At 37.7% G+C, this 72089-nt stretch overlaps 2 long non-coding RNA genes and 1 other non-coding gene across 3 annotated transcripts; 1 reads left to right on the top strand and 2 right to left on the bottom strand.

Annotated features, from left to right (window-relative positions):
• Positions 1–22068: 22068 nt before the first annotated feature.
• Positions 22069–25125, bottom strand: LOC146899389 (uncharacterized). The gene is made up of 2 exons (XR_015022839.1): positions 23087–25125; positions 22069–22432 (listed from the first exon to the last, which is right to left on the bottom strand). It is a non-coding gene; the product is annotated as an uncharacterized LOC146899389 (long non-coding RNA).
• Positions 25126–56741: 31616 nt separating this feature from the next.
• LOC146899390 (uncharacterized) lies at positions 56742–58291 on the top strand. The gene is made up of 3 exons (XR_015023282.1): positions 56742–56989; positions 57086–57193; positions 57983–58291. It is a non-coding gene; the product is annotated as an uncharacterized LOC146899390 (long non-coding RNA).
• Positions 58292–69025: 10734 nt separating this feature from the next.
• On the bottom strand, positions 69026–69132 carry LOC146899391 (small nucleolar RNA R71). Its single transcript, XR_015024292.1, has one exon. It is a non-coding gene; the product is annotated as a small nucleolar RNA R71 (small nucleolar RNA).
• Between the last annotated feature and the right edge of the window lie 2957 nt (positions 69133–72089).

The following is a 72089-nucleotide window of genomic DNA, read 5'->3' on the forward strand; positions in this document are numbered from 1 at the left end:
GAATCTCAAGTCGGGACACCGGGCATAGATCACGAACTTTAGCGTAAACAACATTTCCACGGTTAGCCTTGACCTCACGGAGCTCTCCGGCTAGCTCTCTTAACTGTTCTCTCATGGCCTCCACTATGGGGTCCCGTCCACGTGGAGTGTCAACATCGATTACACTGTTGCACGGTGTGTACAATAGGCTCGGTAACAAAGGGAGTTACTTGAGGCATATAAGTATTTGCAGAAGTAAAGTTTGTTGCATGAATCGTCCTTGATTAGCAACACCGGAGATACCGGCTGCGTGTTAGGAGCATAAAAAGCCGAGAGTCCATACGGGCGACCATTGGGCATGACAAATCGGGCATCGAAGTCACCGTAGATAGTTGGATGGATGGAACCACTTCAGTGGTAACCGGAATAGACATAGTCGGATGTTCTTGTGCAGCCATTAGAGTGGACATAGTGTCATGAGCTTTAGCCAGTCTTCTTTCATAGCAGCCACTTCGGCACGGAGCCGAGCATTCTCTTCTTCAAAGTTAGCCATGTTTCTTCTTTTGTACAATCTTGTTTAATGAACTCTAGTTGGTTGGTAAACCTTGCGAGCACGAGCCACTTTTCGACTGCGCAGAGAAACCAGGAGGTAATGAGCACAGGGGAAGTTTTATGTTTTTGGTGGTCAATGTATGATGCATATGATGCATGATATGTAGAAATGCATATGCAAATGGACTCTTTTTGTGTTATCGAAGGGTTTTAGACAAATTAGCAATTGGTAAACACTACTAAACAACCGAAGACATCACAAGATTTTACAAAATAGTTCCCTTTGAAATACTAAGCCAAGGGATAGACTTTGAAAGTGCAAAACAATAATAACAACGGGAAACAATAACAGGAACAAGAATCCTCAAGCATAGGAAGTGGAAGTGTCATCCTCGGACTCGGACTCATAGCTGCAATCGGGCATAGAAATTACGAGCACCCCTAGCCCTCTTGGAATCGCGCATAAGCAGCTTATCCTTTTCCTCAATTTCTTTCCTAGCTTTGGCTAATTCCCTCTTTAATGTCAAAAGCTCATGAGTTTTCTCGCTCATCCTTTCCGTCCAAAGTCATAATCAAGTTCTCGGCTTCGTAGTATCTAGCCCTCCACCGATGCTTCTCTCGGCTCTCCATGGCTAGATGCTCCCGATACATCTCCCGAGTGGGTGGTAGTAGAGGCAAAGGCATGGTGGGAATAGATGCGGACACATATCTCATGGAAGGGTAAGGCATGCCAATCTCCTCGGCTCGGTTTATTACCCATTGAGTATAGGCCTCATGAGCAATACCGGATCTCACACCCATATGTTTCACATCTTTTTTCCGAATCTTAGACCAAGCCTCTGCGAAGTCCTCCCTTATCCCGGTAGGAGCATTGGAGTAATGAAAGAAGTAAGGAGAGGTAGCACGATTGATGGGCTTTCCTTTCATCGGGAAACCAAATTGTCGCAAGGCGAGCTCCGGTTATAGTTGATTCCACCCCGGGTACCAAGAAGAGGTACATTAAGAAACTTTCCACCACCAAAGATAATTTCTTTGACTCTAGAAGCCGGAGTGAGCCAAACCACTTCATTAGAAGTGAGAGCCATAATCCGCCGTGAAATATTCCAGTTCTCCGAATTGTCATGGAAAGACTTCGGAAGGTGCGAAATAGACCACCTATAGAGGAGAGGTACACGGCAAGAATGTATCCACGACCCTTGCCGGATCGATCGTGAATACCATGGTATGTGTCACCAAAAAGTAGGAACCGGATTCTTGGAGCGGAAGATCATGATAGCATTCATATCCACGAAGTTGTCAAGATTTGGAAAGAGAATAAGCCCATAGATGAGTAATGCAAGAATAGCCTCAAGAGTGTCTTGGCAAGTGGTTTTGAGATTGGCCTTCTCAAGTAGATACTTCGAAGTGAACCCTCGGATGTGAGCCTTAGTAACAAGATTCTTGGAGACATCGGTGGTCTTGAGATAGAGATCTTTAGCAATAACCAAGGGCATAGGAGGATGCTCAAGACCCGTGAAAGGTGTTCCCTTGGCTATAGGTAAGCCCGTCAAGGAAGAGTAAGCCTCTCTAGAGTAGGTACCGAAAGTCGGGAAAAGTGAAGCACCGATATTCCCGATCATAGAATTGCACTAGAGTGTGCACAAGCTTCTCATCCACATTAGTCCGAAGCAAAGTAAGTAAGTCCCCATGACGGTGTCGGAAACCGGTCGGATCCTCGATCTTGAGTGCCGTATCTCTCAAGCTAGCCAAGTCAACCTCCATGAACTTGTAGGACTTAGTCTTCCCCATTCCTACAATGTTTACAAATGCAATTTGTCTAAGCCCTTCGATAAATGCATGGAAAAAGTTTATGCATGTATGCATGTATGCATGATCACATTCAAGTACGGAGAAAACATGGAGGGTTGAGTTTCAAAGCCAAGGAGTCAAGGGTGGACACGGTGTCCGGTGAAACTAAGGTTTTAGGAAATAGTAACCGGGTTCTAAAAAGGTTCCCAAGTCGCAACCTCTCTCGGGTATATCATGGTGCCACGAGACGTACACTCGCTCCATGATTATCCGCAAGAAGGTCTAACTTGAGTGTAGTATCGCGTGACAACTAAAACTCGAGACAACACTCGGTTTAGCCTCCACACTACATCCTAGAAAATGGCCATTGATGGGTTCGGTTATCTACGGTTCATAGCGTCATTGAACAATTAGAAGTAAAGTGCCTAAACGCGACAAACACGCGCCGACAACATCACCCCCAAAATGCCTCGGCTATGTGGGATTGATCGCATAATCTAATACACGAGGCAACCCCCGGATTGAATTGTCGATTATATCCCCCCTAAATCCTAAGTTCACTCGGCCGGGTGCGGGGCTTTGATATTCTCACCCCCACACGTTTGCAAGAATTTAAACACTTATTCACATAGGAAAGCAAGTAAAAGAAGCAAGTAAAAATACAAGCGTAAGCGTAAAAACAAAGACTAGGCGTAACTCTCGAATGTCCCCAAGTGAAGTCGCCAACTGTTTTATCTTGGTTTTTCGGGTGTCAAACATTGATTACGTTTGAACCTTTTAAACCTTTGATATCTCATTTTTTCTTGGGAAGGGAAAAATAAGCAAAGTATCCTATAGTATCCGGGAGTTGTTTTCGCTACAGGAAGGTGTTTAGGCACCCATAACGACTATAGTATCCTATAGGAACCGTCTTTACTTTTTACGCGCGCGCTTTATTTTTAAATGCTATTTTGAAAGTGTTATTTACGCCTAAGGGTTTATTAAGTGAAGAATTGGAGGGAGAAGAATGTTTGAATTTTTATTTTATTTGAATTGAAGGAATATTGGTTCCTTGCCTACGTACCCTTTTAAGGGATCAAATCCATCGTAGTTCTCTTCCAAAAATGTTTTTGGTTTTGTTGGTTGATTTTAAGTTTGAAAATGGGATTTTGAAGAATAGAAAGAGAGGCCTCAAGGGCATAAGATTGTGAAAATGTGAGGTGGAATTAGTTATTTTGCAAAAGAAGTCTAAGTATGATTAAAGTTCATTAAGATTTTTGTTTAAGAAAAGAAAGGGAAAATCAATGGGATTTTGATCCCAAAGTTTATTTAGAAAATGATTTGAGTGATGTTGTTCATGTTTTTTGGAAAGGAGAATTTTTACCTAAGTTTCAAAGTTCCTAGACATACATCTAAGCATACATTCCCTAAACATACATCAAAGGCATGCATATCCTAAACATACATCTAAAGTATCTATGTGATGTGTGTGCATGTGTCGGTGCTTGTGTCGGTGTACATCATTAGAGTCCATTGTCCTTTACATCATTGGCCTAGTTTACATTCTATGGTCTTGCAAGAATTTAAAAGCATAAAGAAAATTACAAAATCCCTAAGTTTTACATACTAAGTCTTGGCATGAGAATTAAAGCTATAGAAATGAGGTGAGATGAGGAATGCTTATGAATGAATGAAGCATGAAATGAAAGGGTTAGTAGCATAATATGTAATATGGTAAGAAAATGTAAGCAAGTAAACATCACAAGATTTCAAAATACACCAAAAACAAAGGCAAAACATACCTAAAACTTGACCACAAAAGCAAAGCCAATACATAACTCATAATCCTCATATCTCAATCAATTTTTAAAGGTTTCATTTCAGTTTTAACAATGAGGATTAGAGAAAAGCATCAAACTAAGCAATTACGAAACATTTTAGGCCTACTTTGCACTTTAATTCCACATAGAATTATTTACATGACTTGTAACACAAGAAACTAACAAATCAAACTCCAAAACAGTAAAGAATAGCTCTAACTCAGGGGCATACACATTGTAAATTCTCACACCAAGGATCAATATACCATGGCAAGATTTTAGGATCAAGAACATGCAAAAATTTCACAAGGAATTAACAAAAAGTAACACAAAACCACAAGAAAACTCCCTATATATTTTTATCAATTTTCAACATACCAAAATATCATGAGAAACAAGTTTCAAGTGTCAAAGATAGTTGCAAGGAAATTCACAAAATTTTTTAGAAGTTTTTTTTAACAAGATTTTTAATAAAAAGTGGAAAAAATTGAATTAACAAGGAAACAAATATTTTCATGTATTTTTATCAAGATTAATATGTAAAAATTATCAAGAATAAAAAAAGTATCAAAGAAAAATAATAGGCATTTCTTGGAATTTTTAACATAGAAAAATAACATGCAGAGGTGTATATAGCAAGTTTTCGGCAAGAAAAGCAGAAACAGGGGGTGTGCATAGCAACAAGGCACACAGTATGCATGCAATGAGCCTCAAGTGGCAACTGGACCGGGTTAGGGCTGAAAAACGGGTTGAACCGGTTCATTGGCCTATATAAGGCCTTGAACCGGTTTTGGTTCCATTTCCACACTTTCCTTCTCTCACTAAAACGAAATCTAGAGAGAGAGAGTCCGCAAGTGACTCTCTCTTCTCCGACGAGGCCTCCCTTGCTCCGGTCATCTTCTTCCCTTCTCCGACGCGGTGGCCGGTGGTGGCACCGTCGCGTCGGAGCTCCAACTCCGCTCCGATTTAAAAACTTCAAATGTTTTTAAACCTCTTTTTCTTCCTTCTTTTCGATTTCACACTTTGTTTTTAGAAAACGCCTCGAATCGAGTAGATCGGAGAATTTAGACCCGAATTTCGGTTTTGAAGGAGAAGGAAAGATTAAGAGTGGATCTTAGAGCTTTAAGCGGCGAAACCGAGAACTTGAAGCTATAGAAAGAAAAGGTCGAAACGATTACCTCTTGTGTTTGCGTTTACCGTGATTTATGCGGTGATGTGGTTTGATTCTGTTCTTGATTCTTTTTCGAAGCCGATTCGGTTCCAATCGGTCTCGGATTGATGAGTTTGATTCGGATTGCGTGAGTTTTGAGCTTGAATGCTTGAATTTGATCTGTTGATGTTGATGATGATTCTGGTGTGAGTCTTGAGGGTTTTGGATCGGGTTGGATTCAAGCTCTGGAAAGTTTGTTATGAATGTTCTTGATTATTCTTGATGAATATTCATCAAGTTCATCAAGAATTTTGGGTTTTGATCTCGAAAATTTGGGAGAGGGAAAAAGAAAGATGTTTGTGATGATGTGTAACGTAATGAATAGTATGTGATGACTTGGCTCCGTGACCGGGCTTTTATTGGTGATGTGTAAATTTATGGACCAATGGCATGTTGACACGTGGCGTAACTAACTTTTGGACAAAAGAATCGCAAAATGAACAAATAGAGGATCAAATTGCAAATAACAAAACCTTAAGGACTAAAATGAAAATTAAAATAAAATTGAATTAAAATTGGTAAATGGAAAATAACGTAAAGTGAAACGATTAAAAATAACAAAACGGACTAAAATGAACCAACTACCAAATGAGGTACTTTAAAGTAACCTCTCTCGCCAAAATTTCGTGTGAAATGACCAAAATGCCCCTATGGACTAAAATGACTCAAAATGACTCAAATGCGATTATTTGAAATGGATTTTGACATGGAATTAAAGCAAGATTTTATACAAGCAAATTAAAAGACTCAGAGACAATTTTTAGGGATTAAAAGGAGTTCTAACACAGAAATGACTAAAATGCCCCTAGGGGCTAAACCGACTCAAAATGACTCGTATGCAATTTTTGAAATGGATTTTAACATGGAATTAAACAAAGACTCATTCAAACCAATTGAAAGGACTCAGGGACAATTTTTCAAAGATTGAAAGAAATTTTAACGTAGGAAATGACTAAAATGCCCCTAGGGGCTAAACTCGACTCAAAATGACTTCAAATGTGATTTTTGAAATGGATTTTAACATGGAATTGAAACAAGGGCTTATATAACCAAATTGAAAAGACTCAAACAACTTTCAAGGACTAAAATGAGTTTGAATGCAGGAAATGACTAAATTACCCTTCTTTATGAATTTTGCAAATAATATTGAAATAAAATGCAGAGAAATATACAATTGATCGTAGACAAATTCAAATGACTTGAAATGCAAGAAAAATGTTTTTGGATGACTTGAAATGCAAGAAAACATAGACAAATACACAGTTGAAAAGATTTTTAAAGCTAAATTGGGAGATAAGGCAGAGTAGAATGTCGTTGTAAAACAATAGCAGATTGGCAATTCTTCAAGAGTAATAGACATATATTCAAGATGGAAAAACATTTTGAATAAGTATTTTTAGGTCCAAAATTAGGGTATAACAATTTGCGCCAGTTGCAAGATTGGAAGCAATCGGGTTACTTCTATCCTATGCGGTAAATCATGGCATAATATTATATCAAATGAATGTAAAGAGTGCATTTCTCAATGGAGTGATATCAAAATAAGTGTTTGCCAATCAACCTCCTGGTTTTGAGGATCTAAAGTATCATGACCATGTTTATAAGTTGAAAAAGTCACTATATGGTCTTAAACAAGCTCCTAAAGCTTGGTATGATAGACTAAGTAATTTCTTGATTAAAAATGATTTTAAAAGAGGTTAGGTTGACACAACACTCTTCAAAAGGACTCTCGAGAAAGACATTCTTATTGTGCGGATATATGTTGATGATATAATATTTGGTTCTACTAATGCATCTCTTTGCAAGGAATTTTCTAAGTTAATGCAGGATGAGTTTGAATTGAATTTTCTAAGTTTATCAAACAAAGTATATTAAGGAGCTTCTAAAGAAGTTCAAGCCGGAAGATTGTAAAGTGATGAATACTCCAATGCATCCAACCTGCACCTTAAGCAAAGAAGATACCGGATCAAAGGTAGATCGTAAACCGTATAGAGGTATGTTTGGTTCTTTGTTATACCTCACCGCATCTAGACCATATATTTTATTTAGTGTATGCTTGTGTGCAAGATTCCAATCGGACCCCAAAGAGTCTCATTTAACTACCGTTAAGAGAATCTTCCGAAAGAAACAACAAATCTTGGACTCCTCTTTAGGAAATCCTTAGATTATAAGTTGGTTGGATTCGTGATGCTAACTATGTCCGGTGACAGGATTGAAAGAAAATCAACTAGTGGCAATTGCCGGTTCCTCGGGTGAGAATCTGCGATATCTGGGCTAGCAAATGACAAGCAATTATTGCTATGTCTACGGCAAAAGCAGAATACATCTCACCGCAAGCCGTTGTACACAACTACTTTGTATGAAACATCGCTTGGAAGATTATCGATTAATGCTAACAAGATTCCCATTTATTGTGATAATTCTACTCGCTATTTGTTTGTCAAATAATCCAATTCTACATTCAAGAGCCAAGCATATTGAAATCAAACACCAGCTTATTAGAGACTATGTTCAAAAAGGAATTTTAGATATACAATTCATTGATACCGAACATCAATGGGATGATATATTCCCTAAACCTTTAACTGTTGAAATTTATAAAGAAAAATTTGAACATGCACTTTGTGTCCGATTAAATTGGTTGTCTTGGAGTAGGAATTTATGATGGGAGGGTTGTCTTAAATTTGAATACATTGTTGTTCTTATGATGTTAATTTTGATGAGTGATTAATGATGAACAAATTGAAAAATGAAATTGAAAGATGACGATTGAGGAAAACTAGTTTAGGTTTTTGAATTGAGTTGGATTCTTAAAAAGTGTGGATAATCAGGTAGGTTAACGAAGAATTAGTGTTTCAATGATAGGTTAGTCATGTAGTGAAGATTAGGGTCGAGTTTGGCGAGTTTAGGGTCAAAAACAGAGTTAGGAAAGGCCCCTTAAGGCTAAATCGCACATGCGAAATCGCGTAAAATCTGTGATTTCGTAACCAAAACAAAAAAAGAAACCGGCACTTTTCTCGTTGATAATTAGATTTTGGTGTCTTCATTAAAGTGTTAGCTATGCATGTTAGCTTTAATTTGGGGTTTGTTTGACCTCATTCCAATATCTAGAACTCAAGATATAGTCAAAATACTACACATGGGTCAGCAGTGGTCATTCTCTTTTTCGAGGCATAGGAAATCAATCTTTCAACTATTTTATGTTATGAACTAGGTTTCAATTTAAACATGAAAGTTGTATATATAGATGTTAGCTTTCATGTGGCTTTTTAGTGACCCCAATAGGACGTCAAAAACTTGAGTTATAATCAAAATACGACACAGAGGTCAGCATGGTCGCGCACTCGCCTAGGTTTAGGAAAACCAACCTTTGCACCCCTTTTCGTATCGGATTGGATTTAGTTTCCTTCATGAAAGTTGTAGATATGGGTGTTATATTTATGTAGCTTTAGTTTGACCTCATTCAGACATTCCTAAGTTGATAGTATTAGTGATTTTAATAAATCCGTTAGCGTGTAAAGTAAAGGTTAGGGTCCTTAAGCTTTACATCTAAATGAGGGGTTGTGATCAGGCAAAAATAGAAGTGATTACCCGAGGGTAATAGCAAGTCTAAAACATAAACCGGTGATAGTGATCTAAGTGAATTTAATGATGTTAAAAGATGTAACACCCATACTTAACGTATCTAGAAAGTTTAGCTTGTGCATTATCTTTAGTACCGGATACATTAAAATTTTACAACGTAATTACAATGAAAGAATATCTTATACAATAATATGCCTTCCTACATAAACAAAACAACACAACTCATCTAAAACATAGTAGATGCATCCTTGAAATCCATATCATCCCGCAGCGGGTATGAATGAGCACTTGTTGAATCCTCCATACGGCTACTAGCTTGCAATACCATCCTATTTATCCGAAACAAATAAGGAATGGGATGAGACATGATGTCTCATTGAGTTCCACCTAATCCTAGGCTATAGGTAACCTCGGGGAAACCAACGGTCACCACGTGTCTACAATACAACCTCGACAGTTGATTATACATGTGTGGTCATGCTTTCTTAGATGGTCGTGATTACTAGATCCGTCGTAGGTTCATCTTAACTTGTCATAGGTCTTTCTTACATCATACGTGTCATGGCGGTTAAAGGGAATCTAAGATCGATATGCCGGGATATGCTAAATGCACCGAGGCCTAAACAAAGCATATTCATTACAGATCCTAAACCGTACGATTAGGGAAACCTAAGATCGTAATCGGTATAACTTCATAACATGCTCTATTCCATAAACTTATACGTGTCTAACGTCATATCATAATCATGATCATATCGTGTCGTACATAGTCATACTCATTCATATCATAACATACATAGTCATATTCATTCATACATAGATGTTAGCGTTGTACAAACATATTATCTAAGTTCATTTTACAGAGAGCCTCGGGTGGAGTAACCCCGAGAAAAATCCCATACATAACCGATGAAAACCTAGCTAAGGCACATTGAACTACCTCGGTAACCTCGTGGGCCCCCCTTGCAGGGCTTATCCCATTCTCACAACACCTACGTTTTACATACTCATTTACCAAGAATCCTTAAGCGATCCTATTGTGATAAACTACACATACATCATAGTCTTAATCATACATACATAAAAGGTTAAACCTATACATACCGCTCGCTAACCACGGGTCCGTGAACTACCGGTTAGTAGTAAGCTACCAACACAAACATTCTCATCATAGTGAAGGGATTAGCTTATCTATTCATGGCTTAACATGCTTGCATGGTCATTCTAATTTGTGTGTGACGAGAATAAACTAAACATTTCGCGTCATATCATACATAGGACCGATGCATAGCATTCTAGTTCTCGACTAGCTATGTCGAGGCTCTACATTCATTCCCTTTCTTAGTACATCACTACCCGACGTGTTGCATAACATAACACTCTTGCATATAATTTATCAACAACCATTGTTAATGATTTGCCATGCCTTTCCCTTATTTAAAATTCTACTTTAGTCACTTGGAATTGAGGGGTTCATAATTCAATAGAAGATTGCAAGAAACGGGCCTCGAACCGCATTTCGGACCTCATGAAATTTTTGTAAAAATGTTGTGCCGAGGCTGCACGCTTAAGCGTGCTCCAAGCGTGCAAGACGCTTGCCGGTTCGCTTAAGCGTGCGCCAAGCGTGCGGGACCGCAGTTATGATGTTTTTCACGCTTGAGCATGTTGTGCACGCTTGAGCGAGCATTAATCAGTCCAAAAGTGCAGAAAATGTATTTTTGACATAAAAACCTCAATTTCAAGTGTTCTAATGTATCCAATTATCCGAACATCATAAAAACAATCTATATCATATGCATGGCAACATTTAACAACAATTGTTCATAAATGGTACAAAGGGGTACTATAATCCCTACTTTCTTAATTAACTTAACATGAATTTCTCACATGGAATTCACACAAAAACAAGGTAGGAAAGCTAACTAAGAACTCACCTTAACATGTTTCTTGCAATTCCTACAAGCTTCAAGCTCCCCAAGATCATACCCTAGCTTTTACTTCATCCATGATCCTTAACTTTTCAACCAAACCATGCTTTAATCCATTCATTCTAATTGTTTCTTACTCAAGAAGTTGCCATGATCCATGCTTGATCACCATAGGAGGAAGTTTGGAAGATTATGAGAAGAAATGGAGGCGTGAGTTAGAGAGAAGGAGGAGAGAAAATCTTTCTCTCAAAACCTAGAGAGAGAAAGAAGAGGAAAATATGAAGATTTTGGCCCAAAATTCACTTATATACTCCCCGTGCGAAAGTACTTAAATGCCCTTCGTATTAAACGTGTTTATACCGACACCGATACTTAACTCGTATTTAGCCGTCACCACGTAATATACATGTTCCGTCATACTTACTTTCCATAACATTAATCTTCTGGCACGTTAGACCGGTAATATTCCATTAGCCGACGAGTGGGATATTACACTCTACCCCCTTAAAAGAATTTTCGTCCTCGAAATTTAGAGATTACTTACCAATCATTGCAACTAAAATATACCATCTTTGGACTCGGTCATACAAAATCTAGTTATACACTCTCAAAAGAGTTCGATGTATACTCTCCTCATTAAAACATGTAATTCATCTTGCTTTTAAGCCGCATATAACTAAATTTAGTCTTCTTAGTCTTGATATCCTCCTCGAATCTAGAGTTATCTTAGATCATTGTGATTAGAACTTACCCTCGCTACATGTGGACCGGTTGTCTCGGATCCATATCTTATTCGCTTAACATAAACCATTCGTATAAGTAACTTATCATTAATCGGAACACTCGGATTTGCCTTTCAACTCGGGGTCCTATTGGAAACCAGGTTTGCCCCGCAGTTGCTTACTTATTTTCAAAGTATCGTGTTGTGCACACTCATAGTTCATACATACGCATAATCCATACTTAATCTTTCTTATTGTACCTTCGTACTCATACTTCTTACTTACATTGGTTATCCAACGATTCTGCAATCTGCTTTTCTCATCTCGTAGTCTTAAGAAATCTTCCGATCTCGTTACAATCTCATTGCACCCAAATTCTTGGATAACTCATATAATTTAGCATGAGGAAACGAAATCAATTACGCCGATACTCCCGACATCCATTAACCGCCTTTTAGTTCACATGTTCTTGAATCTTCCGCCTTAGACCACTTGCACTTGAATACTCTCAATAGAAACTTGTACGTCCCATATGACCCTTCGAAGAACAATGTTGTTCACTTCGTCAAACCTTAATTTCCATAGTGTTTTACATACTTTCAAGTGCCACATATTGTTAGATAATAATGATACTTGTTCTACCATTTTGCTTTAAGAAATCTTCTAAACATTAGTATACGGGTCCTTGGAACGTATAGATGCATAACTTTTTAAAAGAACATTGCGAAACCAAACCCTTAACGGTACCGCGGAACCACAGACGAGTCACTATATTTTTGAAAAAGGTTTTCAACTCACCCCAAGCTCGCCTATGACGAGTTGGTCCCGAAGTCCGCACGTCATAAGTGAGCTTACTCGCTTATGGTGTGTGTCATTGGTTTCGTAACATAAAAATTTCTTATTTTTAAGATAAACTTCGTTCCCAAGTCCCCTAATACCCGTCTTAACTTTAAAAGCTATAAAATCATGGTTTGACATTATTATATCAAGTATCGTTATCACTTAACAAGTTTATCACATGTGGGTATGAATCTCATCTCGCATAACTCAAGAATCGTATCTCCTTTCGTGATAAAATTTTTAAACGTCAAACATGGATTCTTTCCTATTCCTTCTTAACTTACATGCATATCTCGGATACACATTACCGCATAACATAAATCATATAGGATCCTTGACCCTCATGACGATATCTCGTTCCCTTATTCCAAGAACACCGAACTTGAATCTTCATAACATCATATTCGGATACCGGTTATCACACTTGTTAACTTGATCATTACTTTGAGTCGTAAGAAGAAACCTTTCAAATTTTACATGTATTTCTATTGCCATAGCATACACTCTTTCTAGCCGACTGACGCTTCTTGCGTAAATTTGACATCACCAATTAGGCAACCCGATTACTTCATTTGTAGTGACCGTAGTCTTTACTATCTTACTTGGTGGAGACACATTCATTATACTTTTACCATATCTATCACCTGACCGTATAAGTCTCATTACTTACTTAACGTTTCGAGAACCGATAAGTGCCAAGAAGTGTTAAATTCATGTTGTATTTTATGCACTTTTTGTTGCTTGCTTTGCAAGTTATTGAAGGAAAAGCCGAGAGATAAGCGTTAAATGCTTTATTACGCTTTATATATCTTACTCTATCATTTTATGCAGGAATTTACCCCAAGACGGTGAGCAAAGAAGAAAAATCTTGAAAAAGTGCAAAATGGCAGAAGCCGATCCAAGAGGCGTAGCTACTCGCACTCAACTCGCAATGACGAGTAACAAATGCACGCAACTCTCAATGGCGAGTTCATTTACTCGCAGTTGCAAGTTAGGGCGGTCTAGCCCCTCGGAGGTGACGTGACGGCGGCTTATTGGTCCAGAATCCTTAACTCGCAATTGCGAGTGAAGTTACTCGCAATGGCGAGTTTGTGCAGAAAGCGAATTCTATAAATAGCCTACTTGCTATTCCTTGAAAAGATAGGAGTTTTTAATCTTATTTTCCCTTAGGTTTTCATAGTTTTCACTTGTAATATCTTTTGTAGGGAGAAATAGGGTTAGATCATATAGAGTGAGAGTGATTAGAAGTTGGATTCTTCCTCCTTTGTTTAGACATCACAAGTTGTAATGAATCCTTACTTTTCAATCCATTCTTGCAAGGCTTCCATGACAATGAGTAGCTAAATCTCCTTTGTTAGGATTAGAGGTACTTGATCTTTGTTAACATGTAATCTTTTGATTTATAAATATATGGTTCTAGCATGTTTATTTAATATTGTTGTTACTCTTGCTCTTAATGCTTTCAAAGAGATTCAAGATGATTTGGACACGAACTCTTGAATTTAGAACTAGAGTAACAATCTATCTTAAGTTATCATTCTTGACACATTTGTTAATCTTTGATAATCATCTTTAATCAAGAACTTAATGCTTTCGGACATTTAATCGGTTGGGAAATCGTCGATTAAGTTATCCGATCGTCTTTGTGATCGTTTGAATGTTTGGGAAATCGATGTTTAAACGATACCTTATAAATAATGATATCACTTTGGACACGAAGGATATTGTAGAAATGATTGTGATAATATTGTTTGGAAAGCTAGAATCCATTTTTGATTATTAGGTTATGTGTGACGCTTGGTTAAGGAATTTTGATCCTCACAAGTTTCAAGCCTTATTAATCTCAACTTTTACTTTTGCAATTTAGTTAATCTAGTTACAATTGAAACAAATAAGTACTCTTGATACTTAGAATGATATTTTATGATGAATTGTCCGTGATATCGCACTAGTCCATGTGGAGACGATATACAATACATACTTTTGATTGATTGAAAAACATTTCATCAAAATGGCGCCGTTGCCGGACCGGCGTTTAGATATCATAGATAGTACGATTGATTTATCATTTTATGCATTTGTACATATTCCGTAAATATTTTTCTTTACTTTATAGGGTTTTGTACTAACCCCTCTTTGGTATACAAAGAAATGTTTTCTTGTTAGTAATACCCGTTTCGCATTCTCAACATAAAAGAAATCATGGCCGATCATGGTTGTTTCAACTTCGCGCTCAATATGAGTATGAACCATATCAACAGTATCAACAATATCCTTCGAAGATGAACGGATAACCATATCAACAAGATCAACAATCCATGATAAACATGCAAGATACCAAACGAAGATTGGAGAATTTATCATTTCGTATGGAGATGATTCAAGCACAAATCATGGATAACTAAGCCAACATTCAATACACTCACAGAGAACAACAAAATAATTTAAATATGGTTGAGAAAGTTGGAGAGATTGTAGAAGAAAATATTGTTGAAACCGAGGAAGATACAATGTTAGAAGGCCATGACTCATATATTGAAGAGGCCAAAACAAGCTTGATAATGGAGAAGTGATGATGGTTACAGAGAAACGAGAACGGTTACTTGGCAAGGAAGAATTACCGGAAGCAAGGGGAAAGAAAGTGAACAAGGTAGAAATTGATCGGGTCATTAATGAAATTTGCACCTTGTTCAACAAATCAAAGTTAGGGATGATATGGACTCCGCGTCAAGTATCTAAAGTTCATGGAATTCCTCCCAAAGAGTAGGATTTCAAAAGATGATGTGTTGAATGTTTCATTTTGGCCACCCTAACGAAAAAGGCGTCGAGCTAACGACGTTAAACAAGCGCTTGTTGGGAGGCAACCCAACTTTGTAAGTCTTTTTATTGTTTTTAAGGCATATTAGGTATTAGAGTCATGTGCATGCATCAAAACATCCCAAATAGATTTCTGAAATGTCATAACTCGCAATTGCAAGTAAAACAACTTGCAACTGCGAACAAAGTGGTCTTTGACCGTGTTGACCACCAATTAACTCGCAATTGCGAGTAGAGTTGCTCGCCATTGCAAGTTAGTGCAGTTCGACGATTACGAAAACCAAACCCACTAACTCCCATTAACTCTCCCCATTACCACATATTCCTTATCATTTTCGTTGTAACTTTCTCTCTCTACAAAAATTTCTCCATTTTCTTCTCTCAAACATCAACACTAACCCTAATTTTCAAAGCCAAAAATTTCAATAAGAAAATCAAGTCAAGTTTCAACTTAGGAATTCATCTATGCACTTGTTTTCATTCATTTCTAACAAACAGTTTGTGTTATGATTCTTTGGTTTTGTTTTCCTTTTGAACGTATGCATGAAACCCTAGGGTAGAAGATTTTTTTTCTCGTTGATTCTAATTCGTGAACAAAATGCCCAAATGACCGAGATGAGACAAAATCATGCACAAACATTTGTACTCCTTTCCATTTGCATCCAAAGTTTTTGATTGTAAAAAAAAAAACATAAAAATAGGGTTTTTGTGTACCAAATTCGAATTTCAAACCTAATACATGATTTAGCTCATCTCTCCGTCAATTCTAGAGTCGTAAATGCTTTAATTAGGGTTAGGACAACATGGCACCGAGCAAATTTTGAAAAGGGTTGCGTTTTGCCAATTTTCGGGTAACTCGCAATTGCGAGTGAATTTACTCGCAGCGAGTGTTCATCATAACTCGCAATTGCGAGTGAAGTTACTCGCCATTGAGAGTTAAGACGTAACTCAAACATTTTTCGTGCACCAAACTCGTTTAAGCTCGCAATTGATTTCTAATGTTCCATATTGTTATTTAATTGTCGATTTTGTTGTGTATGGTATCTCCCGGTTGTTTTGTAGGTATGGCACCAAAGAATCCAGCTTAACACCGTAAAGAAAGAAAGGCGAAACATCTGCACCTCAACCCCCACCTAGAAACCAATCATTTGACGGGGAAAGGTTTAGGTCTAGGTACCATCGTAACAAGTATAATGAACTTAACAAACAAGTCCACGTGGAGTGAGAAAGTTTTTAAAATCAGCCCCGAGGGACCATACAAACATATTCTTGAGCTTTTCCTTGCACAAGGGTGGACCCGACTCCTTAACCCTATAACCAATATCAATGCTGAGTTGGTGCATGAATTCTATGCAAACGCCCTTCCGTAAAACCCTCAAACCGGCCCATTCACCTTTGAAACCTTTGTGAGAGGTCGGACAATCCGGTTCGATCGCGAGGCTATTAACATTTACCTAGGAAACCCATTCGATCCGGATGTTGAGGCCGAGAGTGGGATAGATGATTTTCATGATAAATAGAGCAAGGGTCACTTCCTCCTTGATGAAATCCATGAGGAGATAAAAAAGTTCATTATGTTAGAGGGGGAAAACTATGACCTAAGTGATGCAGGGAGAGAGCATAGGGCTCAATACAAGATCATGATAAAACCGGCCAAGCTTGTCATGAGGTTCATCCTACACAATGTCAAACCTAACAACCATTTGGCCGACACCACCGTAAATGTATGTCCCCTTATTTACTACATTCTCAAGGGGATTAAGGTAGATATTGATCGACCATTGCTTGGGAACTAAAGTTAGTTACTCTTCAAGGTAACAAGGAACCAAAAACCAGCCTCTCCTTTCCGGATTAATCATGGGACTTATCAAAGACACCAATATGCGGATGCCCTCTTCGTTCATGAAGTCATCAAAAACCCCATTGATGACGCTTTCATTACCCGCCGGATTTGGAGTGACAAAGACAAAGACAAAGACAAAGGTAAAAGCAAGAAAGCTTCATCTTCTCGGCACCTCCCTCACAACCCACTCGCCGATTTTGACTTTGCAAGCTATGCTCGGTGGGAACATCATAGCAATATGCACACTTGGAACATGCCGGCAGCCACAAACCGTGCAAACATTTGAAGGAAAATCGAAAGATATCATACACAATGAAGAAGAAGAAGAAGAAGAAGAAGAATTTCGATTTTCTTTCCTTGGATCATTACGAATTTGACATGAATCGGTGATACGATTGTTACCTCGATAGTTTCGTTCGAATCACGATCACAAACTAAGCAAAGCAAGAAAGCCTCTAGTAAGTCCACACGAACAAGGTGCTCCTCCAAAACTCGGTGCTAGCCAATGAATTGGAAGTGCAGAGAAGAAAGGGGTTGCTTCAAAACGTGTAACCAAAAACTTCAGCACCGCAGTTCTATTTATAGAACTTCTAGTGTGCTCTGCAAGTCATAAGTCACTATTGGGCTTTAGCAAGCCCAACAACGAGTTTAGTAATTTTGCTAACTAATTAGCGTTATTTACTAAACGCACCCCTTATATAAGTCATACTTATATATTTCTCTTTTGACTGTTCTTTGTGTGTGACCCTATAGGTTCTAGTCACGTTGGCAATAATATTAAATCTAATATTTAATATTATAAACAATGAGCGGTATCTAGCAACACATCATTGCTACACAAGTGACAAGAATGTCATGTGATCTCGACGAAACCTTTCCATGATAATACTCATGTGTACACTTACTCCTTTGTCTCGATATCTTTATTGATCCCAAGGCATAGATATTGTCACCCTTGTATAGATCAATGTTTATATTCCTTGATTCCGAAATATACTTGAATAACGAATAAGTCCAATATCTTATATTGACTTAGTTCGGCATGGCCATGCAATTTTACAACCATATTTCATCAAGAGGCCTAAAGATATATCTCCGTTTATGAGGAGGGACAAATCCCATCTAGGACACTCATGTCCCTCAGCATGCTTCATCAAGTACCCATCAACCAACGTTATGGTTATCCTTTTACGTACAACGTTAGAATGACAACAAAGCACTTGAGTCCACATCTAGGGATCATAGTGGTTTCAGTCCAAGAGCGATATACACTATTATCATTGTGAGAATATCTTATGACAATTGCATAACTTACTATGTAGTATTCTCACGGCGGGTCAATCCAATATAAATATTACTCCTAATATTTATATCTATGTGAAGACTTGATAACTCTTTATCCATGATCCGTGAGATGTGATCATCAGCCTACCCACATAATAGTCTCTATGCTTTAATGATATCCCACTTCTCAATAAAGCTTGACTACGGATACTTTTAGAATAGTTTCCTTATGTTTAACGGGGTCTCACAATTAAGTTATACTTAATGTTCCATTAAACGGACTAACTATTCTAGGGACTTCATTATTTTGAAACAAAACAAAATCAATAAAGAAATGCCTTTTAATTTATAGTTTCACAATATATATATTTATATCAATATCATGATACAAAGCCAAACCCAATCAATATAGATTGGCTATTAGGGCTTACTCCAACAACATTTACTTCCAAAGAGTCTCGATTTCTGATGCAAAGAAATAGGCCGGGTATCCTCCGGAGATCATGGATCGCCTTATGACCCCTCCCGCGTTTCAAACTTATGTCAACCGGCCCGAGGACATGCCAGGTCCCTATGGAGGGGGTGGATTCTTTGCAGGTCATGAGGATGCAAACATGGAGGAAGATGTTGGTGGTGTTGGCAATGAAGGAGGAAACGAGCAGACGATCCGGCAAATGTCCATAGTGCCACTTCATCTCACCAGGGATCAGATGATGACATGCAGGGTTGAGAAGGAAGAAAAGACTTGAAAGCTCATCCTTTATTGATTGATATCTTATTAAGCTTTCAAGTCAATTCTTACCTTCTCATTTATCTTTTATTTTCTTTCTCTTATGCTACTTTGTGAACATTATTTTGCTTCGTTGGTTATTTTTATTTTAGCACGATGACTCGTACTTATTTTAGCTCGTTTTAATTAGTATTGTGATGTTCGTATTCATATTAGTATTGTTTAATGTTGTATTGTTAGTTAAAATAATGAGTTAGCACTTTTGGTTAGATAAGTACTTCATTAGGAAACCATGTGAAAAATGTGGAAGTTTCTTTTCTATCACTCTTGCTTAATTTTCAAATCTTAGATGATTGATATTGATACATAATTGTGGTAAAAGCGCAAATCCAAGGTACAAGTTACCAGCTTTTCTAGGTTTTTACTCGAATATGAAACGGGTACTTTGTACAAATTTCATTGCATTTAGTTCTTTGCGAGGATGTATTTGTTTGTGAACCACTTAGTTCTAGCCTAAAAGTGAGGAAACCTCAATTGTTTGTTCTATATGCAAGGAGACCGGCATTCATTGTTTAACTCGGTTGTGTTATGTTAAATCCAATAATTGTTTTAAGTTGTGTGAAGGCATGGAAATGCTCAAGGCACATTTTTGTTATTGTGTGAAACATACTTGACCACAAATAGCCTACCTTGTGAGAAGAGCGCGTACTTTCTAACCCACTTGAGCCAAATGAATCGGAGTCATCAATTATGAACCGACAATTCATAAGCACAATGCTTGATGAATTTTCCCTTAAATTTTTCAAATTCCCAAGTTCATTTTTGACGCACTTTAGGACTCGAGACGTTTTTAATTGTTGAACCCTAAACTTTCATCGTTTATTTGTCCCTTTTACCTTAGAGTAGGGGAACATTCAAATAGGGTATGATTTGATTCAAGTTGGGGAGAAAAGGTAGATGTAAATCTTTTGTCAAGTACAATGGTGTAATTTTATTCTTGATCAAGACAACATGGTGTTGTAAATACAAAAAAAGAAAAAGAAAAAGAGAAATAGAGAAAAAAGAAAGAAAAATCCAAAAATAGAATAAGTTGTCAAGATCAAAGTGTATCATGTGTGAACAACAAGGGTTTGTATAGAATTAAGGGGATTCTTGTAATTTTGTCTTTTGGTTGTAAATAGAAGGAATGTTCCCTTATGCTTGGCCTTCGAATTCAATTTTCCCACAAATGTCCTTTCTTTTGTAGCCAAGCCAAGTTATAACCCTTGAAGACCTTTTGATCCATGTTTTTTTTTGTGCCTTTTGAAATGATAGTTGGGTGGACACATAACTTGATTGGAATGTTAACTTGATTGCCGGATGTGTGTTCATAACCCTCACTCATTTGATTTCAATTGTTTATCTACTTTCAAAGAAGTGTGTTAGGTGTGGTTCGTAAGTAAATGTATTATTGACTTGAACTTTTTGACATGAACTTTGTACATAGGACTCATTTCATAGTTATAGTAGAATTTTAGATTAGTTGGAAACTTAGACTTGCCCGCGCATTCATTTTAAATCATTTATCCGAAAAAAGTTTTGAAAGCCTTTTGTACCGTTGTCTTGTCCTATTGACTTGTTTGATTTTCAATCTTTTGTTTGAGGACAAACAAAGAGTTAAGTTGGGGAGAGTTTGATAAGTGCCAAGAAGTGTTAAATTCATGTTGTATTTTATGCACTTTTTGTTGCTTGCTTTGCAAGTTATTGAAGGAAAAGCCAATAGATAAGCGTTAAATGTCTTATTACGCTTTATACATCTTACTTTATCCTTTTATGTGAATTTACCCCAAAACAAAGTGAGCAAAGAAGAAAAATCTTGAAAAAGTGCAAAATGGCGAAGCCGATCCAGGGAGGCGGTAGCTACTCGCACTCAACTCGCAATGGCGAGTAACAAATGCGAGCAACTCGCAATGGCGAGTTCATTTACTCGTAGTTGCGAGTTAGGGCGGTCTAGCCCCGCAGAGGTGACATGACGGCAGCTTATTGGTCCGTAATCCTTAACTCGTAATTGCGAGTTAAGTTACTCGCAATGGTGAGTTTGTGCAGAGGCAGAATTCTATAAATAGCCTACTTGCTATTCTTTGAAAAGAGAGGAGTTTTTAATCTTAGTTTCCCTTAAATTTTCATAGTTTTCACTTGTAATATCTTTTGTAGGGAGAAATATGGTTAGATCATATAGATTGAGAGTGATTAGAAGTTGGATTCTTCCTCCTTTGTTGAGACATCACAAGTTGCAATGAATCCTTCCTTTTCAATCCATTCTTGCAAGGCTTCCATGACAATGAGTATCTAAATCTCCTTTGTTAGGATTAGAGGTACTTGATCTTTGTCAACATGTAATCTTTTGATCTATAAGTATATGGTTCTAGCATGTTTATTTAATATTGTTGTTATTCTTGCTCTTAATGCTTTCAAAGAGATTCAAGATGATTTGGACACGAACTCTTGAATTTAGAACTAGAGTAACAATCTATCTTAAGTTATCATTCTTGACACGTTTGTTAATCTTTGATAATCATCTTTAATCAAGAACTTAATGCTTTCGGACATTTAATCGGTTGGGAAATCGTCGATTAAGTTATCCGATCGTCTTTGTGATCGTTTGAATGTTTGGGAAATCGATGTTTAAACGATACCTTAGAAATAATGATATCACTTTGGACACGAAGCATATTGTAGAAATGATTGTGATAATATTGTTTGAGAAGCTAGAATCCATTTTTGATTATTAGGTTATGTGTGACGCTTGGTTAAGGAATTTTGATCCTAACAAATTTCAAGCCTTATTAATCTCAACTTTTACTTTTTCAATTTAGTTAATCTAGTTACAATTAAAACAAACAAGTACTCTTAATACTTAGAATGATATTTGATGATAAATTGTGTAACGCCCCTTTTTTTTAACACCGAAATTGTGTTAGTTTTTTTTATTTTTTAAAACGAACAAAAGAATAAATAAATACTTTTTAATCACAAGTCATAGAATTTTATTAACAAAATAAACTAAAGGTTACTTTTTATAATGAACGTCGTAGTTATATAGAGCTTTGTTTGGCAACAAAATAGTTTACAAGACACAATTACATCCTCCGCGTAGGGAGAATTTTCTATCAAAAGTATTAACTAAAAATTAAAAAGAATCCTAAAGCTGATCCTTAACTCTAAACCGGACCGAATTGGTTTGAGACCTACCGATGACCCAAGCTTGACTTCCCAAATCGCTACTCCTCCGAAGTCTTTGTCACTCCCGCTTAACGACTCCCTATTTGGATGTGGGGCAAAGCCCGATCCACGAATTAATGTAGAGGGTCACGATCTAAAAACAACATAATTACAGAAATACAACATGCATTGCATGTAGGCATGGTAAATGGCTTTCAAATAAACATTCAACATATAAACTATAACAATGCACATTTAGCCTAAAAATGCAGACTCTACATGAGTGTGAAGCCTATCACAGGACATCACATGCAAATGATTCCGGAATTAATACACCTCCGCAGAGGGTTGTGGCAACTCCACATAAGGAGATGAGTATCTACCCATCTATCGACTCAATGATCCACTACGGGATAAGGTGGTCTTCAATGCACCCCGTGCCACCTCTCCAAGGTGCACCTCGTGACTCCTCTCTGGTGGCCACGTTTACTATGAAATGCATGAGCATGCGATTCCCCTTATATGCTAATGCAACATCTTACATATCTCAAAAGCATATGTAATATCAATAAAATGCTTGTTCATACATATATTCTTAATCATAATGTATAACCACATAAATTCATCGTGCATTTCAATTATTTTGAAAGCAAAGCACATCAATAGATCATAATCAAATTGATAACATATCATCTCCAACCGGGTAAACATATTTACTCCAAATGTTTATTCACAAACAAAACAAATATAAGCACATAAACCAACCACGCATTTAAGTAATTATAGTGTTTCAAGAGAGTGCCCTTACTTGAGCAAAGCATTCCCTTTTATTTCTTTTAGACATCAAAAACCCTCAAGAACCCAATAGCATTCGCAAAGGTGATATTCCAAATTTTGTTCTCACACCAATAGCCCTCCAAGTAAAGGCCTTTATTTATTATCTTACTCATTTCTTCAAACTCTCTCACAATCTCACTTTACTCTCACTCAACTCTCACATGTCCGTCAAAGTTCATGACACGGACACTTAAGAGAAGGGAAAAGAGACCGAAGCGAATAGAGGGAGATGATCAAACTTAAGAGAGAGCAAGAAAATACGACTTGACAATTTTCTATCCAAGAGACCAAAATTTTGAAGATTTAAGAATAACACCAAAAATAAGGTTTTGTTTTTCTATAATTAATTATCAATTCAAAATTACCTTCGATTAAGATAAATTTCTAACTATGTTAAGGTTGTCTTGTCCCAAACTTCGTTAAGTCCGTTAAAATATTAAACGCGCAATCTAAATTTATAAAAAATATCATAAACATTATTTTCCATTGTTGTTTAATCAAATAAGTTCATCCTTAAGTCATTTATTTATTATTATTTTAAAGGACCTAGTATACAAAATCAAACAATTATTTTTCTAAAACATTGCCTTGAGAAAATAAATCTAGCCGGTATAAATTTTTATTCTAAAGTTCTCATTCTAAAAATATTATTAACTTTAGTGTCTAATAAGTATTCGTTTTAGTTACTAACTAACTCATTGGTTTTAGACCCAAAGTAATAACAAAGGTTCAATTTTAGGATTCCCTTAAAACTATCAAAATTATTAGAAGAATTCAATAATATTAAATAATCTATTTCACACCAAAACTAAGTTTCATTCCAAAGTCCATAACTACAACTCTTAATTCTACTAAGTTAATTAACATTGTTTTTTCCTTTATATCGACACATAGTTATATATTTTGTTAGTCATGATTCAGAGGAAAGTCAAAGTCCAAATGTCCATATATTCATTTTTCTTTGCATCTTCCATATGTATATATACACACGTTAAAAGTCCAATATGTCCAATGTTTCCGGGGAAGGTTCCATATATGGCAAAAGGGTGGTGGCTTAAAAGTATATCCTTAATTATTTTACATTCTTTTTACTTAATTTTTCATTTTCAAAGATAATAATTTCTAAAATAACCCTCCCCATACTCACACACAGCTACATCATATTTTCTTTAAATATATCCAACACACCTTAGTTAAATCAACAAAGAAAATAATCAAAACTCAATTCCCTTACAAAAACTATTTTTCTTCAAAGACAACTTTTCTTTTGGGTCAATCATTACCTATACCCAATATATGATAAAGTCAAAGAATATATTTTTGTCAACAAGAACCTTATGGTTCGCCCAACACAAAAAATAAAAGAAGTGGAAAGAACTTTGTTCCTTTAAAAGCCTACTAACTTATAAACTATTATTAGATCAATTGGTTTTTAAGAATAATACAATAGCAAAGTTTCGATCATAGAGGAAGTAAAATAAAAGGAAGGAAATTGTTACCTTAATTAGGCTTATAGTCACCATAAAATCATTACTAGATTCTAGCTCCCAATCAACACCTCTTAATTTTCTTCATAGTTCACAAAGTTTACTTGATATAGATAGTTTGGAGAAAATCAAGGTAGCATAAGTTCATGTATGGTGTTTAAGGTGAGACTTCTTTTAATAATAATCAAATTAGAGAAATTAGTTAAGTTAAACAAAAGGAGGTCTTGTGATAATATTGCTTAGATTATAAGTAAAATAAAAACAACATAGCTAGTAGTTACTTTTGTAGTATCAAGCACTCAAGATGATAGAGAGGAAAGTAAAAATAGAAGTACTAGTAAGGAAAGAGGGAGGTGAAAAGGAAAGAAAAATGAAAAGATATGGATGAAGAGATATGGATGAAGGAAGAAGAGAGAAGAATGAAGACAATAGAAAGAAGAGAGAAGAAAGAAGAAAGAAACGTGAGAGAATGAGAGAATGAAGGGAGAATGAGCAACTTTTTTTTTTTTTGAAGGAAATGAGCAACTTGATTGGCATACATATACATATATTTATAAAAGAATTAGAATATGTAAGTGTGTGTGGTTACCATGTGAGGGAGGAATAAGGGGAAGATATTTTCTTGGTTGCTAAGTCACTTAAATAGATTAGATAATAAAATTCTAACTCTTGGGTCATAAAATGTTGGTGCCGTGTAAAATTTCTAAGAGGATAAGATGAAAGTAGATATTTTCTCATCAAAGATAATCTTTGTTACCCTTTTGTCCTCTAATTAATATCATTTCTACCAATATAAAAATAATTAGTCACTTCTAAAAACTCATCATAGTTATTTGTTCTCATTTATTTCTATAACAAGTCACTTAATTTTAAACGTAAATGCGGTTGACAAGTTATACGTGATACCGATAAAAATGTCCAAAATCATATTTACCGATAAAATAACTTTTTATTCGAGTATTCTATACGACATTTTCTCGCCGTGAAAATTCCCGACGGAAAATTATTTTTAATGCATTAATCTATCATGAATAATTTTATGAGTCTATACAAAAAATTTCGTACGAAACGGAGTTTGTTTTAAAACTTAAGCGTGGTAAATTTTCCGTTTGTGGAAGAGATTGAAAATTAAATTCTCGAGAAATTTTCCGAAAAATTTATCATGAGTAATATTCGAGTAGCGATAAAAATTCATAGTCGAAGGTATTATTTATTTTTATTTGAACATAAATTAAAATAGACATGGAAACATAATATTATAATATTAATATTTATTTATTCTTAAAATTACGGGTCTTACAAATTGTCCGTGATATCGCACTAGTCCCCGTGGAGACGATATACAATACTTACTTTTGATTGATTGAAAAACATTTCATCAAGAACTTCTCGCTCGTCTCACAATGCTTCACACTAAAACCGTATTACTACACCGAACATTCCTCACTAAGATTCTTACCGTCAAACTCAAGCCTCCACGTATACCGTCAAAAACCTTACCGATTAACTTCCGTTGCGCCACTCGGTTCCCACCGGTTGTCTTTAACCAATACTCTAATCCGTCGAGATGAGTGAAACTTCACACTCCTTCTACATATGATTACTATCTTATCAAAATCTTCCATGCCGCAACCAACGCGGCAACCTAACACTTTTCACCGCTTTGTGAGATTGAATCTCACGATAAGCTTATCGTATAATCATATACTTTCCTTATGGATAGACATCACGTACTCAATATTTTGGCTTATCTCCCGACATATCAATATCATACTTAAACTTGTTCTCGAACAATCTTGACTCATAGTGCACTTCGTTGTTACTACATATTTACCATTTCCATGAATCATCCTTACAAATTCCCATGGTAGACTCTTCATGTACTCTTACATGCCTTCCATATATATATCCAACGTTGCATCTTCATATTCTCGCATACCATGCTTTGCTTAATCCTACTAATGTTTGCTCGTTGATTTCTCTCTTAAAGAAATTTTCATAAAATTAGCACATGGGTCATTGGCGTTGATGATTCTTCATCATATATAAAAACATCGTGAATCTGGGTACTAGTCGTTACCATAAAATCATGGAACGAGTTGATAACACAACAGTGCCATCAAATCTTGCTCCAAGTGAGTTTAGCTTACTTTACGCGAGTCATAACGGACCAATATCTGCAGAATTCCATTTTAATTTCTAAAACGCCAACTCCAATCACCCATATGCGTATATCTTTTCAAACTTTGTAATTTTTAAAATCCATCATTGTAACTAGCCTTAGCAGGTTAATCACGCAAAACATAGATTCGAGAAATAACTATAACTTCACAAAATCCGGAATCTTGTGATTACACATAACTTTTCACCATGCTACTTTCCGTCTCTTGACTTCACACCCGCAACGTTTCTTCTATATAACGGTAACCTTAAAACTCATGGTCCACGCTCCTTCTTAACTCTCGAAGTATTAGTTCCCGACTTCACCTTGAACTAGATTAATTCCTTTTTTGTTTGCTCATGTCTTTTCTTTTGAAAACTTTAAGGTAAAATATGTATTACATGCTTGACATTTGAGGGGTTTCAATATCGAAAAGTCTGCAAAAAGTTGCCTTAGAAAATACTATAGGGCCTTTAAAACAAACCAAGAACTCCCATGAGGTTGTGGAACTTGCCACAAACTCGCCTATGGCGAGTTACCTCTCGGAAAATCTTGGCCGCAAGCGAATTATTTCACTTATAGTGAGTTCCTTCAGGTCCCGCACTTCAAAATTCATATATTTGGCTTAAAGACCTCAAATTCAAGTTCTTATTGACCGTAAAACACTTAAAACTCATAGGAAACATTATAAGGTCATTGCATGGCAAACACTAACATCAAATCAATATTATTCACGGCACAATGAAACTAATTCCATATTCATCGTAACACTTTCACATAAAACTGCCTCGTTAGACCTTGTCTTCATCTACTTCCAACAGCTTTACTTGTTTTTCTCGCCGATCCACTTAATACACCAAACGTTAGAACCTTTTCCACTATAGGCATTCACATCTTTGGCTTCATTCACATAACTCTATCCCCGAGAGCTTATTGATTTCATTAATACTCAACAATGTCGGAGCACTACATCTTACTCTTAACATCGCCTTATGTTCCCGAAGGAATTAAACTTCGTCTACTTAGCTCATTGGCCACCTTCGGCATGATTAGATTCTTACTATTACTCACTCCGAGTTCATACTTCCCGCTCATCTTCATCACATACTTCTCTCCTCCCGGGTCCTATTTAGCTCTCGGTCATCCGTCCAAATCGTCAAATGCTAAATTGAGTTGATCAGATCAACTAGAACCAATAATTAGAATATTTACCCGGAACCCAATGGTCCCACTACCTTAGTTATAACTTAATGACCCATAGCACGATTCGAATCGACCTGCTCCGATACCAAATGTAACACCCATACTAAACGTATCTAGAAAGTTTAGCATGTGCATTATCTTTAGTACCGGATACATTAAAATTTTACAACTTAATTACAATGAAAGAATACCTTATACAACAATATGCGTTCGTACATAAACAAAACAACACAACTCGTCTAAAACATAGTAGATGCATCCTTGAAATCCATATCATCCCGCAATGGGTACGAACGAGCACTTGCCGAATCCTCCATACGGCTACTAGCTTGCAATACCATCATGTTTATCCGAAACAAATAAGTAGGCTATAGGTAACCTCAGGAAACCTACGGTCACCACGTGTCTACAATACAACCCGACGGTTGATTATACGTGTGTGGCCATGCTTTCCTAGACGGTTGTGCATACTAGATCCGTCGTAGGTTCATCTTAACTTGTCATAGGTCTTGCTTACATCATACGTGTCATGGCGGTTAAAGGGAATCTTATGCCAAGATACGTTAAACGCACCGAGGCCTAAACAAAGCATATTCATGACACGATCCTAAACCACACGATTAGAGAAACCTAAGATCGTCATTGGTATAACTTCATAACTTGCTCTATTCCATAAACTTATACGTGTTTAACGACATATCATAAACATGATCATATCGTGTCGTACATAGTCGTACTCATTCATATCATAACATACATAGTCATATTCATTCATACATAGATGTTAGCGTTGTACAAACATATTATCTAAGTTCATTTTATGGAGAGCCCCGGGTGGAGTAACCCCGAGAACAATCCCATACATAACTGATGAAAACCTAGCTAAGGCACATCGACTCCCTTAGTAACGTGCGGGCCCCCTTGCAGAGCTTATCCCGTTCTCACGACACCTACATCTTACATACTTATTTACCACGAATCCTTAAGCGATCCTATTATGATAAACTACACCTACATCATAGTCTTATTCATACATACATACATAAAAGGTTAAACCTATACATACCCGTTCACTAACCACGGGTCCGTGAACTACCCGTTTAGTGGTAAGCTACCTACATAAACATTTTCATCATAGTGAAGGGATTAACTTTATCTATTCACGGTTTAACATGCTTGCATGGTCATTCTAATTCGTGTGCGAAGAGAATACACTAAACAATTTGCGTCTTATCATACATAGGACTCATTCATAGCATTCTAGTTCTCGACTAGCTATATCGAGGCTCTACATTCATTCCCTTTCTTAGTACATCACTACTTGGACGTATTGCATGACATAACACTCTTGCATATCATTTATCAACAACCATTGTATATGATTTGCCATGCCTTTCCCTTGTTTATAATTGTACATTAGTCACTTGGAATTGAGGGGTTCATAATTCAATAGAAGATTGCAAGAAACGGGCTTCGAACGGCATTTCGGGACCTCATGAAAATTTTGTAAACATGCCGTGCCGAGGCTGCACGCTTAAGCGCGCCCCAAGCATGCAGGACCGGTAGTTACGACGTTTTTCACGCTTGAGCGTGTTGTGCATGCTTAAGCGAGCATTCATCGGTCCGAAGTGCGTAAATTGTATTTTTGACATTAAAACCTCAATTTCAAGTGTTCTAATGTATCCTAATCATCTAGAACATCATAAAAACAATCTATATCATATGCATGGCAACAATTAACAACAATTGTTCATAAATGGTACAAAGGGGTACTATAATCCCTAATTTCTTAATTAACTTAACATGAATTTCTCACATGGAATTCACACAAAACCAAGGTAGGAAAGCTAACTAAGAACTCACCTTAACATGTTTCTTGCAATTCCTTCAAGCTTCAAGCTCCCCAAGATCATACCCTAGCTTTTACTTCATCCATGATCCTTAACTTTTCAACGAGACCATGCTTTAATCCATTCATTCTAATTGTTTCTTGCTCAAGAAGTTGCCATGATCCATGCTTGATCACCATAGGAGGAAGTTTGTAAGATTATGAGAAGAGAGGGAGGCATGAGTTACAGAGAAGGAGGAGAGAAAATCTTTCTCTCAAAACCTAGAGACGAAAGAAGAGGAAAATATGAAGATTTTGGCCCCAAATTCACTTATATACTCCCTTGTGCGAAAGTACTTAAATGCCCTTCGTATTAAACATGTTTATACCGACACCGATACTTAACTCGTATTTAGCCGTCACCACGTAATAAACATGTTCCGTCATACTTACTTTCCATAACATTAATCCTCAGCACGTTCGACCGGTAATATTCCATTAGCCGACGAGTGGGATATTACAAAAGATGACTTGACAATAGGACGTGAAAAATAATGATCTTAAGAGTATTGATAATTGGAGTGAGAGAGCCAAGGTAAATAAGTACTTTATGGCAAATGTTATATAGGAATGTTTAAAGTGTAAAAACAAATAAAGATTATAGTGTAGTCGAGTTAGATGATCGTAGGCGAGATGTAAAGAAAGATAGGGAGTTGTTAATTACATAATGAAAGTCTAAGAATGATAATAGCGATGAAAAGGATTGGAAACAATTAGAAGATAGTGTTATACCCTAATTTTGGACCTAAAAATACTAATCAATCTTTCTTTTCTTGCATTTCAAGTTATTTGAACTATCTCCGATCAATTGCCTCTTTCTCTCGCATTTTATTTCAATGTTATTTGCAAAATTCACATGCAAGGGCATTTTAGTCATTTCCTATGTCAAGTGTCTCTCAGTCTTTCAAAATTTGTTTGAAGTCCTTTCAAGTAGTGTGAATAGGTCTTTGTTTCATTCTATGTCAAAATCCATTCCAAAATTTGCATTTGAAGTCATTTTGAGTCGCTTTTGCCCCTAGGGGCATTTTGGTCATTTCAAGTGTCAGAGTCACCGTTTAAACCCTGAAAATTGTCTCGAGTCTTTTAATGTTGCTTATATGAGTCTTTGATTCAATCCCTTGTTAAAAATCCATTTTAAAATTCGTATCCGAGTCATTTTCGGTCACTTTTAGCCCTAGGGGCATTTTAGTCATTTCACACGAAATTTCGGCAGAGGTACTTTAAAGTACCTCATTTAGGTCATTTGTTCGTTTTAGTCCGTTTTGTCAATTTTAATCGTTTCACTTTACGTTATTTTCCGGTTACCAATTTTAATTCATTTTATTTTTTATTTTTAAGTCCTAAATTTCTAAGTTTGCATTTTAGTCCATTTTTGTCCAAGTCTTAGTCCAAAGTGCCACATGTCGAGTCCTTTATTTGTCCACAAGTTAGTTACGCCACATGGCAGATTGCTATTGGTCCATGCGGTTACACATCGGCTATAAAAGCCGATTCAATGGTCAAAGGTCGGTATTCACCAATCATTTTCTCGCACAATCAAGAAAAACAGATTCCACTTTTTCTCTCTCCAACTTTTCGCATCAAACTCCACAAAAATTCCGAACCGAGATGAATGCTCAAGAACATTCATCCCCTTTCGAACCCTAACCACCCCAAACACCATAACCGAATCGGTAATCGCACGTAACCACCACAACGAACCACACAAACCACCGCAACGGTCACAAAGCCACCAAAAACAATACAAATTCGAAGCAAAATTCGCCAAGAGTTCACGAACAACATACATCTATCACCACCGAACCGTAATCCACAAAATCATCATCAAAACAGAATCAAGAACGTGGATCACGAACTCCGGCCGAATCAAGTTCACCGAAGCCTATCAAGCAACGTTTCAAACACAAACAAATTCCGAATCGGTGAAAAGAGAAGGATTCGAGCAATCAAGAACCGTAACGGAGCTAAACAGAGGCAAAACGTTAAGAAAGGAAGCATAGGAGGCCGATTTAAAGCTCAAGAGGTAAGAGTTCATTCCTTTCGTTTTATTGTAGATCTAGCGCTTTTGGTTCGTTGTTTGCTAAAAATAGTGGTAGATCCGAACAAAGGAGAAGAAGAGGGAGCTGTTAGCGAAAAAATTTTAAAAAAAGCTCCGACGCGGCGGCGCTATGGCCGACCACCGCGTCGGAGCAGCTCGTGCCGCCGTCCTCCACCTTCTTCTCCGTTCGTCCTTTTTGCGAGTGTCTCTCTCTAAACTCATGGATAGAGAGAGAAGTGTTCTTAATTGTGTGGTTTTCTTGCAAGTTTGTGCTTATATATATGTTGTTTGATCTCGCGCGCGCGTACACCATGGTAGCGTGCTCCCCGGCCTTTGAACCATCAGTATCTAGGTTTGAGAGAGTCTGGATCAATCCAACGCCCCCGATGCGTTTGGATGATCCAAGATCCATCTCTCGTATGGGCCCGGATGTCCGTTCTTCACAGATCTATCGTTTTTGCCTATTTCCCGCTATGTGCACCACCGGATTTCGTTTTTACGCCCTTGTTTGTCCAAAAATTGTTCACAAAAATCCTAGAATTTTTCACATGTGTTCTTGATATTTTTCTCAACATCTTTGTGATATTTTTTTGTGCTAAAGCCTCTGAAAAATAATTGAATCATTTTTTCCTTATTTTTGTTAGAATTAATAACTTTCTTGCACTTTTTAGTCCTAAAAACCTTTAAAAAATTCCTAAAAAATTCACATAGGATTCTTGATATTTTTGTAGCATTTTGTGATAATTTTCACATGTTAAAATTGGTTAAAAAATTAGGTGTCAATTTTCTTGCTATTTTTGTCATATTTTGTGCTAAAAATAAGTGGATTTTTGCTTGATTTTGATCCAAATGGCTTGATGAATGTTGGTGTTTTAGCTACTTGATTCCATAGGATTTTAGCTACTGTTCGTGTTTAATTTTGTTGCATAATTGTGAATTTTGGTAGGTTACTTAGCTTACAAGTCATTAAGTAGTTAAATAATGCAAATATGCTTCAAACTTGTTTTAAAATGTCAAGTAAACCATGTAGCCTTAATTCCCATTCCAATACTTGTTTCTAAACCTTTAAAATGTAATTGGAATGTGAGAATTATAGGTCACTTGGTTCTTGCATTTTATGAACAAATTTTAGCCATGTTTGCACTTATTTTCTACCTTTTACATTCTAATATTTCTCTTACTTCACTTCTTTGATATTTGCCTTATGCTACTAACCATTTTCCTTTCATATTTCATATTCACCATAAGCATCATCATTGCATCCCATTTTCATCTCTATTTCCTTTCTTGCCACTTAATTTGTACCAAAATTTAGAATGTAAACATTTAGGAGCTTTTTTGTAATATTTTACTTTCATGCTTTTATTTTCTTGGCAAAGAGGCCATAGAATGTATCTAGGGTATGATGTAAAGGACAATGGACTCTAAAAATGTACACCGACACAAGCACCGACACATGCACACACATCACTAAGTAGCTAGAATATGCATGTTTAGATGTATGTTTAGGATTGTATGTTTAGATGTATGCCTAGGACTTTAACTTAGGAAAAATCAATTTTTCAAACAAACGTGAACAACTTCACTCAAATCTTTTCCAAATAAACCTTGGGATCCAATATCCCATTGTATTTTCTTTTCCATTTTCTTAATCAAATTTCAATGAAAATAATCAAACTTTGACTTCTTTTGCAATTCACTAATTCAACCTCACTATTTTCCAATCTCATGCCCTTGAGGCCTCCTTCTATTCTTCAAACCCCATTTTTTCAAACTTAAAATCAACCAACAAAAACAAAAACCTTTTTTGAGAGAGAACTACGGTGGATTTGATCCCTTAAACGGGTACGTAGGCAAGGAACAAAATTCCTTCAATTCAACTAAAATAGAAATCCAAAAACATTCTTCTCCCTCCAATTCTTCACTTAGAGCATCCTTAGGTTTAATAAGCATTCCAAAATAGCATTTAAAAATAAAGCGCGCACGTAGAAATTAAAGACGGTTCCTATAGGTTACTATAGTCGTTATGGGTGCCTAACACCTTCCCGTAGCGAAAACAACTCCCGGACCTCGATTCTCAAGGGTTTTGCTTACTTTTTCCCTTCCCAAGAAAAATGAGATATCACCGGTTTAAAAGGTTCAAACGTAATCAATGTTTGACACCCGAAAACCAAGATAAAACAGCTGGCGACTTCACCGGGGAGATTCGAGAGTTACGCCTAGTCTTTATTTCCACGCTTGCGCTTGTATTTTTACCTCGCTTCTTTTACTTGCTTTCTTATGTGAATAAATGTTTAATTTCTTGCAAACGTGTGGGGTGAGAATATCAAAAGTCCCGCACCCGGGCTGAGTGAACTTAGGATTTAGGGGGGATATAATCGACAATTCATTCCGGGGGTTGCCTCGTGTTTTGGATTATGCGATCAATCCCACATAGCCGAGGCATTTTGGGGGTGATGTTGTCGGCGCGAGTTGTCGCGTTTAGGCACTTTGCTTCTAATTGTTCTATGACGCTATGAACCGTAGATAACCAAACCCATCCATGGCCATTTTCTAGGACGTAGTGCGGAGGCTAAACCGAGTGTCGTCTCGAGTTTTAGTTGTCACGCGATACTACACTCAAGCTAGACCTTCCACGTATAATCATGGAGCGAGGGTTGTCTCGTGACACCGTGAGATACGTCGGAGAGGTTGCAACTTGGGAACTTTTTAGAACCCGGTTACTATCATCCTAAAACCCTAGTTTCACCGGACACCGTGTCCACCCATGACTCCTCGACTTTGAACTTTAACCCACCATGTTTTCTCCGAACTTGAACATAATCATGCATTCATGCATACATGCATACATGCATAAACTTTTTGTCATGCATTGTTATCGAAGGGCTTAGACAAGTTGAATTTGTAAACATTGTAGGGATGAAGATGACTAAGTCCTACAAGTTCAAGGAAGTGGATTTGGCTAGTTTGAGGGATTTGGCACTCAAGATTGAGGATCCGACTGGTTTCCGACGCCGTTACGGGGCTTTACTTCCTATTCTCCGGTACTAATGTGGATGAGAAGCTTGTGCACACTCTAGTGCAATTCTATGATCCGGGGTATCGGTGCTTCACTTTTCCGGTACTTTCGGTTGGTACCTACTCTAGAGGCTTATTCTTCCTTGATGGGTTTATCTATTGCTAAGGGGATACCTTTCTCAGACCCGAAGATCCTCTTCCTCCATTTGTTATTGCTAAGGATCTCTATCTCAAGACCACCGATGTCTCCAAGAATCTTGTCACTAAGGCACACATCCGAGGGTTCACTTCGAGTATCTTCTTGGGAAAGCCAACCTCAATACCACTTGTCGTGACACTCTCGAGGCTATTCTTGCACTCCTCATCTATGGGCTTATTCTCTTTCCGAATCTTGATGGCTTCGTGGACATGAATGCTATTATGATCTTCCACTCCAAGAATCCGGTTCCTACTTTGCTAGCCGACACATACCATGCTATTCACGATCGTTCCGGCAAAGGTCGTGGATACATTCTTTGTTGTGTGCCTCTCCTCTATAGGTGGTTTATTTCGCACCTTCCGTTAGCTTTCCACGACAATCCGAGGAATTGGTCTATTTCACAGAGGATTATGGCTCTCACTCCTAATGAAGTGGTTTGGCTCACTCCCGCTTCTAGGGTCAAGGAGATCATCTTTGGTGGTGGAAAGTTTCTTAATGTACCTCTTCTTGGTACCCGGGGTGGAATCAACTACAACCCGGAGCTTGCTTTGCGACAATTTGGTTTTCCGATGAAAGATAAGCCCATCAATCTTGCTACAGCTCCTTACTTCTTTCACTACTCCAATGCTCCCACGGGCATTAGAGAAGATTTCATGCAAGCTTGGACTAAGCTTCGGAAGAAAGAAGTAAAGCATATGGGTGTGAGGTCCGGTATCGCTCATGAGGCCTATACACAGTGGGTGATAAGCCGAGCCGAGGAGGCTGGTACGCCTTACCCCTCTATGAGATATGTGTCCGCAACTGTTCCTACCATGCCTTTGCCTCTACTCCCACCTACCCGGGAGATGTATCAGAGCATCTAGCTATGGAGAGTCGGGAGAAGCATCGGTGGAGGGCTAGATACTATGAGGCCGAGAACCCGATCATGACTTTGGATGGAAAGGGTGAGCGACGGACTCATGAGGTCTTGACACCGAAGAAAGAGTTAGCTAAGGCTAAGAGAGAGATTGAGGAGAAAGATAGATCGCTTATGAGGGACTCCAAGAGAGCTAGGGGGGCCCGTGACTTCTATGCACGATACTCAGCCTATGAGTCCGACTACGAGGACGATGATTCCACTTCCTATGCTTGAGGATTGCCATTTTCTCGTTGTTATTTCCATTTGTTCATGTTGAAATTGTCTTGTAAAACCATATGTTGATTGTGTGTTTCCCGTTTATGTTAATTGTTGTTTAGTAATGTTTACGAGTTTAAATTTGTCTAAAACCCTTCGATAACGTAAAAAGAGTCTTTTTTGCATGCATTTACACATTTCATGCATCATATGCATTCATTGACCAAAAAACTTCTCTCGTGCTCATTGCCTCCCGGTTTTGTCCGCCGCAAACCGAAAAGTGGCTCGTGTTCGCAAAGTCTACCAACCGGATAGAATTCATCGTACAAGATTTCACAAGAGAAGGATGATGGCTAATTTTGAAGAAGAGAATGCTCAGCTCCGTGCCGAATTGGCTGCTATGAAAGAAGACTTGGCTAAGGCTCATGACGCTATGTCCGCTATGATGGCTTCACAGAACAACCAGCCACTTCGTTCCGATTCGCCGAGGTGATTCCCTCTATCCCACTATCTACCGTGGCTACCGATGCTCGTTTTGTTATGCCCAACGGCCGTCCTTATGGCCTCTCGGCTTACTACTCTCCTAATACCGCCGGTGTCTCGGGTTTTGCCGGTCAAGGACAGATTCCCGTGTCTACCGCTATGCCTCGTGTGACTACCGTTGTTACCGACCCTATTGTACACACCGTGCAACAGGTGATTGATGTTGATACTCCGCGTGGACAAGATCCCGCAATGGAAGCTATGAAGAAACAATTGAGGGAGTTGGCCGGAGAACTCCGCGAGGTCAAGGCTAGCCGAGGAAACAATGGAGCTCCTACTAAAGCTCGTGATCTATGCTTGGTATCCCGATTTGAGGTTCCTAAGAAATTCAAAGAGCCGAATTTGACAAGTACAATGGGACTTCTTGCCCACATAACCATGTTATCCGGTATGTCCGAAAGATGGCTAACTATGCCGACAATGACGCACCGATGATCCACCGCTTCCGCAGTAGCTTGACGGATGATGCAACGATTGGTACACTAGTCCGAGCAAAGATAACATCCATACCTTTGAGGAACTCGCCGCCGCTTTCGAAGGTCAATATGAATTCAATACCCGCCTAAGGCCAAACCGGACTCTCTCAAAGCCCTATCTCGTAAATCGAGATGAAACATTCCGTGAATATGCCCAAAGGTGGAGAGGGGCAGCTGCCCGTGTTTCTCCTCGACTTGATGAGGAAGAGTTGACACGGACATTCCCGAAGACTCGAAGAAGGAATACAAGGAGAGAATGATAGTCTCGCCCCAAACAACTTCTACGATATGGTTACAATGGGCACTCGATTAGAGGAGGCCGTCCGAGATGGTATTATTGTCCTTGAGAAAGGTGAATCATCAAACAAGGCACCAAAGAAGTACGGTAACGGTCATCACAAGAGAAAAGAATCCGATATAGGGATGGTGTACGGTAACCCGTCCGCGGCAGCCCATGCAACTACCTTTGCCCTATCAATACATGCAATACTCTCAACATCCTTTCTTCCCACCATTCTATCGGCAATATCCTCTACCACCGGTCAACCATCAATGCCCGTCAATGCCATCCCCCCAAGTACAACAACGGCCTCCGCTTCAACAAAGAACGGCAAGGCAACAACGGGGTCCCCGACCCAAACCTTCTTTTCCAACAATACCAATGCTTTACGGTGAGCCGCTCCCAACTCTACTTGCTAAGGGACCTTTGTGTCACCGAACCGAGGCGAGGCCTCCGCCTAATCCATTACCTCCGAGGTTCCGTCGGGACTTAACATGTGAATTCCATCAGTGGTGCTCAAGGCCATGATATTGAAGGTTGCTTTGCTCTGAAATATATTGTGAAAGATCCGATAGAAAAGGGACGGTTGACTTTTGAGAATAGCGTTCCTCACGTCCTCGACAACCCGCTTCCAAACCATGCCGCCGTCAATATGATTGAGGCCTTTGAAAGGATTCCCGTTCCTCAAGAGGATCCCATGTTGGATGTCCGCAATGTCGTTACTCCCTTGGTACCTCTACATATCAAGCTCGCCTGTGCTTATCCGTTCAAACATGATCATGATTCTTGTTCGGAATGTCCGAGAATCCTATGGGCCGTTGTGTTGTGCAAAATGATATCCAGAGCCCGATGGATGACAAGTACTTGATTGCCGGTTGATGTATGTGTGATTGTACCGGTGTTCCATGATTCTCCCGTTGAAAGTGCAAAGAATGTTTAGCCTCTGGTGATCGGGCTACCCGGTCCCGTACCTTATACCTCTACCAAAGCAATTCCCTACAAATACAATGCAACCATGATTGAAAATGGGGTGGAAGTACCTCCGGTATCCCCAGCTACGGTTGATAATGTTGCTAGTGAAGTTACGGCTACGAGAAGTGGAAAAGTCCGTCCGCCCTTGTTTCAAAGACAGGTGGTAACACCCATTGCCACGGTAACTCCACCCGCCTGCTCCTCCCGTTGACAAGAACACCAGCCCGGCGGGCCGATCTATTGAAGAGTCCAATGCTGGACGAAATCCCGAGACTTATCAAGAAAAGTGACTATAAGATTGTTGACCAGTGCTACAAACACCATCAAAGATATCCATCTTGTCTCTGCTCATGAGCTCGAAGCTCACAGAAGGTGTTAATGAAGATACCGGAGCAAGCTTATGTTGACCACGAAGTCTCTGTGGATCAATTTGATGGGATAGTGAGTAATATTACCGCTCGCAACAACTTGGGGTTCGGTGACGATGAGCTCCCCGAAGGTGGAAACGCCACAACTTGGCTCTACATATCTCGGTACATTGTGGATCTGACCCGATATCCAACGTATTGGTAGACACCGGGTCATCGTTGAATGTAATGCCCGAGTCCACACTAAGGCAATTGAGTCATCATGGAATTTCTCCGAGGGGTAGCAGCTACTTGGTTAAAGCTTTTGACGGATCTCGCAAAGATGTTCTCGGGGAAGTGGACTTGCCAATTACCGTTGGTCCCGAGACATTTCGCATTACTTTCCAAGTCATGGATATCAACGCCTCTTACGGTTGTCTCCTCGGAAGACCATGGATCCATGACGCGGGAGCAGTCACATCCACTTTGCATCGAAGCTCAAGTTCATGAGGAACGGTAAGGTTGTCACCGTATATGGTGAGGAGGCATTTACGGTTAGCCAAATATCATCGTTCTCTTGTGTTGAAGCAGTGGTCCGCCGAAGGGACGTCGTTTCAAGGATTGACTGTTGAGGGTGCAGAGCCCCGGAGGGCCTGGTGCTAACATGGCTTCACCGAAAGATGCCCGGAAGGCTGTTCAAGGCAAGCCGCTGGCCGGGGCAAGGTGATTCGGATCTTGGAAAACAAGCGTAAAGAGGGCCTTGGATTCTCCCCGACATCTCGTCGTTTCAAAGGGAACCTTCTACGATCTTTGGGTTCATCAATGCTATTGCCGAAGACGGCTCGTCTGAAGTAGTCACGTGCCTGCATTTGTTATACCAGAGGCACCGTGAGAAATTGGGAAGCCATTGATGTTCCTTTAGTCATGCATGCTTCCATGTAATGTGTCTTGTTGCTCATGTTTTTCTTGTTTTCAAAATAACAATCCTTTCGCTCCGCCCAAGGCGAAAGTGATATCATTGTAAGGGCGTGTTTGTTTCGGCATTGTCGTTTTCAATAAAAAGTTGTCGTTTTTCTCACGACTCTTTGTTTTTTACTTTTAGTGCCTTTTTCTTGGAAATAATGGTAATGCCGAAAAAACCAAAACATCCGTATTTTTCTTATTAATTTCAAAAATCTGCATAGAAAACATTTTTCTAAAATCATCCCAATCATATTATGCGAGATTGAACCATAATAAACCCGTTGAACACGGTGACCCTATGGTTCATCCAAATTTTGAATTCCCGTATATGAAGTGAAGATGAGGATGATGATGAAGAGATACCATATGAGATCACTCGACCGCTTGAGCAAGAAAGAAGAGCCATTCGGCCTCACCAGAAGAGATTGAACTCGTCAACTCGGGTACCGAAGAGAACAAGCAAGAGATCAAGATTGGTGCTGCACTTGAGCCGAAGTGAAAAGGAAGATCATTCGGCTTCTCCATGATTATCCGGATGTCTTTGCATGGTCCTATGAAGATATGCCGGGTCTAGATCCCAAGATTGTGGAACATCGGATACCGACAAGACTCGAATGCCCTCTGTCAAACGTAAATTGAGAAGGTCTCGTCCGGACATGGCTCTTAAGATCAAGGCCGAGGTACGAAGCAAATTGATGCGGGCTTCCTCATGACAACGAATATCCCGAGTGGATTGCCAACATCGTACCAGTACCAAAGAAAGATGGGAAAGTTCGAATGTGTGTTGATTACGAGAGATTTGAATAAAGCTAGTCCAAAAGACAACTTCCCATTGCCTCATATTGATGTGCTTGTTGACAAGACTTGCTCAATCCAAAGTGTTCTCCTTCATGGATGGTTTCTCTGGTTATAATCAAATACGAATGTCTCCCGAAGATAGAGAAAAGACATCTTTCATCACTCCGTGGGGAACGTTACGTTATAAAGTGATGCCGTTCGGCTTGATAAATGCCGGTGCTACCTATCAAAGGGGTATGACCACTCTGTTTCATGATATGATTCACAAAGAGATTGAAGTATATGTGGATGATATGATTGTGAAGTCAAGTGATGAAGAGCAACATGTTGTGTATCTCGAAAAAGATGTTTGAAAGACCGAGAAAGTACAAGCTGCGGTTGAATCCTAACAAGTGCACATTTGGTGTAAGATCCGGAAAGTTGCTAGGCTTCATTGTCGCCCAAAGAGGCATTGAAGTTGATCCCGACAAAGTCCGAGCCATCGGAGAGATGCCGGCCCCTCAAACCGAGAAGCAAGTCGAGGTTTCCTCGGACGTCCGAATTACATTTCAAGATTCATATCTCATATGACTACTACTTGTGGTCCAATCTTCAAACTCGCTCGAAAGAACCGGCTGTTGTATGGAATGATGAATGTCAAGCAGCTTTTGATAGCATTAAAGAATACCCGTTGGAGCCACCTATCCTTGTCCCGCCGGTGGAAGGAAGGCCTTTGATTATGTATCCGTCGGTGTTAGATGATTCGGTGGGCTGTGTTCTCGGTCAACAAGATGAGACCGGTAAGAAAGAGCATGCTATCTACTATCCGAGCAAGAAGTTCACCGACCGTGAGACTCGGTATACGATGCTTGAAAAGACTTGTTGTGCTTTAGCTTGGGCCGCCAAACGCCCGCGTCATTATATGGTGAATCATACAACTTGGTTGATATCCCGAATGGATCCAATCAAGTACATCTTTGAAAAGCCTCGTCGTTATCGGAAAGATCGCACGTTGGCGTATGTTGTTGTCCGAATATGATATTGTATACAAAGCTCGAAAGCCATCAAAGGAAGCGTCCTTGCCGAGCATCTTGCTTGTCGGCCCTCTTGATGATTACCATCCAATTAAGTTTGATTTCCCGGATGAAGAGATTATGTATCCGAAAGCAAAAGACTGCGAAGAGCCACCGATCAATGAAGGGCCGGACCCCAATAGCAAATGGGGATTGGTGTTTGATGGTCTTGTCAATGCTTATGGTAAAGGAATTGGAGCCATCGTTGTAACTCCGCGGGGGCACCACATTCCTTTCACCGCTCGAATAACTTTTGAATGCACAAACAACATAGCTGAATATGAAGCATGCATCTTGGGCATTGAAGAAGCCCTTGATCTCGAGAACTAAGCACCTTGACATCTATGGAGATTCGCACTTGTTATCAATCGGATAAAGGGTGAATGGGAGACTCATCATGAGAAGCCGATCCCATACCGTGACTATGCAAGACGTCCTGTTGACATACTTTACCAAGGTTGAGCTGCACCATATCCCTCGGGATGAAAATCAAATGGCCGACGCGCTTGCTACTTTGTCTTCCATGTTTCGTGTCAATCAACTTTGGAATGACGTGCCCGTAATCAAAGTGCAACGTCTCGATAGACCCGCTCATGTGTTTACTATTGAAAATATGCCGTATCAGGCCGATAAAGATGTGAATGATAAAAAGCCTTGGTATCACAACATCAAACAATTCTTGCGGAATCGTGAATATCCAATTCGGTGCTTCCAACGGGGATAAAAAGACTACGAGACGATGGGCTAGCAAATTCCTTCGGACGGAGAAATCCTATACAAGAGGAACTATGATATGGTCTTGTTGAGATGTGTTGACAAACAAGAAGCCGAGAAGTTGATGCATGATGTACATGACGGTACCTTTGGGACCCATGCTTCGGGTCACGCTATGTCGAGGAAACCGTTAAGAGCCGGCTATTACCGGATAACTATGGAACGTGACCGCAACGGACATGCCAAGAGATGCCACAAATGTCAAATTTATGCCGACAAGATTCATGTGCCTCCACACGCTCTCAATGTTATTTCTTCCCCATGGCCTTTCTCTATGTGGGGTATTGACATGATCGGAAGAATTGAACCAAAAGCTTCCAATGGACATCGTTTCATCCTAGTGGCAATTGACTATTTCACCAAGTGGGTTGAAGCTGCCTCCTATGCAAATGTGACCAAGCGGTGGTTGTCAAGTTTATCAAAAATAACATCATCTCGTCGATATGGTGTTCCTAACAAGATCATCACCGACAATGGTTCAAATGCGAACAATAGTATGATGCAAGCTTTATGTGAAGAATTCAAGATTGAACATCACAACTCTTCTCCGTATAGACCTCGGATGAATGGTGCGGTGGAGGCCGCTAACAAGAACATCAAGAAGATTGTTCGAGAAGATGGTCACTACTTACAAAGACCGGCATGAAATGCTACCTTTTGCCTTGCATGGTTATCGTACTACAAAGGCGCGCCTCAACCGGGGCAACTCCTTTCTCTCTTGTGTATGGCATGGAAGCAGCTTCTCCCTCCGGAAGTGGAGATTCCATCTCTTCGAGTGATCATGGAAGCAAAGTTAACCGAGGCCGAATGGTGTCAAAGTCGGTACGATCAATTGAATCGATTGAAGAGAAACGTATGGACGCTATGACTCATGGACAAGATTGTATCAAGTGCGAATGAAGAATGCTTTCGACAAGAAAGTCCGACCTCGAGAATTCAAGGAAGGCGAACTTGTATTGAAAAGGAGGATAAGTCGGCAACCCGACCCAAGGGGCAAGTGGACACCTAACTATGAAGGTCCTTTTGTCGTCAAGAAGGCTTTCTCTGGTGGTGCTTTGATTCTTACACACATGGATGGTGTTGAGCTTCCAAATCCCGTTAATGCCGATATAGTCAAGAAATACTTTGTCTAAAAAGAAAAGAACAAGCGTGGTAGGTCGAAAACCCGAAAGGGCGGCCTAGGCAAAAATGCGCTTTCCCGGTGGATCGAAAACCCGAAAGGGCGATCCGAGCAAAAGTTAGGGACAAAAAAAATGAATATGAAAAAGCTCGCCGAGATTGTACGCAACTCGAGGCAAGAATGAGCGCCTCGATGAGCCGAAAACCCGAAAGGGCGGTTCATGCAAAAATGAGGTTGATAAATGACAAGTAACTATATCTCGGCAAATCACCATCACCCCTTGGGGCATCCGCAACCGTCAACGATCGTCTTCATCGAGGCTTCGTACTTGCGAATTCAAAATTTCTATGAAATGTAGTGGTCATCGTGTTCAATGTATCACCAACCAATAAAATTACCATTTTCCAAGCTTTGTAAATCCGTGAAGTCATGCCTTTGGCCGACTCTCACTCTTCTACATCAATTTGAGCCCGTGCTATTGTTTGAAACTCTGTTTTTCTTGCTACTTTCAATGCTATATACAAATGTTTTCTTTCTATTTTGATAATGTTAATGTCCGAAACAAACACTTTTGAAAATTGAAAAACCTTTTCTGTCTATTTTGAAAGCAAACCCGAGCAATAGGGTACATTTCAATGAAACATGCATGAATGAATGAATATCAATGTCTATTTCAATACATGTTACAAGCGTGTTACTCCCCAGATGATCCGTGGTCAATGGCAAGAATGAAAAACAGAATGAAAATGAAAAATGAAAAATGAAAATGAAAAGCTCGCTAAGTTGAAAACCCGAAAGGGCGGCTTAGGCAAAAATGAGCACCCCGCCGATTGACAACCTATGAAGGCAATTCGGGCAAAAATGGGGCAATGAAAAGAATCTATTCCCCGGTGAATCGAAAACCCGAAAGGGCGGTTCGAGCAAAAATGGGGTTTGAAAATGAAAAATGAAAGAATGAAATATTGAAAAGCATTGACCACGGATGCGAACATCCAATGTTTACCCAAAGACCGACACGCCTAGCAACGGCGACCCGTATCCAAGAACCTTCCAAGGCTATTTCCTTTACAAGTTTTATTGCCCTCGGCCATGGTTTTGATACGTCTCTCAACGACGGTCTCTCCAAAGAGGTTTTTCCCCGTGAATATGTCGCAGCACGAGCCACTACGTGCCCAATCTTCCAATGTCTCATCTGCCTTTGTGAAACTTTTCTCACAACCGCCAATCAATCATGCATTCCAAGCATTCATACATGCATAATCATGCATTTTATGTGCTCATACATCCAATAATCTTGCTATACCATACATACATGTTGCATATCCAACTGTCAATCCCCAAATTCAAACCAATTTCAATTCCAAATTCCAATGACAACTTCAATTTCAATCATGTTAAACTGCCAAATTCAATGCAAGTTTCCAATCTCCAATGTCAATTCCAATCTCAACTTCAATGTCAAACTGTCAATTTCAACTCAATTTTAAATGTCAAATTCGAAGCAATCTCAACTCCAATTCCAATATTGACATCCAATGACAATGTCAATGTCAATCTCCAATTCCAATATTGACATCCAATGACAATGTCAATGTCAATCTCCAATTCCAATATTGACATCCAATGACAATGTCAATGTCAATCTCCAATTCCAATATTGACATCCAATGACAATGTCAATGTCAATCTCCAATTCCAATTCCAATGCCAATTTTCAATTCCAATGTCAATTTCAATGTCAATTTCCAATTTCAATCCAATTCCAATGTCAAATTCCAATTTCAATCCAATTCCAATGTCAATTTCCAATTTCAATTCCAATTTCAATGTCAATGTCAATATCCAATGCCAATGTCAATGTCAATGTCAATTTCAATTTCCAAGCCAATGTCAATGTCAATGTCAAATGTCAATATCCAATGCCAATGTCAATGTCAATGTCAATTTCAATTTCCAAGCCAATGTCAATGTCAATGTCAATTTCAATGTCAATGTCAATGTCAACTTTCAATTCAATCCAAATCAATGTCAATTTACCCTTGGGCCAACAAAAATGGTCATGTCTATTCTCGGATCAAGTCAATGACAATTTACCCTCAATTGGTATCTTGTTAAGCCGTACTTTCAAGTTGTATCTTTTACCGGTCAAGTGCCGGGTTCGATCGAAAAAGAACCACTTGTACCTACTTGTATACCGTGCTTCCGACAAACGGCAAGTTCGATAGAACGGTTTGTACCCGGCTTATGCTCTGTTATCGGTCAAACGGCAAGTTCGATAGAACGGTTGTACCCGGCTCATGCTTTGTTATCGGTCGGACGGCAAGTTCAACTCCGAAGAACGGTTGTACCCCGGCTTATGCTTTGTTATCGGTCAAACGACAAGTTCGTTCTAAGAGAATACCGCACTCTCCCACATGATGTGGTGATAATCCAACAAGCGAGTTCGATCCAAAGAAACGGCTTGTATCAACCCTTTTGTCTATGTCTCCGGCCAAACGGCCGGTTCAATCCAAAAGAACCGGTTTGTGTTCCGCCTATCCGTTTGTACCTTCAACCAAGTGTCAAGTTCGATCCAAAAGAACCGCTTGTATCTGCCTTTGTGTCTATGTTTCCGGTCAAGTGCCAAGTTCAATCTCAAGAACAGCTTGCACCCATCTCTTGTTTCGTATTCCTTGGTCAAGTGACTAGTTCGACCCAAAGAACAACTTGCACCTTATCTTCTACTCCCTGGTTTGTCTACCCTATCAATGTCCACCGAGTCCCCAGTGACATGACAGTTCCATAGACTCCAGTTGCTTGTCTTGCATTCATAATCAAAATGTTGCATGGCATTTACATTTCTGAAAATCGAAAGCGTATTTTTATGTCCAAAAGCAGTGCAAATGTTAATATTTAAGTATCTTCGTCCCGTCAACTCTAAGACTTCGTCTCTTGACTCTCCGACAAAGAAACTTAAATAGGGGCAGCTGTTATACCCTAATTTTGGACCTAAAAATACTAATCAATCTTTCTTTTCTTGCATTTCAAGTTATTTGAACTATCTCTCGATCAATTGCCTCTTTCTCTCGCATTTTATTTCAATGTTATTTGCAAAATTCACATGCAAGGGCATTTTAGTCATTTCCTATGTCAAGTGTCTCTCGCCTTTCAAAATTTGTTTGAAGTCCTTTCAAGTAGTGTGAATAGGTCTTTGTTTCATTCTATGTCAAAATCCATTCCAAAATTTGCATTTGAAGTCATTTTGAGTCGGTTTTGCCCCTAGGGGCATTTTGGTCATTTCAAGTGTCAGTCACCGTTTAAACCCTGAAAATTGTCTCGAGTCTTTTAATGTTGCTTATATGAGTCTTTGATTCAATCCCTTGTTAAAAATCCATTTTAAAATTCGTATCTCGAGTCATTTTCAATCACTTTTAGCCCTAGGGGCATTTTAGTCATTTCACACGAAATTTCGGCGAGAGAGGTACTTTAAAGTACCTCATTTAGGCCATTTGTTCGTTTTAGTCCGTTTTGTCAATTTTAATCGTTTCACTTTACGTTATTTTCCGGTTACCAATTTTAATTCATTTTATTTTTTATTTTTAAGTCCTAAATTTCTAAGTTTGCATTTTAGTCCATTTTTGTCCAAGTCTTAGTCCAAAGTGCCACATGTCGGTCCTTTATTTGTCCACAAGTTAGTTACGCCACATGGCAGATTGCTATTGGTCCATGCGGTTACACGATCGGCTATAAAAGCCGATTCAATGGTCAAAGGTCGATTCACCAATCATTTTACGCACAATCAAAAAACAGATTCCACTTTTTCTCTCTCCAACTTTTCGATCAAACTCCACAAAAATTCCGAACCGAGATGAATGCTCAAGAACATTCATCCCCTTTCGAACCCTAACCACCCCAAACACCATAACCGAATCGGTAATCGCACAGAACCACCACAACGGAACCACACAAACCACCGCAACGGTCACAAAGCCACCAAAAACAATACAAATTCGAAGCAAAATTCGCCAAGAGTTCACGAACAACATACATCTATCACCACCGAACCAGAATCCACAAAATCATCATCAAAACAATCAAGAACGTGGATCACGAACTCCGGCGAATCAAGTTCACCGAAGCCTATCAAGCAACGTTTCAAACACAAACATTCCGAATCGGTGAAAAGAGAAGGATTCGAGCAATCAAGAACCGTAACGGAGCTAAACAGAGGCAAAACGTTAAGAAAGGAAGCATAGGAGGCCGATTTAAAGCTCAAGAGGTAAGAGTTCATTCCTTTCGTTTTATTGTAGATCTAGCGCTTTTGGTTCGTTGTTTGCTAAAAATAGTGGTAGATCCGAACAAAGGAGAAGAAGAGGGAGCTGTTAGCGAAAAAATTTTAAAAAAAAAAGCTCCGACGCGGCGGCGCTATGGCCGACCACCGCGTCGGAGCGGCTCGAGCCGCCGTCCTCCACCTTCTTCTCCGTTCGTCCTTTTTGCGAGTGTCTCTCTCTAAACTCATGGATAGAGAGAGAAGTGTTCTTAATTGTGTGGTTTTCTTGCAAGTTTGTGCTTATATATATGTTGTTTGATCTCGCGCGCACGTACACCATGGTAGCGTGCTCCCCCGGCCTTTGAACCATCGGATCTAGGTTTGAGAGAGTACGGATCAATCCAACGCCCCCGATGCGTTTGGATGATCCAAGATCCATCTCTCGTATGGGCCTGGATGTCTCGTTCTTCACGCATCTATCGTTTTTGCCTATTTCTGCTATGTGCACCACCGGATTTCGTTTTTACACCCTTGTTTGTCCAAAAATTGTTCACAAAAATCCTAGAATTTTTCACATGTGTTCTTGATATTTTTCTCAACATCTTTGTGATATTTTTTTGTGCTAAAGCCTCTGAAAAATAATTGAATCATTTTTTCCTTATTTTTGTTAGAATTAATAACTTTCTTGCACTTTTTAGTCCTAAAAACCTTTAAAAAATTCCTAAAAAATTCACATAGGATTCTTGATATTTTTGTAGCATTTTGTGATAATTTTCACATGTTAAAATTGGTTAAAAAATTAGGTGTCAATTTTCTTGCTATTTTTGTCATATTTTGTGCTAAAAATAAGTGGATTTTTGCTTGATTTTGATCCAAATGGCTTGATGAATGTTGGTGTTTTAGCTACTTGATTCCATAGGATTTTAGCTACTGTTCGTGTTTAATTTTGTTGCATAATTGTGAATTTTGGTAGGTTACTTAGCTTACAAGTCATTAAGTAGTTAAATAATGCAAATATGCTTCAAACTTGTTTTAAAATGTCAAGTAAACCATGTAGCCTTAATTCCCATTCCAATACTTGTTTCTAAACCTTTAAAATGTAATTGGAATGTGAGAATTATAGGTCACTTGGTTCTTGCATTTTATGAACAAATTTTAGCCATGTTTGCACTTATTTTCTACCTTTTACATTCTAATATTTCTCTTACTTCACTTCTTTGATATTTGCCTTATGCTACTAACCATTTTCCTTTCATATTTCATATTCACCATAAGCATCATCATTGCATCCCATTTTCATCTCTATTTCCTTTCTTGCCACTTAATTTGTACCAAAAGTTAGAATGTAAACATTTAGGAGCTTTTTTGTAATATTTTACTTTCATGCTTTTATTTTCTTGGCAAAGAGGCCATAGAATGTATCTAGGGTATGATGTAAAGGACAATGGACTCTAAAAATGTACACCGACACAAGCACCGACACATGCACACACATCACTAAGTAGCTAGAATATGCATGTTTAGATGTATGTTTAGGATTGTATGTTTAGATGTATGCCTAGGACTTTAACTTAGGAAAAATCAATTTTTCAAACAAACGTGAACAACTTCACTCAAATCTTTTCCAAATAAACCTTGGGATCCAATATCCCATTGTATTTTCTTTTCCATTTTCTTAATCAAATTTCAATGAAAATAATCAAACTTTGACTTCTTTTGCAATTCACTAATTCAACCTCACTATTTTCCAATCTCATGCCCTTGAGGCCTCCTTCTATTCTTCAAACCCCATTTTTTCAAACTTAAAATCAACCAACAAAAACAAAAACCTTTTTGAGAGAGAACTACGGTGGATTTGATCCCTTAAACGGGTACGTAGGCAAGGAACAAAATTCCTTCAATTCAACTAAAATAGAAATCCAAAAACATTCTTCTCCCTCCAATTCTTCACTTAGAGCATCCTTAGGTTTAATAAGCATTCCAAAATAGCATTTAAAAATAAAGCGCGCACGTAGAAATTAAAGACGGTTCCTATAGGTTACTATAGTCGTTATGGGTGCCTAACACCTTCCCGTAGCGAAAACAACTCCCGGACCTCGATTCTCAAGGGTTTTGCTTACTTTTTCCCTTCCCAAGAAAAATGAGATATCACCGGTTTAAAAGGTTCAAACGTAATCAATGTTTGACACCCGAAAACCAAGATAAAACAGATAGCAAGATGAGTAGGAAAGCAGATAAGCGGTAATAGTTATAATGTCCGATGATAATAATAACAACCGATATCAAGAGAATAAAATTTTGAATTATAATGAAGCCTTAGTGAGGAAAGTTTCGAAGCCAAAAGTACCGATAAAGTGAGATAATAACTTTAAATTAGGATTAAGTTAAGATTAGGAGAATAGTCGATGTATAGATGACGACGAATGTGAGAACAAGGTAATAAGATATAAAGTCGTTTTAAATGAGAAGAATAATTATGAAAGAGTTAATGACGATGGTGGGAAAGAACCTAGTTGTATAGAGAGGAGACATTATATGTAATGATAATTAATTAGAGTACATGTTGAGACTAAGAATGACTAATAGGTTTTACTATCAAAAGTAAAGTATATAGAGAGCCTAGAATAGATGATGGGATAGAGTAAGTATGTAAGATGAATAATAAAATAGAGGGATGTTGATGTAGAAATGACTCACGTATAAGGTTTGGATTAATGAAGAGAATAAGTGGTGATATAAACGGTTGATAGAGAGTAATGATGAGGAATCCTATAACTATGACAATGAGTGGCGATAATTAATATGAAATATATATATATATATATATATATATATATATATAATAAATAAATACGATGAGAGTGATGATGATTAATTTATGATGAAGATGAAGATGATAATGTTTATATTTTAGTGATGATGAGGATGACGATAACTCATTATGATGATGAGAGTGATATATATATATATATATATATATATATATATATATATATATATATATATAACGATGACGAGAGTGATATATGATGATGATGATGATGAGTATGTTGATGATTTGTGTGCTAGCATTAGAGTCGTGCATTTTAGTGAGTGTCTTGCATTAATATGTGAATTATTTGAATATGTGTATACTTGTGTTACTTGTCGAATTTATTTCTATGCATTCATATAAAGTCTAAGACTGATGGAGTGCATGACCGATGGAGAAGTCCGGTAACATATCTCTCCGGCAAACTATGATGAGAAAAGTCCGGTAACATAACTCGGCAAAATGATGCGTAGGAGTGGTACCACAACCGTATAGGTCGTTTGGAGAGTCCATATGCATATATATGATGATTTTGTATTGGTTGTTTGAGTGTGAAGATGATGTGCTACTGTGATATGTGAAATGAAGAGATTATACATAGTAAGCTAGCTGAATGTGATGAGATAGTGAAGACTATATTCTTTCGATATTTATTTAATGTGCATGCTTTTCCTAATAATATGTTATGGCTGGATTTCTCACTACTTTTTTGTTGTTGTAATTATGGTGTCTTTACCCATGGGGTACAAATACTTAGGACGAAGAGATCTAGTTATGGGACGCCTAGCAGATACAACGAGAATTGTCTTCCGTCAATTTTATTTATGCAATGATTAGATATGTAGTTGAATACGAGCTCGATATGTAACACCATGGGTTGGGGTTAACGTTTAAATTAATTTGATTTTGAGTTTGAATCTTGGAACTAAGGTTATTTCAATTTATGATCTTGAATGACAATGATAAGATTTATTAATGAGAATAGTTAAATGTTTCCATTTGTTGAAATTATTAATTAGCAAGAAAATTATATTATTTTTGTGATATAAAGCCGAGTTGTGTAACATCCTTATTATTAAATATACTATTATTATTTAATATTTATCGACGAAATTAGGGTGTTACATAGTTGGTATCGTAGCAGGTCGGTCCATCCGGCCTAGGTTTTATAAAGTTGTTAAGTCCCCACAGCGGCACGTGTGTAGACACCGTCAAGAGCCGATTCCTGTAATAATATATATAACTCGCTAATGGTGCATGAAAGGATGGTTAATGGAGAGTAGTTGAGCGAGGATCTGGTTGCTACATGATTTCTAAGGATAAGGAGGGTAAGAATCATAAGCGTAATAGACCTTGTGACCGATAAGATATAGTCGAGCTTTCAACGGGAGGTTGTGGGTGGGAAAGGAACAGTGATGGAGTCTTGGTCCTTGGAGTAAGAAGTTAAATGTTATGGTGACAATCTTGGGAGTAGATAGGTGCTAGTTATAAGTTGAGGAATTAAAAGGCACAAGCTTGGTATTGGTACTTAGCATGGTAGGATGATAATATGGGTTGAGAACTCTCGGTTTGATCTTTGAAGTTTAGTTATGAGTGGGTAAATTGTATCTAATTATAGACATGAGTTAGGTGAGCTTTGAGATGGGATGATGGTCATTGGAGGAATGTTTGTTAGATAGACAAACATATGATGTTAAAGTAAGGGGGCTTTGTCCACAACGGTCACCTTCGCTAATTTTTTAGGACGAAAATTCTTTAAGTGGGGGAGAGTTGTAACACCCCGATTTTTAATTTTAATTTTCGGTATTATTAATAGATAATATTAATATTATTATCTGGTAAAATTAGTATTATTGTTATTATTTTATTAAATCCTTTGTGGTTATAGTTGTTACGAATAATGAGGAAGTAAGGAGTAGTAACTAGTCGAGTGAATAATGTGAGAAAAGTAATAATAAAGATAAGAGGTGAGAAATAGAAGTAATAAAATAAGTGGGGGAGGAGGGAGTAAATTATGACGAGGTGGAGGGGAGAAAAGTAATAATAATAAGAATTTAACCTAGTTTTGTAGTGTAAATAGAGGAATAGAAATTCATAAACCATTACCGCCGAACGTGAGAACCAAAGAGAAGTAGTGAGGAAAAGAGGCAAACCCTAACTAAGGAGAATTGAACCAAAAGTCGTGTTTCAAGAGACTTCGAGGTAAGGGGAGAATCTTTGCACTTTAGGGTGTCTTAATTTATGATGGGATGGTTGTTTTAAATTTTAATACGTTGTTGTTGTTGTTATGATGTTAATTTTGATGAGTGATTGATGATGAACAAATTGAAATATGTAATTGAAAGATGACGATTGAGGAAAACTACATTAGGTTTTTGAATTGAGTTTTAGTCTTAAAAAGAGTGGAAAATCAGGCATGTTAATGAAGAATTAGTGTTTGAATGATAGGGTAGTCATGGAGTGAAGATTAGGACAATTTTTACGAGTTTAGGGTCGAAAACGGAGTTAGTAAAGGTCCTTTAAGGCTAAATCGGACATGCGAAATCGCAGAAAATCTGTAATTTCGTAACCGAAACAAAAAATAAAAACTGGCACTTTTATGTTGAGAATTAGATTTCGGTGTCTTCATAAAAGTTGTATCTATGCATGTTAGCTTTAATTTGGGGTTTTTAACCTCATTCCAATATATAGAACTCAAGATATAGTCAAAATACTACACATGGGTCAGCAGGGTCGTTCTCTTTTCGGAGGCTTAGGAAATCCAATTTTCAACTATTTTATATTATGAACTAGGTTTCGTTGTAAACATGAAAGATGTAGATATAGATGTTAGCTTTCATGTGGATTTGGAGTGACCCTAATAGGACGTTAAAATTTTGTGTTATGATCAAAATACTACACGAGAGGCCAGCATGGTCGCGCACTTTGCCTAGGTTTAGAAAAACCAACCTTTGCACCTCTTTCGGTATCGAATTGGATTTAGGTTCCTTAACGAAAGTTGTAGATATGGGTGTTATCTTTGTTTAGCTTTAGGTTGACCTCATTCAGACATTTCTAAGTTGATAGTATTAGTGATTTTAATAAATTCGTTAGCGTGTAAAGTAAAGGGGAGGGTCCTTAAGCTTTACTTCTAAATGAGGGAGTGTGATCAGCATAAATAGAAGCGATTACCTTAGGGTAATAACAAGTATAAACATAAACTGGGGATAGTGATCTAAGTGAATTTAATGATGTTAAAAGATGACTTGACAATAGGACGTGAAAAATAATGATCTTAAGAGTATTGATAATTGGAGAGTGAGAGAGCCAAGGTAATTAAATACATTATGACGAATGTTATATAGGAACGTTTAAAGTGTAAAAACAAATAAAGATTATAGTGTAGTCGAGTTAGATGATAGTAGGCTAGATGTAAATAAAGATAGGGAGTTGTGAATTAGGTAATGAAAGACAATAGGAATGATAATAGCGATGAAAAGGACGAAAAACAATTAGAAGAGAGCAAGATGAGTAGGAAAGCGGTTAAGCGGTAATAGTTATAATGTCCGACGATAATAATAACAACAGTATCAAGAAAATGAAATCTTGAATTATAATGAAGCCTTAGTAAGGAAAGTTTCTGAAGTCAAAAGTATTGATAAAGTGAGATAATAACTTTCAATTAGGATTAAGTTAAGATTAGGAGAATAGTCGATTTATAGATGACGACGAATTTGAGAACAAGGTAATAAGATATAGGGTTAATTATGTTGAAGGTCCCTACAAATAAGCGAGCTTCCAACATTGATCCCTATTTAAATTTTATTAAATTTTTCATCCCCAACGTTTTTAACCGTTTGTAAGTTTGGTCCTTGCCGTCAAACCGTGCCGACTAGGCTAACGGAATGTTGACCCGTACATGCCACATGGACATTTCAAATGACATGACTGTCATGTGGTAAATGACATCATATGTTTTTGGTCCTTATAAAATTGGAATCTTTTAAGTTTAGTCATTACTTAATTTTAATAATGCTTTTAGTCCATATAAAAAAATTATGCACTCAGTTTTAGTCCCTACTAAATCTAAATTTGTTTAGTTATGCTTAAACTTTTAAGATTTTGAACAATTTTTTGCACAAGTGTTAAGAAAATTCTAAATTTTAGTAAACGAACCTTTTGTTAATATTCTAAACTTGTATCAAAAAAATCTTTGAAAAATTTAAGAGTTTAAAGATAGTTACAAATTTTCCCATAATTTTTGTCAAAGCCTATCACTCTCCTTCATTCCTTTTTATTCTTCCAGATCCATAAAATATTTCACCCTACAAATATTTCCGGTCATTCCCCGAATTTGCCCAAAAAAAAAAAAAAACAGATATGTGTTAATGTTTCTCTTTGTTACTACTTCGCTCTCTTCAATCTTCTTCACTCCCACTCTTTGTTTCCCAATCCGAACCTTGAAAATCGACTGGTTCCGCTTCTATCTCGAAAAGGTTGTTGCTGGATTTTTCAATGGTGAAGATTGTTGAGTTTTTGTGTGTTGAAGTTGACGTGTGATTAAGTTGTTGAAATTGATGTCTTAGATAAATTTGCAAGCGAAGTTTAGAAGAGTGTCGCCGGCGTGAATAAGGTGGTGAAAAGAGTAGGAGGATATAGTTTGGATTTTTCACCACCTCGTTCACGCCGACGACGCTCTTCTAAAAACTCTTAAATTTTTCAATGATATTTTTGACACAAGTTTAGAACATTACAAAAGGTTCATTTACAAAAATCGGGACGCAAATAAAATTTTGCGAGATGAACTTTTCGTAATGTTCTTAACACTTGTGCAAAAAAAAAATTTCAAATTCTTAAAAGTTTAAACATAATTAAACAAATTTAGATTTAGTATGGACTAAAACTAAGTGCATAATTTTTTTATATGGACTAAAAGCATTATTAAAATTAAGTAAGGACTAAACTTAAAATGTCTCAATTTTTTAGGGACCAAAAACATATGATGTCAATTACCACATGACAGCCATGTCACTTGAAATGTCCATGTGGCATGTTCGGGTCAGCATTCTCGTTAGCCTAGTCGGCACGGTTTGACGGCAAAGAAAGACCAAACTTACAAACGGAAAAAAACGTTAGGGATGAAAAATTTAATAAAATTTAAATAGGGACCAACGTTGGAAGCTTGCTTATATATAGGGACCTTTTAATTAACCCTAAGATATAAAGTCCTTTTAAATGAGAAGAATAATTACGAAAGAGTTAATGACGATGGTGGGGAAGAACCTAGTTGTATAGAGAGAGGAGACATTGTATGTAATGATAATGAATTAGAATACATCTTGAGACTAAGAATGACTAATAGGTTATGCTATCGAAGTAAAGTATGTAAGATGATGGGATAGAGTAAGTATGTAAGATGAATAATAAAATAGAGGGATGTTGATGTAGAAATGAGTCACGCGTAAGGGTTGGATTAATGAAGAGAATTAGTGGTGATATAAACGGCTGATAGAGAGTAATGATGAGTACTCCTATAACTATGACAAAGAGTGTCGATAATTAATATTATATATATATAGTAAATAAATACGATGAGAGTGATGATGATTAATTTATCAACCATTTTTTCTAATTTTAATGAAGGAATTCTTGCAACAACATTGTTATTAATAATTATTTAATTGACATAAACATATGGTTAAATTTTTACCGTACAAATTAAAAAAAACAATTTATATTTTCTACCTTGTTTAATTTTTTTAAAATTGTCAATAATTGTGCTCACCTTTTGAAATAACACAATCTAATTTATTTTGAAAAAGGTGACAATTATTATTTCTTCTGCGACGTGAGGTTATTTAAAAAAGATGCAACCGTGCTATTAAAAATTAGGTTGTTAAAGAACTAAACCAATGAAACAAAACAAATAAAAAAAACAAAATATGTTTGGATAATCAAGAAATGAAATCATAAAGTTTATCGAATTCAAGAATTATAGTAATCAATAAACTAAATCAAATAACTTAAAACTATGAAAAGCTAGATAAGAAATATAAAACCAAAAAAAGATAAGAAATATAAAAAATAATGAAAGGTTACAAAGGCAAGAACTATTTTTATGTTAACTATACTCTATGAGCTAAAGGGACAAACATGATATATCAATGTACTTTCGAAACATTTAGAAATTGTTCTAATTTTAATGAAGGAATTCTTGCAACAACATTGCTATTAATAATTATTTAATTGACATAAACATATCATGAGGTATTTTACTATATAAAGTTATAAAGGAATTCATATTTGTATCACACAAAGGTGAAAGATGGCTGAAATGTTCAAGTTTTTTTATACTATAATCATTTTGGTTTCCCTATTTCTTGTTGTAGCCTTTTCACATGGTAAGGTCATTCTGTTTTTTTTTTTGTTTGTTTATCTTATAGGAAATCTTTCATCTCATTTTCGTAATGTCTCATGTGTATTATTTTATATTATAGATCAAGAGTGTACATGTAACGCCGATTGTTATACAATATATCCTCATTTAAGTCTTCTCCCCAATAAGTGCATTGAAGGAATTTGTCATTTTAAATTCTAACTTCCAGGTAAAACATATTTATCTACTACGTTTTAGCTTTTTCTTTTCTCATCATAATCCTTTTACTCTTAAATTTTTTTATCTTGATTTCATATATTTCTCTAACTCTGTAATTTCTTTGAGAGTCGTAGAAATATGTTAAATCACACACACAAGTGGAATATGCTGACTCCTATATTACCTCTAAGATGAGTTCTTATTTTTAATAACTCATTGTAAACAATTAATTTTACTAATATTGAGACGAGTCACCTAGATACAGAGAGGCGAGGACGACATTAATATTTTTTCGATGACAATTAAAGGATGATATTTTTTTGAATATTTTTTTAAACATGTATCATAATAGATTGTTTCACGTGTGAGTGAAATGCCAATGATTATATAACTTAGCATAAAAAACCATATGACTCTTGCCAATCGCTAGATGGTGGGAGTATTATAAAGTCGGACAACCCTACAAAGTCACCTAATAATAATAATATACTTGTGAGAGTAGAATGTTGTAAAGTTCACCTAGAGGAGTGTTATACTTCTTATACTTCTGATCAACTCTAAGTATACTATTTTGAGCATTAGATATTGGTACAACATGAATGTGTAGTAAAAGTGTAGGAACATTCCATTTTATATACATCTATTGTATAGTTCTATGTATACCTTACATGTTATGCTGTTCGGAATGTATCTTTATGTGTTTGTTTCTATCCATTACTATCTTTACACCATTTTAAGCGATTTGAAACATATGCCACCCTTATATATTATGTGTTTCTCTTATATGAATTATATGCAGGGGATCTTATAGGACATGCCTGAACAAGAATATCATTCACAAGAATAAAGTTGAAAATTATCTGCTCACCTATGCTATAGTGTTCATAAAAGTTTGTTAAATTATTGTTTCTGTTTAAATTTTGTTGTAAGGATCTGATATGGTCACATCAGGGCTGGTTTTAGTAATCTAGTCTTGACTTATTTTTTTTTTATCTTTGAAAAATACTATGCATGTTATTGTATTATAAGGATAAATCAAAGCATTTAGAAGCCGAGATATTGTATTTCAAATTATGATATTGAGTTGTTCTTCGTGATAATTCCTTAATCTATGTTGCACGAAAATTTATTTTTTCTACAAGAAAAATATTAACATTTTTAATTGTATATTTATTTTACACTAAAATACTTCAATATAGCAAACTCTTTAATAGATATGTAGATATGACCTTTAGAGTGAGTAGCCCGAAGGTGAGAAAAACACAGAAGGAGGGGTTGAATTGTGTTAGCGTTTTCTTTTTTAAAACTAAGTCCGGTGTTCGCAGTCCGATATAGTTCGCAGTCTTAAACAAAGTTCGCAGTCTTATTCGGCGGATAAAGTAAAGAGATAGAGAGAAGTGAAAGACACAAAACAATTATACATGTTCCTTCCACAATCCAAAAGTAGTCTTCTCCCCCTTGCACTTCCAAGGAGAGTTCACTAAAATCAATATCGGATTACAATTGCTCAAGCACAAAAGTAAGAGACTTCAAACTACTCAAGCAACAAACCAAGAGGTTTCCTATGCTCAAGCACACACGCAAGAGACTTCCGATGCTCAAGCACAAAAGCAAGAGACCTCAAAACAAACAAAATTACACGTAAAATTTTTGAGGTTTGAACACTTGATATACAATCGGTGGTGTTCACAATACAAATCGAATACGTACTCTTTAAGACTCTAGAATTTCTAAGATATGAAAGTTGTTAAGAAATTCTAAGTGAACTTGATGTGAAACAATTTCAGCGAGAGATTTTGTGCTTGTAAAATTGTTGTGGGTCTCTTACACTCTTCAAGTCTTCACTCCTTTATATAGAGGTGTAAAAGACACGTTGTTGATTGCCAAGACATCAAAAGAGTTGTTGTTGAAGCTTGATAATCACCAATGATCTGCGCTTGATTTGGCTATTGTTCTAGGAGGGAACAATTTCAAATTCATTCCTTACAAGTTGTTGGAGAAATAAAATTAATTGAAAATATGTCTAAATAAAGGCACATACTAGAAGTATAAGCCTATTGTGTGAAAATAAAAATAACACAAACATAAAGTTCGACAAGGAACAAACATTCGGCTTTGAATTAACAAGACAATGTAAAACATTGCCGAAGACGTTACAAAATTGGACATTGTTATGTCACAAACCAAATACATAACAACACCAAACGAAAACAAATGGCATTCGTTTCTTTTGTTTTAAGAGCCATCTGATGGGTTAAAATACAAAATGTCGTAGGACACCAAAAAAAAAAAGTTTTCATGACCATAGTGGAACCTTGAGTTTTCCATGAAACGAAAGTGAACCAGAACCAAGTGATTTCAAGGTCAAGTCGACAAAAAAGGCAAATGATGGGCATTCGTATTCCTCATCGGCTCCGAAGCGGCCAAACAAGCCTCGACTTTGTTTTTCTACCTTCACAAGTTCCGCCGCATTCACAGTGAGTCGATACACTAATCCTCGAGGGAGAGGAGCCGAGTCCGAGATGCACCCCAAGGTTCATAAGAGACCTCCCGCAGCGGTCCAGCTTGTTTGTCGATAAAGAGATCGATAAACACCGAGAAGACCTTATACATTGAAAACCCACCTTCGACCAATACATCAAGCATCAACAAAAAGTACTTGGCCCCATATGATCCATGATGGGCTGCCGCATCTAAGACCCTGTCTAACTTCCTCCACATATGGATCTCGGTTGCCTTGGAAAAGCCGAGAGGCCAAAGCGATACGTAATGTTGAGTGCCCGCCGTCCGAAAGTCGTTGCATAAAGGCGATCTTCTCTGCGGTGGTTTAGGATCAAAGAGGTAGAACGTACAACTCCGCGGTAAAGCTCTAAGGACCTCGGGGTTGTTGAGAAGCCTCCAATAGTGGGGAGAAATGGCCTAAATGCGAAAAGATTTTTAAAGCCGAATTAGCGACACTCGTAGCAATAAGAAGTATGAGGTGATCCGGAAAATCTTCCATGTTGGCTCCGGCAAAACAAGGTTCGTAGATGAAGTGGAAGAGTAATCAGAGAAGAGAGCTTTCTAAAACCTTTGCTTGACATGGTCCAAATGGGCTATTTAAAGGGCGTGAAGAGAATCGTGATGGCTTCTAAGGACACGGAAATGGGAATCTCAAAGAAAAAGTGCCATAATTGTAACGCCCAAAGTAAAAGTGTCTAGAATTTTCAACAAGAGCGTTAAAAACTAATATTGGATACATTAATTATACAATACGGAATGACATAAGTCGGAAATTCAAATACAAAAGCAAACTTGAGTCATATGTTACATTATTTATACATAAACCGTCTAATGAAACTCATACAACTTAAGTTCATTACACACAAGCTTATAATATAACATAACATCAAGCTATGAGACATAAAGTTGGATCCAAGATAGCACGATCAATCCGTAGCTTTCTCCTTACCTTTGCCATGGGAAACCCGTGAACTCCGAACAAAGAAGGAAAGGGATGAGACATAATGTCTCGGTGAGTTCTACCTAACCCTAGGCTAAAGGTAACCTCGGGAAACCTACGGTCACCATGTGTCTACAATACAAACTACGTGTGTGGTCATGCTTACCTAGACGAAGTGCATGCTAGAGCCGTCGTAGGTTCATCTTAACATGTCATATGCTTTACTTACATCTACGTGTCATGGCGGAAATAGGGGAATCTAAGTCCGCTATGCCAAGATATGCTAAAAATATTCAGGCCTAAGCATTACTCATTCCCTCGGCAACGTGCGGGCCCCTCTTGCGAAGCTTATCCCATTCCCTTGGCGGGAACCCCTTGAAATCCCAACCTAGCGTGGATCACAAGAGACACGACACCTACGTCTTACTTATTCATACTTAGTGAAAAGATTTAACTATCGTCTCACATCTTAACAAACATATAATTTCATGTTTAGCGTTCTAGTTCTAGATAAACTAAATCGAGGCTCTAGTTCCATGCCCTTTCTTATTGAATAGTTCGCTCCCGATCAAAACCTACTATTTCTCTCGCATGCCATGCTTTACTAAATTAGTTAAATACTTGCTTCACATTCAAGGTAAACTTTTAAAAGATTATTCATTAGGGTCTTGGCTTCGAGGGGTTTATTTTTGTAGAAAGACCGCACCGAGAAAACCGTCCCGCGAAAAGCCAAAACCGCTTCGAAACCAGCAAACGGTGCATTTTTACATCGTTTACTCGCCTAGGCGAGTTGGAGGCGAGCAGACACCGGTTCCGTGGCTTTCTCTTCGCCATGGCGTGTAATAGCTCGTCCCGACGAGTTATGACGATTCGTAATGTGTAAAAATGGTATTTTTAGCCCAAAAACCTCAAAACCAAGTATCTCGCAAGTATATTATGACTCTAAGGATCATAGAAAACCCGAAAAACATTACCATAGCAAGTATTCACAAGTTAAGCAAGCATGGCATGAATAGGGGTAACATTTCTCTATGTATAAACCTTAAAAGTTCATAATTTTCTTACAAGAGTAATCACATAATCCCATGGGTGTAATCTATCTAAGAACTCACCTTGATTAAACCGAAGATAAGCTCAAAATCTCTAGACCTTGAGAACAAAACCCTAGAAAGAAAATCTCTAGATGAGAGAAACTATGTTGGTGAAGCTTTCTTCAAGAATTTCGATAGAGATCGAATTATAGAGATGAGGCTTTTGCAAGTAAATTTGCGATTTTCATTGATTTAGGAAAGGAAATACAATCTGCCATCTATCGTAGCGGTTTGCTCTCTCGTAAGATAACTTCTTCTTGCCAAGTAACTTCCTAATAACTTCCCACTTAAAAAAATAAAACAACAAACACCAAACTTAAATACAATTCACAACCACAACCAATAACTAACTATTTGAAATTCAAACTAACACACTAATATTATATTACTTATTTATTTTTATTTTTGTTTCTCCTTTGATAAACCCTCCAAATGACGGGTTTACCCTTCTCTTTAGTCCGTGCGCTATCATTGCCGCCTCTAAGAGAAACAACCTTGTCTTCAAGGCCGAAGGAAGGAAATTGAGCAAGATGAAGTCTTGATCTTCCTAGGTAGCTTCCTCAATAGGTTTGTTCTTCCAATGGATAAGAACTTGAGAAATAGATATGCCATGTCGGACCACTGTTCTTTGTTCTAAAGCCGTCTCTAGTTCCCACACGTAATCTTCACTAACCTCCAAACTAGCCGGGAGAGTTGAATTAACCACAGCATCACCAACAACTTTCTTAAGTAAGGAAACATGGAAAACAGATGGATTCGAGATGTAGGAGGTAACTCCAACATGTAAGCAACAGCCCCAACACGTTCAATGACCTTAAACGGACCAAAATATCTCGGAGACAACTTGGGACAGATTCTAGCCGCAACATTGTTGCACATGAAGTCTCGGCTTCAAGAAAACCACATCACCAACGTCAAAAGAATGTTCTTTACGATGTCTATCTGTCCGTGTCTTCATCCGATCACTAGCATGTGATAGATGATGCTTCGGTTGTCGCAAGCATTCATCACGATCAGCCAAGTCTCGTTGAACGGCTTCCACTTTAACTTCACTCGGTAAATAATTAGTAATAACCGGAGGGGAATGACCATACACCACTTCAAATGGAGTTGTACCTGTAGAAGCAAGAAAAGTAGTATTGTCCCAATATTACGCCCAAGGAAGCCACATTGCCAAAGTCTTTGTTGATCGAAATAAAACAACGAAGAAAAGTCTCTAAGTAACGGTTAACTACTTCGTTTGACCATCGGTTTGAGGAAGGTATGCAGTGCTTAGCTTCAAATATGTACCTTGTTGTTTAAAGAGTTCTGCCAGAAATTAGCGACAAAAATGGGATCTCTGTTGCTCACAATAGATTCCGAATTCCATGAAGTCGGACCACTTCTTTGGTGAAAGTTTCAGCCAAAGATCTTGCGTAATAGGGACACTTTAGAAGGATGAAATGGGCATATTTTGACGGTCCGTCTACCACTACAAAAATAACTTCGAACCCTTTAGATTTTGGAAGGCCGGTAATGAAGTCCATCGAAATATCCGGTCAAATTTGATTTGGTATTGGAAGTGGTGAAGTAGACCACCGGGTGTGGAAGTTGCATACTTGTTGCATTGACGTACATTACAGCTTTGCACAAAGGTTTGGATATCCTTTTTCATACCTTTCCAATACAAATTAGCAGCCAAACGACGATAAATGCGATAAAACCCGTAATGTCCACCTTGAGGAGTGCCGTGAAATTCCTTGAGAATGATAGGAACGAATGTAGATGAAGCGGACATAACTAATACTGTTACGATACAAAAAGAACCCCATTTTGAAGTACAAACCCAGATTTTGTTGTTTCTCCCTTTTTTAAGGCTGAAATGATTGCTTGTAATGTTGGATCCCGCTGCACTTCGCATGGACGGTTTTAAAATCTAGCCATTCGTGTCGGAAAATAATAGAATTAAGTGCTAACTCGTCATCTAAATCGGTAAGGGTAACCATGGAATTGTTTGGGGAAACATCAAACCGACGGGACAAAGCATCAACACCCTTGTTCTCAAGATCGGGTTTATAGACTACATCAAATTGATACCCTAAAAGCTTCGCCACCCAATTCCGCCGATCCATTGTGGTTACACGCCGTTGCATTAATTACTTCAAACTCTTTTGATCCGTACACACCGTGAATTTGTTCCCTATTAGATATGGTCGCCAATGTTGGATTGCGAGAACCACAACCATTAATTCTTTTTCATATGAAGATTTGTTCAAATTACGATCACCGAGTCCCTTGCCGAAAAACGCAATAGGCTTTTTATCTTGTATTAAGATCGCACCCTGTTTTATCTTGGTTTTTCGGGTGTCAAACATTGATTACGTTTGAACCTTTTTAACCTTTGATATCTCATTTTTTCTTGGGAAGGGAAAAAATAAGCAAAACCCTTGAGAATCGAGGTCCGGGAGTTGTTTTCGCTACGGGAAGGTGTTAGGCACCCATAACGACTATAGTATCCTATAGGAACCGTCTTTACTTTCTACGCGCGCGCTTTATTTTTAAATGCTATTTGAAAAGTGATATTTACACCTATAAGTGAAGAATTGGAGGGAGAAGAAGATGTTTGGATTTTGTTTTATTGGAATTGGAGAAGTTTTGACTTCTTGCCTACATACCCTTTTAAGGGATCAAAATCCATGTAGTTCTCTTCCAAAAATGTTTTTGTTTTTGTTGATTGATTTTAAGTTTGAAAATGGGATTTTGAAGAATAAGAGAAAGAGGCCTCAAGGGCATAAGATTTGGAAAACGTGAGGTGGAATTAGTTATTTTGCAAAAGAAAGTCTAAGTATTGTTAGAATTCATTAAAGTTTTTGTTTAAGAAAATAAAGGGAAAATACAATGGGATTTTGATCCCAAGGTTTATTTGGAAAATGATTTGAGTGATATTGTTCATATTTTTTTTGAAAAGAGAATTTTTCTAAGTTTCAAGGTTCCTAAACATACATCTAAAACATACATTCCCTAAGCATACATCTAAAGTATCCATGTGATGTGTGTGCATGTGTCGGTGCTTGTGTCGGTGTACATCATTAGAGTCCATTGTCCTTTACATATGCCCTAGTTTACATTCTATGGTCTTGCAAGAAATTAAAAGCATAAGGTAAAGTACAAAATCCCTAGGCTTTACATTCTAACTTTTGCATGAATTTTAAAGTGTAAGAAAATGAAGACTAAGAATATAAGATGGAGGATGAGATGCTTATGGAATGTATGAAACATGAAGTAAAGTGGTTAGTAGCATAAGACATGATAGAATGGAAATTAAAAGCACAAGAAACACTAAAAACTTGACAAAAGATAGCAAGACTCTTAACCTAAAAGTAGCAAAATATGCCTAAAGTTTACCATAACATCAAAGCAATTATATGACCTATAATCCCCACATCATGACAATTTCCTAAAGGCTTTATTACAATCAATGATATGAGAATTACAAGAACACATGCAAGTCAAGAATCATGATATGTTTTAGACATACTTGGCACTTTATTTTCACAAACAAACATTCACATGACTTGTAAAGCAAGCAAACACATACAATATGTTCACATGCAAGTAAAAACTTCAAAACAGCAAGAAATTCATTACAAATTCACACTTCACAAATCAATATCATGTATCATGATTAGGGATCAAGAACATGCACTTTTCACAAATTTTTAATATAAAACATCACAAAATAGCAAGAAAAGCATCACATTATTTTTTATCAATTTTTAATATGCAAAATCATCACAAAAATATCACAAAACTAACAAGAAATATACATGGAATTTTTTTTAGAATTTTAAAGGATTTTTAGACTCAAGAACATGCAAAACTTCACAAATTTTAACAAAAATAGTAAACAATTTAGCAAGAAATACCACATATATTTTCCCTCAGGTTTTTACACATAAAAATATCACAAAAATGTCAAGAAAATGTCAAGAACATGTAGAAAATTTTTAGGAAATTTTTTATCAAAGTTTTGAACACATAGAGGTGCAATTATCAAAAGTAATGTACAAAATAGCAAGAAACAAGTAAAAAACGAAAATCTGTAAAGAAACAGTCCAGGCCCAAAGGGAAATGGATCCTGGATCATCCAAACGCATCGGGGCGTTGAATTGATCCGATTCGTCCTAACCCCGGATCTAACGGTTAAAAGCAAGATGGAGCATGGTAAGCCCAAGGACGCGCGTGCGTGGGAGAACGGGGAGTATAAAAGCCTGGCGTCGGCAAGAAACAACACAACTCACCTCTCCTTCTCTCTCTAAGTTGTTTTTGCAACCGGACGAACGACGAAGGTGACCGGAGTAGTTTTCCGGTGCGGTGGCTGCCGGAGGCGCCGCCACACCGGAAAACAAAACTTATTATTTTTTAAAGATTTTTATACCAAATCAAACCTCTTCTCCTCCTCCGTTCGAAACTGAAAGTAGTTTTTAGAAATAAACATGAAATTAAGCCAGATCTAACAATCTAAGTCACGAAAATTTCAAGAAGAGAAAGAGAGAAAAGGATACCTATTTGATTCGTCGTACTACGAGCATGTTGTTATCGTCCTTACTTCGTTTTGCTCCGTACTTTCCTCTTCGTCTTTTGATTCTGCTGGAAGTTGCTCAAACCCTAACCGTTTCGGTTCTTTCAGATTCAAGCTCCTTTCGCCGTTGTTCTTCGATTTGATTCTTGATTCGAAACCCTAGGGTTTTGGATTAGCTCGAATTGAAATTTGATTTGGTTTTGTTGAAGGTTTTGATTCGGTTATGGCGAAATCGGTTCAATCTTGATGAACTTGTTTCTGTTTGAGTTCGATTTGATGTTGATGCTTTGGTTTTCTTGATCGGATTTGATTTGGCTTTGAAAGATTGTGTTGTTACCGTATTTTACGGGAGATGAATTCGATGATGAACTTAATGAAGATTCATCATGTTCTTTATCATTTTCTCGGGTTTTGATCGGTTTTGGAAGAGAGAGAAATGTGTACTTGTGTTTCGACTTTGTTTATGATGTGGCACCGAGTTATTGGGGTCCGAATTCTTGACCTTGACCTTGACCATGAGTTGGCTTTTATAGGCCGACGCATGTGATAGTTGGACCGATCTCGCAAGTGCCATGTGGACCACGACCAATAAGAGAGCGCCACCGTGCCTGGACTTAAGACTTGGACAAAAAGGACTAATCTGCAATTAACTAAACTAAAGGACTAAGCGCAAATTTTAACAACTTTGAAGGACTAAAATGAAATTTAAAATAAAATTGGTTAAAAAATGTAATTTTGAAAATAACGTAAAGTGAAACCAAAAATAAAATCAACAAAAAGGACTAAAATGAACCAATTACATAAATGAGGTACTTCAAAGTAACCTCTCTCTGTCAAAATTTTACGTGAAATGACCAAAATGCCCCTAGGGACTAAAATGACTCAAAATGGTTCAAATGCAATTTTAAAATGGTTTTTAACGGGGAATTTGATGAGTCATAGATAGTCTTATTTATTGCCTTATTTAGTTTAGTTTTATTTTAGATTTGATTTTATTTTATTGCATTTTATTTTAGTTTAGAATATTTCACTTCAAATTGTGTTTTCTTTTATTTTAGGAATAAATATATGGTGGAAGGTGCCTTGGAGCAAAAGAAAGAGGATCGGAACAAATACGGCGCAAGAATACGAAGATACGGGACAAAAATATGTTCCCCCAAAGTCGAAGCTTGGCACGGCCCGTGCCAACATGTGGCACGGCCGTGCCCGTCCCGGAATCCACTTTTTCTGCTTTTCTTCAAGCCCAAGTTACCCTGTTGCGGCTTTACCGTTTTATCCTTTTAGTTGCTTAGTTTCTAAGTCGGATGTAAAGCTATAAATAGAGTAGCTCTCCACCATAAACAAATCATCCTTTACTTTGTTTATTTCAATTGCTATTTTAATAAAAGTCTTTATTTTCCTTTTTACTTTCTTTGCAATTTACTTTACCGTTATTTTCTCTCTTCTCTTCTTCCCCCATGTCTACGATGAACATGAGTGAGTAGACTTCTTCGTCTTGGGATTGTAGGGGAGTCTAATGACTCAATCCTAAACAAAACATGTCTAAACCCTAATTTCTATGTAACCCTAATTTCTAATCTTGATTCACCGTCTTAACGTGGATTAACAATTATCAAACCGTGGAAGCGAAAGTGGAGGGTTTGATAATCGTTAATCCATCATCCCAAACATCAATTCATAAAGCGAGAGCGGAGTCTTGATGTTGGAACAAGTGAATCTAGACAATAATTGCAAAACAGTGAAATAGTCTTTGCAATTATTGAGACAAAGAGTAGTTTCAATCCTCTATGCATCTTCTAGTAATCATGTCGGTGAAATAGGCTTGGTTACTAGAAGTAAACTCTCACCGGACTTTCATCGGAAAGGTGAGGGGCTAAGGGAAACCGGTCTTTAGAAATTAGTGTGTAAATCATGAAATTAGATGTTTAGGTTTTGTCTAGTGAAGGATTAGTCATTATGATGAACCAATGATCCTAAGGCCCTTTATTATTATTGTTTTTACCTTCATCAATCAAACTCTCTTTTATTAACTTTCTCTCCTCTAATCATTCATTAAAAGTTAATTAAGTTGAACAACTCCCTAGCGGAACGATAACTCTACTTACTACTATTACTTCGATAGGCCGTGCACTTACGGTTTGGCTCTATCAAGTTTTTGGTGCCGTTGCCTGGGAGTTAACTAATTTAATTAGCTTTTTCTTAGTGATTAGAATTCTCTCTTCTTTCTCTCTTCTTTTTATTTTTAACTTTTTATTTTTCTCGTTATCGTTAACTTCTTGGGTTCTCAACCTTTTATGCGAAGAACTAGAAATCAAGCGGTATTCATACCCGAGATCGAAAGGTTCTTACATAGAAGAAGGAGAGCAGCACAAAATAACACCGCCATGGCCAATCGCACTCTCAAAGAGTATGCAACGCCGTCTACGGCTGAGCCATAAGCTCGTTATTGTGTACCCAACGGTTGAGGATGACAATTTTGAAATTAACACCGCCCTACTTAACTTGGTGCAGCAAAACCAATTCTCGGGATCCCCCACCGAGGATCCCAATCTTCACATCTCTGTTTTCCTACGAATTAGTGGAACCATGAAGGAGAACCAAGAAGCCGTAAGACTTCATCTCTTTCCCTTTTCCTTAAGGGATAGAGCTAGCGCTTGGTTCCATTCCCTCGAAGTCGGTTCCATTACTTCATGGGATCGAATGAGGCAAGCATTCCTTGCCCGTTTCTTTCCACCATCTAAAACCGCTAAACTTAGAGACCAAATCACGCGGTTTAACCAAAAAGATGGGGAATCTCTCTATGAGGCGTGGGAGCGTTTCAAAGAAATGCTAAGACTTTGTCCCCACCATGGCCTAGAGAAGTGGCTTATAGTCCACACTTTTTATAATGGCTTGTCTTATACCACTAAGATGTCCGTTGATGCACTGCAGGTGGAGCACTTATGAACAAGAATTACACGGAGGCGTATGCCTTGATTGAAGACATGGCTCAAAATCACTACAAGTGGACCGACGAGAGAGCCATCACTAGTTCTTCACCCTCCAAAAAGGAGGCGGTATACACGAAGTCTTTAACTATGACCACCTTGCTTCTAAAATTGACACACTAACCGAAAAACTTGAGAAACTCAATGTTAGTGCTATCAATTCTGTTTCTACTCCTTCTTGTGAAATATGTGGTATAACCGGTCATGCGGTGTGTTGATTGCCAACTAGGTAGTGCTATTAATGGTGTTGAGCAAATGAATTATGCTCAATACAACCAAGGGATGCGACAAAATCAAAATTTTTATAAAAACCAAAATCCCTATGGACAAGTAGCACCACCCGGTTATGCAAACAACCAAAGATTCACTCGTAAAATCCAATTTGGAAATTTTGTTGGAAAACTCTATTGCCAACCAAAACAAACAACTTCAAGAACTTAAAAACCAAACTCGGATTTCGAATGATTCTCTTTCCAAGCTCAATACCAAGGTTGATTCTATTGCTACTCACTCTAAAATGCTTGAAACTCAAATCGCCTAAATAGCCCAACAAGTGGCTACCTCTTCCCAAACACCGGAGTCTTTCCTGGTCAAACCGAAGCCAATCCCAAAGCCCAAGTTAATGTCATATCTTTTGGGGGTAGTAAGTTAGGCGAAACTTTTGCTAAGGTTAAAAACAATTGGAAAGAAAATGTCAAGCCCTTAGGTGATAAAGTTGTGATAGAAGAAGCAAAACCACTTGAAGAAAACAAAACTCCATCCCCCTTAAATCCCGATAAGCTTAAACTAGAGGGTAAGTTTGAAAAATTTGTTAACATACTTAGGAAGATTTGCATTAAACTTCCCTTTGCTGAAGCTTTGTCTAGGATGCCTCTAAATGCCAAGTTTTTAAAGGAAATTTTTTCAAAGAAAAGGGCTATAGAGCATAATGAGACAATAGCCTTGGCTAAGGAAACTAGTGCAATCATCCAAGAAGCACCCCTAAGCTTAGAGATCCAGGTAGCTTTGCCATACCGTGTGAAATTGGGAATGAAACCATAAACAAAGCCTTATGTGACTTAGGAGCTAGTGTTAGTTTGCTGCCTTTGTCTCTTCTTAAAAGGATAGGGATAGGAGAGTTGAAACCTACCGAAATGGAATTAAAGCTAGCCGATCGTTCTACCATGAAACTTGTAGGATTTGTCGAGGACATACCGGTTAAGATAGAGGGGATATACATCCCCACTGATTTTGTAGTCGTTGACATTGAAGAGGACGATGACGTCCCTATAATCCTAGGTAGACCTTTCCTCGCAACTGCGGGAGCTCTCATTGATGTTAAACTTGGTAGGATAGTCTTTCAAGTGAGTGATCAAATGGTAGGATACGAGTTGGAAAATGTTATGAAGGGTCCCGCTCTTTACTCTTGTTGCATGCTTAACGATCATGTTGTGAAAGAACATTTTATAGCGTCATCTACACAATATGATATCTTTGTTCCATTCTAAGGACTCTTTCTAATCGTCAAGCTAATGACATTAAAAGAGCGCTTCGTGGGAGGCAACCCACGCATTTAATTGCTTTTGTTTTGCTTTTCTTTGTTTTAAGCGTTTTTGTAGGTAATTGTCTAAGTTGATTCGAAAAAAATGGAAAAATTTTGAAGCCCCAGACCAGAGAAGAGGCACGGCCCGTGCTAGGTATGGCACGGCCGTGCCAAGTTTTGAAGCAAAAAAATGATGGATGAAGTCGGAAAGATGGCACGGCCCGTGCCAATAGGTGGCACGGCCGTGCCCGACCTCTTGTGCCTATATACACAATTTTTTTTCTCTTCTTCTTCCTCATTCTCCAACATAAACCTCTCTCTACCTTCAAACTTCTCTCTAAACCTCCATAACCTTCAAACCTCAAACCCTCATATCTTCCTCAATTCTTAACCAATTCACTCAATTCTTTTACCAATCAATCACAAATTTCATCCAAAACAAAAACCACCAATCAAAAACATCTTGCATCCATCCAAACCCATAATTCACCAAAACCCTAATCTTTCAAAACCTAACCCAAACACCATAAAACCTTAACCAATCCCCATATCCAAACCAACAAACCTTCCTTAAACATCAACCCCAACCCTAAACCAATCCTTTCCACCAAAAATCCTCCCAAACCCTAAACCTTCAAAACCAATTCCAACAAGGGTCAATGGCTTCAAGAAGAAGTGGTAAAGAACCAGCAAGCTCTCAAGGAGGACCTCCCCCAAAGAAGCAAGCACAAGTGAAGAATCATGGAATAAACTTCAAAAACAACAAGCAAAGGGACAGGTATAAAATTCTAATCTCTAAACACTTGCATCCTTCTCGTTATCCCGATCCCAATACTTTAGATGTGCTAGAGCTGTTTGATGATGTTTCTAGGTTGATAGGAAAGTTAGGTTGGACTAATTTGCTGAAACCTATGCGGGGTTATGAAAACTTCACTTATGAATTTTTAAGCTCAATTGTTTTCACTAAAGATAAGTTGAATTTTGATAACCCTAACCATAGAGTTGTTTTTTGGTTGATGAATATTGATTATGAAATGTCACTTCAGCACTTTTGTGAGGCCTTAGGTTTTGCAAATGAAGGATATATTCATGATTATTGGGATCCTAGCCTAAAACCGGATAACTATGACCCAGTGCCTTTTGGACACGTATCACCGGCGTTTCCAACTATGTTCCTAGAGCCAACAAAGCTAGCAACATCCACAACCCCGTACTTAGGTACCTCCAAAGGGTAATGGCTTGCACTATTTGGGGTAGAACCGAGCTAGGAAACACTAGAACCGACGAATTGTTCATGCTATGG

The sequence above is a fragment of the Medicago sativa genome, chromosome 8, assembly GCF_051527215.1.
Source record: "Medicago sativa cultivar Bolivia chromosome 8, Bolivia_mono, whole genome shotgun sequence".
NCBI lineage: Eukaryota > Viridiplantae > Streptophyta > Magnoliopsida > Fabales > Fabaceae > Medicago > Medicago sativa.